This window comes from Hydra vulgaris, chromosome 07 (genome assembly GCF_038396675.1).
Source record: "Hydra vulgaris chromosome 07, alternate assembly HydraT2T_AEP".
In the NCBI taxonomy this organism is placed as follows: domain Eukaryota; kingdom Metazoa; phylum Cnidaria; class Hydrozoa; order Anthoathecata; family Hydridae; genus Hydra; species Hydra vulgaris.
The window spans coordinates 34896707-34968795 of NC_088926.1; the positions used below are offsets into that span (position 1 = coordinate 34896707).

Below are 72089 nucleotides of genomic sequence, written 5' to 3' on the forward strand. Positions count from 1 at the left end.
TAAAAACTTTACACACAATATTTTAAACCTCAAAACTGTAACTTTTGTAAAAATCCTGCAAGATTTACGTCATTTTTATAAAGTCTCATGCAAAAAAACCAATAAAGTTTTATAAGTGAAAACAATAAAACTTCATTGACGTTGACTATCAATTAAAATTACCTATTCAAATTTATTGTTTGAAAGAGTGTTCAGAAACATTAATTGTGTAATAGCTTGGCTTGATTTATTATTTTAACAAATAATAATAAAAAAATAAGATTATTTAAAAATAAATACTTTTGCTTCAATAATACAAGTTTGACATGAAATAGGTCTGACGTGTAACAAACGTTTGACATAAAATAGGTCTGACGTGTAACAAACGTTTGACGATGTTTTAACTTACTTTTTAAGTATTATATGTAATCAATTAAAAAAGAGCAATTTCTAATGAAGCAAAGAGTTATTTAAAATGAAAACCGCTAACCTCTTTTTCCTAATCTGGCGCGTCCAGTAAATTGTCTGAAAATAATTCTGAAAATGAGATAGTAAGAAATAAAACCCTGAAAAAATCCCCCCGAAAAAATCTCCCAACCCCCACTCCATTAAAGAATTACACAAAATTTTATTTTTTGTTTTTTTAAGTTATTAAGTTGCACTAAGAAGACCTAACGGTCGTTTTACAGGGCACCGCGGAAGAGCATGTAACAAGGAGGTTTACGTCTTCTTCTTTACCATGTCGCTTATCTGGCTAGAGCATTTAACCTCTACCACTTTAATTCGGAGTTAGAATTTTAACCGCTGTGCTATGGCTGCTTAAAGTGGTTCCCCTTGAAAACTACTTTCTTTTACTTTTACTTAATAAAGAATAGTTTAATATAATTTTTTTTAAACTAGGAAAAAATTCGAATTTAAAAAAATAAAATTTCACACAAAAAAGAGAATTTTTTAGAGCTGAGGCAGCATTTTTTTACTTTTTTATGAGAAAAACTAGAAGAAGCTTGTGACACAATAACTTAATAATGACTAATTAATATAATATGAAATTGGGTAGACTGATAAATTAGATATTTATAAAGGAAATGAGCGGGAAAAAAATTACATATACTGTCTAAAAAACTCATAATGGCGGTCAACGTAAAAAAATATACTTTTGAAACCCTTTTATAATACGACAACTTTGTTTTACTTTTATTTCTGACTCTTTTTATTAAATTCTATTTACAACTTTTATACAGAAACAAAAATTCTCGAGGGCGTAATTATATACAAAAATAGCTTATAACTTGACTAATAAATTACATCAATTAACTTTAATAATGTTATGACAAGAACTTTATAAACGTAACAATAAAGTTTCATAACGATCAGCTATTATAACACTTAAATCAAAGCTGTAGACAACTTTTTTTGATGTTTGAGCTAAGCAACTTTGGAACATGAAGAAAACTCCATATTTAAGTATGTTCATATATATGAGGAATGAGTGAATGAATGCTATGCAAAAAATTGCAGCCCCCTCAAATTGAGGGAGGTATAAACATTATAAGGTCATAAAAGCCAAAGAACAAGAGATTATTGAATCAAATTTGAAGTTTGTCGATGAATATAAATTAAGTTTCAGATTGAAAAAAAAATAACAAATTTGACTCATTGCCCTCCTATTTGGGGCTGGGGGGCTAACGTTGTGAGGTTTTTATTGCTCCCAGTCTCCAATCACCGCAATTTTTTGCATAGCATCCACATTCCTCATATATATGAACATACTTAAATATGGAGTTTTCTTCATGTTCCAAAGTTGCTTAACTCAAACATTAAAAAAGAGTTGTCTACAGCCTTGACTTAAATATAAAATTAAAATAAATAAAATCAAACAAAAACTTTTCCGCTCAGTTTCTAGGTATATATATGAAGAATGTTTCCTGAAACTTTCAAATCATAAAGTTTAAATATTTATGAAAATATGATGTTTGAAGTACTCAAAGTTCCATGAAAATCTCATTTCGCAAAAAATGCAATTTAACACGTAAAAAGACAAAAAAAGAATGCAATTCTCAAACTCTAAAACCCTAATTGTTGATTTTTATATTTCATTATACCTATCAAATAATATATCATTAGAAAGAGTATAAATGGCATTTTCAGAAATAAGTTATACACATTTTTGATTTTTCTTTGGAAAACATGCTTTTTTCTAAGCGAACCACCTTAACTTAATTAAGTTTAACCCGTGAAAATGTGAATTTCGGTATATAATATATGTAAAAGAACTATTAAAAGAAATGTAATCAAGTCAAATTAAATCTAATTGTTTCTAAGGAAACATAGTAATACAAATATCCTTGCGTACATATCCTTTTTAAGTTTTTACAAGTTGAAATGTACCAGTCATGAAAAATTGATAAAAGTATAGACTCAAGTAGAATTTTAGTTTTATTTACATTCTGCTGATGAGCAGCCTATCAAAGTTACAGCCTGTCGAAGAAAAAATAAGATAAGGGTTTTTATTAATTTATTATTGCTCTGTTCTTTCTACATAATATATATATATATATATATATATATATATATATATATATATATATAATATATATATATATATATATATATATATATATATATATATATATATATATATATATATATATTATGTAGAAATTTATTTATTTTTGATTTCCTTATTATTATTGTAAACTTGGCGTTTTTAAGTCAATTTAACCCAGTGGGCACAGTACGTTTTTAAAACGTTCTTTGAACGTTTTTATTAGGTTTAAACCTTATAAAAACGTCTAAAAAAGTTTTAAAAACGTACCGTGCCCACTGGGAAACGTCTTTAATTGGACAAGCCTCAGGAGCTAGTAAGCCGGGGCCCCGTCCCCGGCTGAAAATGAGACTTTTTGCAAACCCGGCTCCGGCCCCGGGAAAATTATAAGTTTTAGCAGGGCTTGATAGCCGGGGCTAGAAGAAAATTTTTGATATACTTTATATTATACAATTTTATGCTTACATTTACTATTTATTAAATACTGGCATCTATTTATAGATTTTTAAACTCCAATTTACTTCCAACAAGATTGCAAGCAACCACTATTAAGTTATGAGTTACTTTAAATAGAGAATAAGTTTAAATAGAGAATAAGTTAAATAGATATTAAATAAGTTTAAATAGAGAATAAGTTAAATAGAGAAAAAGTTAAAAAACTAAAGATTTAAAAAGTTATAGGTTGTATAAAAAAGGAAAACATGAAGATAGGTAAGAGTTATAAAGTTTTTTTAATGTGCAAGGAAAAAAACTGGTTTAATAAAAGTTTTTATAGCACGAAGGGACAGATACAGTAAAAGAATGCAACTTGTTGAATAAGAAGCCCAATAGGAATGAGTTTTGGTTTATCGCAATATAGATAGCTCATTTGAGCATTCACCACGATAGTGTTTGTAGGAAAAAGAAAAAAATGCAACCTTACAATATTGGAAGAGTGGCTCAAGCTTGACAGATAAAGCAGGTCTAGTTACATTTACAATGTGCTTTTAGATATTGTCTTGCTATTCATCAATATAGGAATGCCAACATTATTTCAATATTTTTTTCAGTAAATAAATGAGTTTTGTTGTCTAATAAAAATTGTGAATTTTAAATCCAGAATTTAGCCCATAAGCCACTGTAAGCCTTAGACTGTTACAGAAGAAATATCAGATTAAAAATTGGCTGCTTTTTCTAAGCAATTAAAAATAGAGCCACTTTAGATAAAAATTTTCATGAAGATCGATATTGTAGGTAAGAAACAATACAGGAGCAAAGATAGAACCTTGTAGTACCCTTAAAGTTACTTTAAATAAAAAAGAGTGTAGGCCTTCAAGAATAACTTTAATACTGCAGTTAAAAATAAATAAATTATTCTCAAAACCTTTATATAAAAAAAATTAATAACACAATAACGACTATTCGTAGTATAGTTGGAGAGGTCCAAGTATTTTCTAGAGTTTTTAAAAATTGGAACCTCTTATATAGCACTTTTTAAAAAATTTAGAAAAAATTGAAGAGAGTTCTGGAGAACACTTTTATAAGACTACGATGGAAATCTTTTCTTTTAAGAATTAACTTTAGCATTGAAAACTAGAGTGATTTTGATGTTTAACAATGGGTTAATCTGTTTAACTGGCATCAAGAGTATAGCCATTAGATTTAAGAATCAAATTAGAGTAAGATTTTTTTGCAAATAGCTTTGCTTTATTCTGGGGAGAAGTAAAAAGATCAGACCCGTGAATTAGAGATTAAATGTTAGACTTACTTTAGTTAATGACACTGATAAAGACTAACCAAAAGTCTCAAGAACCTAACATCTGAGATAAGATACAAGATTTAGTAAAGTGAGAATAACAGAGCTTAACATCAGACAGGATCTTTTTACATTGACTTCTTGGAATAATAAAAGGACATTTGTTCTTAAGGGAGATGTTCTTGTAAAAAAGATGTAAAAAATGATTAAAGTTTAAAATTTTATTCCAGAAGGAGTAAAAGCATCCTAGATGCGCTTTATGCATACATGTTATGGATATAGACATATACGTTTGCTATTTATTTAAACTTTAGTATTTATATGTTGTCGTATTTGCCGAAAGAGAAGATGATCAGATGATGATCATGATTATAATGATGATAGTAATGATGATTATGATGTTGATGTTGATCATAGTAATGTTTATATATGCATATATATAAAAAATATAGCATGAATTTTAAATAAACAAATATACTTAGGATGTATAATTGTTTATGCAGCCCCGGTCAAACCCGGCCCCTGCCCCAGCCCCGTCTATATTTTATCAAACTCAGCCCCGGCCCCGGTCAAATATCAACCCCGATCGTTTTCTATCAGAAACATAAGCTTTGCTCTCAATTCTTCTTATATACTCAGTTTCTTTACTGTCAAGAGATGCTGTGGCAGTTTTATTTATGCCAAGGTAATAACTAGTCAGGATAAAACACACTAATCAATTTTTATGACTGCTTGATAGGAATTAAACATCGTTCATTTCTTCCGAGTAAAGATATCGATTTAATACCACTTTATGATAGCTTTTAAAAAAGTTTGACTTTAACTCTGAACTTAAATTTTTACATTTTCAGCACAAGCTTCAATACCATCAGTGAGAAATCGATTGTTACAAGTAAGTGAACGTTTACATAAAGTGTAAAAAGCTTTATCATCCAAAATGAAAGTAAGAACTAAATAATTTTCATTACGTTTCTAGCACTTGGGTAAAACTTGTTTTAACTGTAAAGTGGTTTACAAAGGATTTCTATTTTTTATTGAATTAATGTATTAATGAATTAACTTTAGCTACAGCTTCATCTGCAACAAGTGGTAAGTTTAACAGTTATTACCTTTTACTATGAATGCATTTCTCGACAATTGCAAATTTAATTTTTTGTCAAAACTTTTTAACCCTAGTTTAACTGCATTGAGTGGTAAATTTAAAAATATTTTTATTGTAAAATACTTGTTGTATTTTATAATCTTTTACGACTTTATGGCTTGTATTCAGACAAACTTGAAGAAATGACTTCTGCTTGTCTTAATGCAGTAAAAGAAGTCTTGACTCGTTAAAATAAGAGATATTTCTCCTTTTCCATTAGAGCGGCACTCAAGACGGAGACAGCTAGTGCAAGATAGAGTTTACACAATTTCTTTCTGGAAACAAGATGAAACTGATATTGAAGCTGTTGAATATAAGATAAAAAAACTCGACTTGCTGCTGATGTTATAACAAGAGAATTATTATTTTCTTAATTTGAATATGAAAATAATATATATGCATTACAAATTGATTACCGCATTTGTTTTAGCTTGCAAATATGATGCGGCAAGTTTCGTAGCTTGCAAATAAAGTACCGCAAGTTTTGTAGTTTGCAAATATGTTACACGAAGTTTTTTGCTCGCAAAAGGAATACCGCAAGCTTTGTAACTTGCAAATATGGTACAGCAAGTTTTGTGGCTTGCAAATAAAGTACAACAAGTCTTGTTGCTTGCAAATAGGGTTGCCAACATTAAAACAGTGCTGACCTGGAGAAAAATTTTTTTTGCTAGTATTATCTGTTCTGAAAGCAAAATAGCGTACTATATGCAACTCTATGGTTAAACCACAGTCAAATAGTAATATAATAGTCATATAGCAAGTCGTCATATAACCAAAGAGTTGTATTGGAGTTGCACACTGCCCACCATTTTGCTTTAAGAACTGATGATAACATAAAAAATTGATGTGAAAAATTAACTTTATTAAATCAAAATTTTGTACGCTTGAACAATCGTAACAAAAAAAAGTCACATAAATTTAAACAAAAATTAACATAAAATAATTCTGGCTTAAATAATAAGTAAATATCTAACTAAATTATGAACAACGATTAACATGTTTTATATTATTTTCTAAAATTGTACTTTTTATCACTTTGTGCACTTTGCACCATAGACTTCTGCTCTGGAGCTTGTAAATATAAGAAAAATTCTTCGCAGGTCATGTAGAAATTAATTCTAATGACAAGTTCGGCTTTTACAAGATTCAACCCCATTCTTTTCCTATCACCTCTACAAACAGATTCCATAATAGAAAAATTTTGTTCCACAAATGCATTACTAATTGGAATTGACATTGTCTTGGAGAATATTTTTCTTATTTCGTTTAGATTATTGACCGCATTAAAAATAGCACCCCAGATTTTTTCGGTACTTGAGCAGTTAAAATCATACCATAATTCAGTAGCATATTTATTAATCTTAAAAATATGCCAAATTATATACTAACGGAAAATAGATTTGATATTTTAAAACACTCGGAGAATTTTATTGAAAACCTGGAGTCCGGAGAAACGTTGCCAAACTCGGATTCTCCTGGTCAAAATACCTATATTGACAACCCTACTAGCAAATGTTTTTGATAGACGGCTCTAGATTACCTTCACGTGGTGTCTATTGTTGAAAATGATTTAATTTTATTCATTAATGGAATTTAAAAACAAAATTATTTACTAAAAGCCAAAACAAGAGTTTTTTTTTGCATTGCTTTTCGCGGACCATTTGGAACAAAATACAGTTTTAAAAAATTTTTCCAAAGTTTTATTGAACAATGTACAACTCATTTAAACGAAAACTTAAAGAATTAATTTTTACAATTGATGATTATACTTTTAATATATATATATATATATATATATATATATATATATATATATATATATATATATATATATATATATATATATATATTTATATATATATATATATATATATATATATATATATATCTGTATATCTTCTTTTTACCTTCTATTAATCAAAAAACTTTTAAAAATTTATATATATACTAAGACTTTTCTACAATTTTTTTTTTTGCATATATAGTATATTCATCAGGTTTAAATAATTTCAACGGACTTTTCTGTAAAGGAAAAAATTCGTAATTATCTTGTTTATCTTTTACCAATATTACGAGAAATTATTACGTCTATGTTAGCGGTTCTCGATGACAAGGCCTAACGGTCTTCTACGAGTCCCCACGTTATTTTATTTTTTATCAATCTAAATTTGCAAATTTTTAGTTGTCATTTACTTTTTCATTCTTATCTTGTAATCTTGTAAACTTTATATTTTATAACGACAAGTTGTTTAAATAATAATGTAATAAAGAACAAAAAAAAAAGAAAAGATTCATAAAAAAAAAAAAAGAAATAGGTTTAAATCAATTATGTAGTTAAGTAGGTTTTATTTTATTGAAACTTTTTTCATATTAAAAGTATTTTTTTGCTGTTGAAAATTTTTCTCATAATATTAGCATTTCTTAATTCAAACTTTTCCTCACAATATCAGCATTTGAAAAAGTATGGATGCTATGTATGGATGCTCGGTTACCTAAATTAAAATTTTTAATTTAGGTAACGGAGCATCCATAAAATACGTAGGCAGAAAAAATTTAAAAAAATAATTTTTTGTACTATTTAAACATTTTTTGTTAAATTCTCATTAAAATGTTTTTTTTAGGTTAAGGGGGGTTGGGAAAGGGGGGGGGGGCGGCATACGCTCCCCTCCTGAAAGCAGTTATTACACCACTAATTTTAAAGTATCGAAATACATTTTTTATTTTTTATATAATAGATTTAATCATTTTAGTGAAGATTGAAATATTTAAAAAAATAAAATTTTGATATGGTGTATTAAACCTTACGGACTACCCAACACCTAACTTTAAGATAGACCTGTAATAGATGCTAGTGATGTGGACTTAACAACTTGATGTATATAAATACTACCAATTTCATAAAAAAACACTCTGTTATAAAAAAATAAATATTTTTGTGAGGTGTAGGAGGTGGATTAGCACCCCCTCAGGATCCCTTGATGCACCCTTTACTTAGAAACTAGTTTGAAATTATGGCCCATGTTTACATCTATCTTTTGATAACAAGTTATAGATATTTGAATAAGAATTGGCAAAGTTATAATAACTTATGTGAAAGAAAATTGATGGGAGAGCAATGGGGACAATCTCTCCCGTTGCTCCCTCTTTGGATCTACCCTTGAAATATATATATATATATATATATATATATATATATATATATATATATATATATATATATATATATATATATATATATATATATATATATATATATATATATATATATATACATATATATCAGGGACGTGGTGGCCCAGTACGAGGGTACGAGGACTTGTACTGGGCCCTTATTCTGTCTCAGGAAACTGGGCCCCCAATCCTCAAATACAAAAAAATTTATTTTAGTTCTATTAGTTTCTATCAGGGCATATTTTAAAACATTTTATTTAACATGCTTTCACGACGGTTTGTTTGTTTGTTTGGTCTCCGCGCAAAACAAATACAAGGTCAGCGGTAATAATAAAAGAATTACTTTATAATAAAAAAAAATTTAGTTCAGCGCAAATAAAAGAAATTGTTAAGAAAAGCACTTTAAACAAAAAAAAAAAAAAACTTTGTTTAGCGTAAATAAATATAATCGGTGTTGAATAATAATAACAAAAAACGTTGTTGACCTGAAATTGATAGATTTTATACTGTAAAAAAGTAAGTAATATTTTAATACTTTACTTATAAAAAGTAATTAAAATTAATAATTAAAGTTTTTAAAGTAAATAAAAAAGAAAAAAAAACAACTTATAAACATAGAAATATAAAGAAGAAAGCTAAATATAAAAAGGAAAGCTGGAAACTAAAAATGATCGATTAGCTTGTCTTGCTCGGGAAAGAGAACGGAAATTTCAAGCTAGGGCAAATGAATCAGCTAAACAACGAGCATCCAGGCTAAAAAAACGAAAAGAACGATTTCTTAAAGCAATGGCGACTGAAACAGAAGATAGTAAAGGCAAACGTATTGCTAAACGAAAAGAATACCGAAAACAAGCATTGTAGTGACGAACGCTTAAACAATGTCTACTCTTTATCTCAAATTAACCATCCCATCAACAGAAAAAATTGAAAATTGTTGTATTGAAAAGTTCAAAACAGCAAATATATAAAATGCATGAATTCATTTGCTTTGCATTGATATTGTGTGTTTAATGAATTTTTGTTATTACTTTCATTCACTGCTATTCAATATGCTCCTGTCCACTTCCTATCTGTCCATGGAATTTATGAATAGTACAACTATGTATACCATAACCCAATAGTAGTTATAACTCAAACGAAAAAAACTAATCCCCTGGTTTCTATCATAGGACTAGTTTTAATTTTATGTTTATTTATGTTTCCGGTAAAATAAAGGAACAGAAAAAGACTGAATCAACATGGAAATACAAATCTGGTGCTGAAAAAAATACTCAAAAATGACAACATAAATTGAAAGCAGCTGATAATGATCTAAAACCATTAAAGTTAACGGCAGGTCTTGCGTCAGTGCAAGTGCCATAAATACAGAGAAAAGCTGGGACATCTCTTACAGCAACAGAGAATGTAGAGTAAATTTCAACATCCATTGTGAATATTACAAGTAAACCTAATATTGAAACAGAGCCAATAACAGAGATTAGTGACCAATCATCTGTACAAGAAACAGACAATAATCAAGGTGTCATCATTGCAGCTGATGAAGGAGCAGAACTACAATATTCAGACACATTTAGAAATCAAAACATTACTGAAATTGAGAGAGTGCCTGTAGAAATGGGTAACTATGAAGTGCCTGTAACTGCAGCGGCGGACATAACATAGCAGAAAAGATTATTCAGAAACAACCAGACGTTATAAGTGTCAATGAAAATGATCTAGCTAAATTTCTATTGCTAAAAAATACAAAGACGATTGATAAAAAGCAATTTAATGTATTAGGGCCAAAACAGCCAACAAAGTTGAAGTTAACGACATTGAAGTTGCGCAGAAAAGGTCATGGCTAACTTACTCTCTACTATTGCTTGCTTATGCTTTGGATCAAGAGAGGACAAAAGTTCTATACGTAATGGGCTTGATTATTGGTCAAACTTAGGCCACATCATAACAAGGCATTGCACCCAGAAAGCCATCGAATTGCTGCTCAAGCTATGGTACATGCATTATCAGACTCCACAATTGATTAAATATTGTAACCATGAGACATCTGAACAAAAAACGTCAAGAAACGGAGTAACTACTTCAATACCTAATACAAGTTGATGCTATTCGGTATTTGATCGCAGAGAGTATTTCTTTACGTGGAAATGAGGAGGCTAAATTTTACAATGACCGCGCCAAATGAAAGTGAAGTCTTTCAATTTGGCGCGGGTAAATTTCTAAATTTGTTAAATTTACTTAGTCAGTATGATGAGGTGCTGAATAAAAAACTTTCAAATGTTCGCAGTACTCAAAAACAATCTGCTGGAATGGGTGCTAGAATTACGCTGCTTTCTAATTATACACAAAACAAGCCAATTCATACTATAACACAGATAGTCAAGAAGGATATTACAGAAGAGGTAAATAAGGGCTTCGCTTGAATCTTTGCTAGTGAGTCTTAAACTTTGAATGCATTGCTTCAGTTGCTTGTTCACTAAACAATCCAAGCGCAGACCCATGTCAATCAATGAACTCGGAAATGTGATAAAAAACTGCATGAGCCTTTGGAGTCACTGTAACTGGCACAGAGAGAAAAGAATCTATGAACTTTTCAATTTTTTCTTTGAAGTCACTCTCAAGTGACTTTCCAAAGCAGAAAAAAACAATATTTCTGAAATTGCGAAATGTTTCAATGAAACCTTGAGCTTCAATAGCACAAGCCTTTTTAGCCAGTCTTTGAAGAATGTCAACATTTTGCAAAAATTTGTAACATTCATTTCCCGCAAATTGTCCCCGTGTTATGGCTGAAATTAAATGTGCAACAGAGCAGGCCATTATTTTGCTCCTGGCCAAAGTTCTAAAAGATTTTTGAAAAGATGATTGACAATTCCTAGTAGCAAATTTAGTTCCATTGGTGGAATGATGTCCAAAATAAGTCTCGAATTCTCCATGTTGATCAAAGGAGGATGAATTGTGTTGTCAAAATCTTTAGCCATTTTGAATTTGGAGCCAGCAGACACAAATGCTCTGTAGCTCTCTTGTATTGAATCAAAACTTTTGGAAACTCCACATTCTGAGAGGTTGTCTGAGTCGATGTTACACCAACAGCAGGGGTGTTTAGATTTTAGCAACTTTGAGATCACAAAAGATGGCAAAAGAGACATCTTCAACATGAATTTGGTGCATCATTACCTTGACAGTCGCATATGTTTCAGGCACGTCTTCCACAATTGCAACAATGAGTTGACGCTTCGCACCTGTATCACAAGCAATTGAGTTTGTGAGTAGGTGTGAACTTTTTTGTTGAGGACTTTTTGACTCACCAACTTCTTCTGTGCTTATAATGCCAAAAATATTTTCAGAAATGAACCACCACCATCTATTCCTAGCGTGACTAAATGCTGTGGGGAGTAATCTCTTGAATGCAAAACATGATTTGTTAGGTTTTGCAAGTTTTTGCAGTGAACCATTGATCGTTTTTCTTCTTTTTTTACCTTTTCCATGGTAAAATTTGACTCTGACAAGGTGAAGAAATCTGCAAGAGTTTGTCCAGCAGCAGCAAATTTTTGCTCAAAATATGGCTCAACTAGTCGAATCCCAGTGGATTTGGTTAGCGTTGATGCTAGAAGTCTCATTTCTGTATTGGAAAGTCCAATCTTTAGTTAAAAAATCAATAAACTTTGTGTTGTAAGAGATGTACTGTTTACTTTGTGAGCAATGGAAGGGCTTGAATAAAAAAAGAACAACAAGTTCATCTCTTTCAAAATATTTTCATAACAAAATCTATTTTTTATAGCTTATTGATATAAAATTCAGACCATTGCATAGGATGGTTCTCTATCGGTTAAACAAAATTCAAAGAAGTTACAATAATAAAGTTATTGTACACCTATTTTGGCCAAAACTTTTATTGGTTTAAATCAAAACTATGTTATTTTATAGTATTTCATTGTATTGCAAAGTTAATTTGAACGGTATTATTTTTTAATATGTTTACTATGCATAGCGGACAAAAAATACTGAGGAAACATATAATACAAGTCACTGCATATTTTTGATATGTAAAGAAAAAAATGCCTCAAATCTAAATGTATACATGACATTTTCCAGTAGACCAATTTAAATGTATACTATTAACATTGCCATTTTGCATATTGCCATTTCAAGAAGTTTTAGTGCATATGTATAATATATTATAGTATACAGCAGCAAATTTAATATGCAAGGAGTCTAAATGATGTGTCTAAGAGATGAACTTCTTTATTCAAATGTTACCTGGTGTAACTGGAAACAATTTTCCACCATTTCCTTGACTGAGTCTAACTGTTCCATGAGGAGAAGCTTCTTTGTTGGTAATGGCAGATACTGCAATTTGCTCTGCTCCTTTAATGTCATCTTGCACCAATGACTGTAAATTTCTGTGTCTTGTTCCAGGTGTGCAAAATTTTCTGTAACCTCGAGCTATTACTGACAAATGTTGTGTGCACCTTTTTTCTGCAGATGGAGTTTGTTGATTTGCACTTGATTTCCCTGGTGTTGCAGTAGTTTGTTCCTTTGTTTGTTGCTTAGATGAGGATTGAACGAAGATTCGATGCTGTTGATTTAAATTGAGCCTACTGATTTGGCAAATGAGGCATTCACACTTATTTGCTGTTCTTGTAAGAGGCTTTGTAACAATGGAGTCAAAATTGTAAAGTGGTGGTAGTGGACTGTTCAAATCACCATTGTCTATTTTTTGCAGAAGAATACGGCAAGTGTTGCAAATTCCTCTTGGAACTCTTTCATCCTTAAATTACTTTTTTCAAGTCTCAGCATTCGAGCAATCATAAAGTCAGTTAATTCTCTGTCACATTTTCTCATGCACAAAAAGCAAACAGTTTTTCTGCAATCTTCATTCGTTCTGGCTTTGTTTGGCATTTGTAACAAAAACGTTTTTCACCACTGTAAATGAAAAACTTGATATTTATATTTTCCTTAGAGTTGTTTACTTTCTACTTTTTATATTCTTTGGAACCTAAAAAGAATTTTTTGGGTACTAACTTACTAAATATTTTTTAAAATTCAGCTAGACATTTCTTTAATTTTATTCAATTGACAAATGCATTTACTTTTAGCACTTTTAGCCAATAATTTCCACATTAATATATATTTTATAGAAAATGGTGAAATTTAATTTCAGAGGTTGAATTCCTTGCTTTTACACTCAAATACTGATTAAGAGCAATTAAAATAACAAAATTACAAAAAGAAACTAAACAGGAACTAAATTTTTCCAGACACTAAGAGAAGTACAAAAAAATTAGCAGTAACTAAATTTAGTTCCACCATAAATAAGTTACCAACTCTAATTTTCAGGTATTTTTGTATAAGGGTAGTAGAGGGGATTATTTTTAAATGTTAGGTTATCCCCATTTTAGAGATAACCTCACATTTAAAAATGATTTCAAAATATTTTAAACTAAATTTTTACAAAGCAGGAATTAAAAATATATCACATTATTTGTGCTAGTCATTTTATTCATAATAATATGGGTAAAAAAATATTTCGATGAAAGTACTGTAAGATAAAAGTAAAACTATTCTAATTAATTGTGTTTTGTAATATTTTGGTATCATTGTTCAAGAACATTTCATTTTTGAAGAAAGTTAATGCCAATAAACAAAAATGATTTTTGATAATTTTTGGTTCTTTTTTGGGTATTTTTACTAAAAACTTCAAATTGCTTTTTCTCACTTGGACGTCGGTAAAAGATTTTGAAAATTTGCCAGGTAAGTCACCTATGTGTATATAACAAGACCCCCAAAGAGTTTTTTTGGTGCTCTCCAAAAGTATTAACGCTCAATATTGACAGGGTGTGTTGCAGTTCTAAACAAGATATTTAGTGCAATTCCAACAAATTCAGCAGTGTGAGAGAGTTTTCAGCAAACTGAAACTTGTCAAAACTCGTCTAGCAAATAGAGTATGTTGGGGATCGTGTTCTCTTGTCAAAGAGACATGAGAAAATGTGGAATTTGACCCATTCAGACATAATAAAAAACTATGCTGATACAAATGAGTTACATAATATTTTGTATTCATGAAGAACTTTTTTTAGTATAAATATAATTTTCCTTGATTGCTTATTTGTGTCTTGTTTAAAGTACTTCCCCGGGCCCCTCTTCTGGAAATTTGTACCTGCTTTTCAGGTGCCACCACGTCTCTGATATATATATATGTATATACATATTTATATACATATATGTATATATATACATATATATATATATATACATTTATACATATATATATATATATATATATATATATATATATATATATATATCTGTGTGTGTGTGTGTATGTATATATGTATAAATATATATATATATATATATATATATATATATATATATATATATATATATATATATATATATATATATATATATATATATATATATATATATATATATATGTATATCAACATATATATATTTCTAGTTATAATAAACAATAAGTTGTGAGGTTTGGAGCTTTGAAAATGTGACAACAAAAGTCTAAAATACCTCAGATAAAAGTTTACAAACTAAGTTTAAAAACTTAAAATAAAATTTTAAAATACATTTTAATTACTAAAATTACTAATTTAATTTTCAAAAACTAAACAATTTAATTTTAATTACTAACCACGCGTCTCGACGTATTGCATATACTTAAGAACTTGAAATGCGTCAATTCGAGTGGTTAGTATTTTCTTCTTACCGTTAGGCCTGGGGCCGTATTCTCATATCTCCGTTAAGCTTAACGAAGCTTTTTTCTGAAATTTCATTACAATGTTTCTAAGTAAAGAAATGACGAAAATTTATATAAGTTCGTTAAAATAAAACTTATTCCAAAATAAAACATTTATGTTAAAAAAATTATAATTTTGAATAAATTTTTTATTAATGTAATTTAAAAGAAATTTTTGACTAACGCTCCATTAAGCTTAACGGAGAGATGAGAATACGGCCCCTACGCATTGTAAACATTTAAAGATTTAGTCATTTTATGGTGTGTTTGCAGACATCAAGCCGATGTCGTTTGTTAATAAAATATTTTTTGATTTATTTTGTTTATCAGGTTGACATCGGTCGGCTGAAGTAAAAAGACGCCGATCTAGTTCTGATAAAAAAGATGTCGTCATAACATCAAGCCAACGTCCATGTTTTATCTGGGTATATACTTTATATATACATACTATTGTATATAATATAAATTTGTGTGAGCGTACGTGCGTGCGTGTGTGTGTATATTATACGTTATTATATAGCACAAGTGAATTCCTGCCAGACAGCGAATAAAAAAGTGAATAATAAGTAGCTTAAACGTTATCAAATTGCACTTATGCTTCAAATACATGGACGCTGTTTTAACGAGATATTATTTCTAGTTCCATCAAGCAAAACTCATTCTTGCTTAACTTTAATAAAGCGACAAATAATGTAAAAGAATGTGACATGACTCATTCAGCAAAGTCATATTCTTTTACATTATCTGTCGCTTTATGTTTTAAAAACTTTTATTCACCTTCTTTACTAGCATACTTTAGAACTCTCTCCACATATTTTTCCGACTCATACAGGTTACAATTTTTTAAAACTTAAGTCAACCATTCTTTTTAACAACATGATGTCTTTGTTTTTGGTTAACTCCCTACTTCAATAGTGGTTGCAAGGCTTGCAGCCTTGCTGGGATTGAATTAGTTTTAAAAAATTCATATATATATGTAAATATATATATATATATATATGTAAATATATATATATATATATATGTAAATATATATATATATATGTAAATATATATATATATATATATGTAAATATATATATATATATATATATATATATATATATATATATATATATATGTATATATATATATATATATATTTATAAATACATATATATATATATATATTTATATATATTTATAAATACAAGCATATATATTTATAAATACATATATATATATACATATAGTTATATATATATATATATATATATATATATATATATATATATATATATATTTATATATATATATATGTATTATATTCATACATATATATGCATATATATGAAGGGTGCAAGGGAAAAACAGGGAATTTCAATTTTTTAAAATATTGAGATTTTTTTATTAACATGTTGTGCAAATCATAAACTACCTTCAGTGTTAAATTTGAAGCAAACAAATAAAAATTAATGGTCTAATTTAGTGATAAGGAAAGGAAAAATCATAACGTACGGGAAGACCTTGAAAGCTAAATTTGATTTATCTCAGTTTGCGAAAAACTGACATCACCCTGTTCTTACCTTGCACCCTTCATATATACATTTTTGCAATGGTATTTACCTATTTGTTCCAACTAGAAAGATTCATTGTACAAAAAAAGAAATCGCTAAACAAGGTTTATCAGGAAAATGTTAAATTGTTAAGCATTCTTATGGAAGAGATGGTCAAATACTAAAGTCATTACACACAAAAAGGCAAATAGCTAATACACTAGTAAATGTAAAGAAACAATACACACTTACCAAATAAGAGTCGAGCTTAAATTAGTAAAAGAAAGCAATATCAGCAAATCTTTTGATTATGCTAATCAAATCTCAATAACTCTAAAAACAGTTATCCTCTTAAAGACAAAAACAATAATGACAAAATAACTAGTAGTAACTAGTGTCTTTACGAATGATGACAATTATTCTCTATTTACTAATAGTTTTGTTAATGATTCAATAGGTATTGAAACAGTAAATTTTCCACCAGAAGCAGTGTATAAATCTTTAACGGAAATTAAAGCCAGCACATCGTACGGTCCTGATGTTACCTAATATACTTCTGAAAAAGTTAGCTCATTTATTGTGTATTCCGCTTTCCTTTATATTTGATGCCAGTTTTAAGTCTAGTTCTTTACCTAAGCAATGGCGCCATGCTTTTGTCTCTCCAATTTTTTAAAAAGGAGCTACTGCGGATCCAAATAATTATAGACTTATCTCATTGACATGTATTTGTTGTTGCGTCATGGAAAGAATGATCAATGTGCATGTTATAGAGTACCTAACTCAACGTAGCCTAATAACTCATAATTAACATGGTTTCCTGAACAATCACTCCACCTGTACAAATCTCTTAGAATCTGCAAACGATTCGAACACTGCACTTGATAACCACCAAATAACGGATGTTGCATATATTGATTTCCAAAAAGCGTTCGACTCTGTCTCGCATTCCAAATTATTAGTTAAACTTGCATCGTATAACATAAGAGGTAATCTTCTAAATTGGATTTCCGCCTTTCTTACCAATAGATGTCAACAAGTTAAGGTCGGTAGTTCTCTATCAAACTTAATACATATTATTAGTGGAGTTCCACAGGGTAGTGTGTTAGATCCCACACTGTTTCTATTATATGTTAATGATTTAACTGCTATAGCTAATAATCTGGATTGTCGTATAAAAGTTTATGCAGATGATATAAAGTTATATAGTTCATACCATGACATGGATCTAAGCCAGGATTTAGTTGTTGCTCTAAATAATATGAGCGTAATATGAGCGTAATATGAGCAGATTTGTGGCAACTAAAAATTGCTAGTAGTAAGTGTTTTTTACTTAGAATAGCATCTCCCTCATTATGCAAAGGTATAAAGGTTAACTATAAATTAGGTTAGTGTACTTTAGCTTGGTCTTTCTACCCAAATGATCTAGGAGTTACAATGGACTGTAACCTTAATTATAAAAAACATATTTCTAATGTTATTCATCAAGGTAACTCTAGAGCATACTTAATTCTGAAATGTTTTAAAACTCGCAACCCTTGTATCCTAGTTAGAGCTTTCGCTACCTATATATGACCCATTTTAGAATATTGTTCTCCAGTTTGGTCGCCACACCAAATTGGATTGATTAAATCAGTTGAAAGTGTCCAACGAAAATTTACTGAGAAAATTAGGAACCTTAGAAAATTTTCCTATCATAATAGACTGCAGTAGCTTGGTTTGGAATCGCTTGAGTTCGGACCCTTAAAAATGACTTAGTAACATGTTTTAAAATTTTCCGTGAACTTATTTGCACAGAACAATCTTTGTTCTTTGAGATTGACAACAATTGCCACACCCGGGGTCATATTTATAAAATACGCAAACAATTTTGTCGCTTGGATTCAAGAAAATATGGTTTTTTTTCCGAGTTGCTGACACGTGGAACAATATGGCCTCGGATGCTGTGAATGCAAAAAATATTTTATTATTTAAAAATAAGATTCAAAATTATAAAGAAACAAATAGTTGTTCTAAAAGGAACAACTATTTGTTAATTTATAATTTTGTTTCTTTATAATATTTGTAGTTTTATAATTATGTTATTGGTTTTGTAGTGGTGCATTTTTTTTTTTTTTTTTTTGAATTTATATACGCACACGCAGTTAGTGTCCTTCTTTGTATGGGCCTTCGTGTCCTTTAGAACATGTATTTAATGTTTCTAATAAATATCTATCTATCTAATATATTTTGTTTGTGATGGCTTGCTAAATCTTCTTGTTTGTTTTTGTATTTTCTTCTTTTTTTTTTTTTTCTATAAATATCTTTTTGTTATTAGGTGTTATTAATTATTATTGTTGTTATTACTTATTATTATTACTTATTGTTACTTATTATTATTAATTATTATTATTATTATTATTATGTTATTATTATTATTAATTATTATTACTTATTGTTATTACTTATTATTATTGTTGTTGTTACTAGGTGTTATTAATTATTATTACTATTAATTTTTTTTTTTTACTATGTTATTATTGTTTCACTTTAAGATTATTGTTTAACTTCCCAAAAAGCTTTTAAATACCCAAGCTTGTGAACAAAAAAAATAAAATTTATTACACGCACGGTTTAAATAGTCTGATTAATCGCCTCGCTATTCCAGATTGTACAGTAACCTTAACTTGACGGGATAAAAATTGACAAGAGACATTAGTTGTTTTATAATTTAACGGCGCCGAATACGATAAACATTAAAAACATTCAAAATGGCCCATAACACGTCTGATCCCAGTTCGCAGCAAAGGTTTAAGATTCACTTATCATTTATCTTTATCATAAAATACTTTATTATTATAATTTAATTATTTAGTAATGATAGAATATATATATCACTAATTATTACTATGTAATGATATGTCTTATTAAAATGCATATTGTTATAAATGATAAGGAAAAATAATATAACTATTAAACATTATATTTTTTATTTTTTTATTTATTTGATTCAGACAACAAGTACTGTACAAGGTCCATAGTTAAGATAAAAAAATAATAATAATTAATTAAAAGTTCTGTTTAATCTATACCCAGCTGCATTGCTGCTGGCACAGTTAACTAACTGATTTATAAGGCAAAGTCTGTAGTTATGCAATAAAGTATCTAGGTTAGGCAAGCCTTGTACCATAAACATACTTGTAGCGCTTGAGTACTTGTCATATCCAAAAAACATTTTAGCACATTTCTTGTAACAAGAGTCTAGCTTTAACATAGTATTTGCACTAAAATTAGACCATAGAGCCACATCATAAAAATAGAGGCAGCGGGTCTTAAATAGCTGCACTTTTACCTTAATCAAGCATTTCTTGAATTGTCTGATTAATATGTTTGTACGTGTATAAAGACATTTATTCTCTCGATTTATATCAGCATTATCAAACAAACCATTTTCTATTATGTGACCCAGATACTTGAATTTGTCAATGAAAACTAATTCACATCCAGCCAAGGTAAACAGTGGAAAATTGCTTGACACTATCTTGCATCTCTGTTTTGGGTTAAATACCATACACACCATTTTTTTGTATTAAATGACATGTTAATGGTAGTGGCTTTAGTATTTAATGCAGTTGATAATTTTTGTAATGCAAACCAAGACGGAGCAATTAGTACAATATCGTCAGTATATGCCAAAAAATTCAAAAAAAATCCACTTATGTTACATCCAATATGCATATTCGTAATATTGAAAAACAGTGTTCTTATATAAAATATGAACAAGAACGGTGAAAGATTTCCACCTTGCTTTACACCATTGCATTTGTTAAAGCTATCAGAGTTTACTTTCTGCCATCTGACAAACATAGTTTGGTTCTTGTACCAAGATGCAAGTAGACAGACAACATTCTCGGCAATACCCTGATCAGTTAATTAAGAAAACAGTTTCCAATAATTAACTCCATCAAAAGCTTTGTTGAAATCTATAAAGCATGTGAATACATGGCTTCCTCTAGAAATATAGTAATCAACTGTCTTTTTTAAATAATATGTACAAGACATTGTGGAATGATTTTTCTTGAAACCAAACTGAAAATCATCAGCATTCTCATGAGATTCAATTCTTTCTAATAAAATACCTTCAAGTATTTTGAAACAAGCGGGATACATTGCGATTGCTCTGTAATTATTTACATCTGTTAAGTCTCCAATTTTAGATTTTACTAGAGGTATTATCGTGGCTTCACAAAATGTTGATGGCAAATGTCCATACAACAAGTATAAATTAAAAAAAATACTTAGAGAGACCGTCTATGTCCTCCACATATAAATGATTCCATTATCAAGTTCAGCAGATTTTCTCTTATTTTGCTTATGCAAAGCATTAGTAGCATCTATAATAATAACTTTAGCAGGTATGTCTAGCAATGAAGAATGCACTTTTGTTCAAACTGTATTCTATTCCGGTTATCATTAAGTGAATTATATAGTGCTTGAAAATGTTTCTTCCACATAGTGGCGAAGACCTTGTCACCAGTAACTCCACCAGTACTAGAACAGAATTGGTTGCCTTTACATTACTAACTTCATAAACACTGTTCCAAAACTTTAAAGGATTGCCATAATTGATATTCTGTGCACATCTGTCAGCTTTAATTTGCTCAGTATGATTTTTACAGTGCCTAAAAGTAAATTTAAATACTGCCTGAGTTTTTTTCATACTTTTGAAGATAATTCCATGTTTTCCATCAATTACCCATTGTTTGAATGCATCCATGGCTAACTCATGTTTATCTGCAACATAGTCATTCCATCCAGGAACATTAAATTCCAAATTTACTTTTAAACCCCTATGAGGTATCACGTCAGCCACAGCAGATAGCATACATTTTATAATGTTATTGTAAAAAAGATCAATTTCATAAGCAACACATTCATGAAATACAGAACAATTAAATATACTAAGAGATACTTTTACTCTTTGAAGTAAATAATCCACCCTTTGTTCATATTGAGTTAAAATGGAATAGTCACAAGCTTGCCAATCCGGATTTCAAGGGAACATTTTGAAAGTAGAATTATCTATTGTAGCAGCTTTGCTATTTACTGAGCATAAAATTGAAAAAACTAATCATCTATGGTCTGATGCAATGACTTCTGTTAATACTGAAACATTTGCTATTAATTTATCCACAGCATGGCTAAATAAGACATGATCTAGCCAAGAAGTATTCTTACTATCAACACTGATATAAGTAAAAGCATTATTTAACCTGTTTATATCAGATTGTATATATATATATATATATATATATATATATATATATATATATATATATATATATATATATATATATATATATATATATATATATATATATATATATATATATATATATATATATATATATAATAAAAGATAAAATAAATTTTTTTTATATACTTTCAGACATCAACTCCAGAAACAAAAAGCTAAAAAAAAAATGTTCTGTAATAGTAAAATGCGTATGTTGACATTGTTGATGATCCAGTTTAATGATGGCAAATATGTCCGTTTGTGAAAAGTCTTAATTTATTTTTATTTCCAGTGTATGTAGCTTATTACATTTTTCAATAATAATTGACTTTTTATGTTTCACATGTTAACTATTGAAGTTTTTTTTTTTTTTTTTTTTTTTTTTTTTTTTTTTTTTTTTTTTTAAACATCTTCGCTTCCAACAAGGCTGCAAGCAGCCACTAATTAAAGTTGGAAGTTACTGTAAGAGAAAAGATGAAGATTGTAGAGCAAGATAACGATTGACGGACGATTTAAAAGATTGCAAATTATATGAATCAGGAAAGCAAGATGAAGGAAGCGAATTTCAAAGAGCTGATGTTCGAGGAAAAAAACTAGACGAATAAGCGTTTTTGGAGCACTTAGGAACAGTCACAGAAAAAGGATGACACTTAATTGAATGACGAGTAACACGAGAATGAATTTTAGTAGATGGCACAAGAGACGCTAGCTCTTTCGAGCAGTGCCCATTATAGTATTTGTAGAAAAGAGAAAGAGAAGCAACATTACGACGATGTGATAATGGTTGAAGGTTGGCTGCAAGAGCAGGTCCAACTATGTTTACAATGCGTTTTTGCACCTTGTCTAAAAGAGAAAGGGCATCATTAGAAGATCCGCCCCAAATATGGCAACAGTATTCCATACAAGGCCGGATTTGAGATTTATAGAGGTAGAGAATAGAATCCAGAGTAAGAAAGTGGCGAGCTCGATAAAGAGATGCAACCTTAGCAGATGCTAATTTTGCAACCGATTTGATATATGGTTTCCAAGAAAGATTGGAAGTAAGAGTTAATCCTAGAAGATGAAGAGTAGGTGACTCATCGAGTACATCACCGTTCATAAATATAGGAAGATCTAAATTATTGCGATAACGATTGGCTGAAAAAAATTGAGTTTTATCTGAATTAAAGTTCACCAGCCACTGTGAGCCCCATGCTGTAGCAGTAGTGAGATCCTTTTCAAGCTCAAATGCCCCCTCCAGGCAATCAGAGGGTGTTGGTTTCTTATCACGACAAGAATAAATGGTAGTATCATCAGCAAACAATGCCACCTTAGATGTGAGAATATCTGGAAGATCGTTAATGTAAATTAAAAAGAGTATAGGGCCAAGGATAGAACCTTGAGGAACCCCTGAAGTTACAGAATAAGAAGAAGAGTGTTGTCCATCGAGGACAACTTTTATGCTACGATTGGAAAGGAAGGATTCAATGATCTTAAAGATGTTGCCGGATACACCATAAGAAGAAAGCTTATGGAGAAGACCAGCATGCCAAACTTTATCAAACGCTTTTGAAATGTCAAGAGCGATGGCCTTAACCTCTCCACCTTCATCTAATGCACGATAAAACCTGTCAGTTATTACTGTTAGCAAATCAGCTGTAGAACGAGAAGATCGAAATCCATATTGATGGTCAGAAAGTAAGTTATTAGATTCAAGATGAGAAATTAAGTGTTTGTTAATTAAAGATTCAAAAACCTTGCTTATGATAGGAAGAAGACTTATGGGACGGTAGTTAGACGAATCAGATCGCTCCCCAGAATTTTTGAAGATAGGGATAACAGATGCGGCTTTCCAGCAGGCTGGAAAACAAGACTCTGATAAGCACTTGTTGAATAGTTTTGAGAGTATAGACGACAGCTCTGGAGAACACTTCTGCAAGACAATAACAGGTATGTTGTCTGGGCCACAAGCTGTAGAAGAGTCTAGACAGGAAATCACTTTAGATACAGATGCTGAAGTGATATGAATGTCAAGCAATGAATCAACCTGTTTGTTGGCAATATCAGGTAGAACGCAATTAGTGGAATCAAGAGATGATATTGATGAAAAGTTTTTAGCAAACAGTTCGGCTTTGTCTTTAGGTGAGGTGACAAAGTCTGAACCATACAAGAGAGGTGGAATTATAGATTTGCCCTTATTATTGATATTATTAAAGATTCTCCAGAAGTCACGAGAGCCTAATTTTTGAGATGAGATACGAGATTTCATGACCTGAGAATAGCGGGTTTTGGCGTTAGACAAAACCTTTTTACAGTTGGTTCTAGCAGTAATGAAAAGATGTCTGTTTTCTGGAGAATTGTTTTGCTGATAAATATGGAAGTAACGGTTTCGATTGGCAATCGCAGCAGCACAGTGTGAGGAAAACCATGGAGGAGAGTGAGGGTTGACCTGGAATCGTCGAGAGGGAATAAAAGATTCCATGCCAGCCTGAATCCACGAAGTTATATAAGAAGCACATTTGTCGACAGGAAGTTGAAAGATTTCTACCCAAGGGCCATCACGAAGAAAATCCCGGAAAGAATCCCAGTCAGCTTTACTGTAGTTGTAAGAGGTTCGATAGTAGGGGTATTCAGGTGATGAAGAAGAATGAGATATTAGTTTTAAAGAGATCAAACTGTGATCAGAAGCACCTAAGGGTGAATGTGGAGAAACTGAGCACTGACTAGGATCAGAAACAAGACATAAGTCGAGTAGAGAAGGTAAATGATTAGGGTTGTCAGGAAAGCGAGTTGGAAAGTTGACTATTTGAGTTAGGGATTGAGAAAGGCAAAAGTTGTGGGCTTTAATGCCTGCAGAGTCACTGACACTAGAGCCAAGCCATTCAGAGTGGTGAGCATTAAAGTCACCGACAACAACTATATTAGCTGATGGATAAAGAGAGAGGGCTTGGTCAATATGATCAGAAATAACATCAAAAAGTGTACAGTCTTGAGATGAAGGAGATCGATATAGAACAAAGAGAAAGGCAATAGCGTGAAGTGGTGCTAAACGAAAGCACATGAAAGAATAGTCTGTGGATTCAAACCTAGTTTCACGACAAACAGGTGAATTCTTACGAATGTAAATGCCCAGGCCAAGCATGTGGCTATTGGAGTCTTTACGAATCAGAGGAAGATAACCATCAACACTAAGATCACAAGATGAGACAGCCGAACTCAAATTAGTCTCACAAAGAGCAAGTAGGTCTGGTGAACTTTGCAAGAGATAAGACTCAACAGAAGAAAAGTTACTTCGAAGACCACGAATATTAGTGAATGATAGGTTTAGAGAACTTGGTGATGATGATGGTTTTTTGTGTTTTATAGTTTTTGGTACTTTATTCATTTTTAAATTAGATTGAAGAACTTGACTCAAAGCATAGATAGTACTCAGAACACCGTTTAATAGCCCAAGCAATTGCCTCATTACTACTAATAAACCCTAAGCCGTAACAAAGGGCTCCAAATGTGGCCTCCGCAATGTACACCAAAAGTACAAACAGGGACACCATCCATGCGCAACATGGCACTGTTAATACTTTGATATTTTTCAGCTGTTGATGGAATCAGCCTCTCTGAGAGCTAGTGACACAAGCAAACCCATGCATTGAGTCAAGAACAGTGACACAAGCAAACCCATGCATTGAGTCAAGAAGATCCAGCATTCAACAACCTAAACTGGAAACAATGTATTAAAAATACATCTGCGCCAGCCTAATAGATGAAGAAGGGGTGCGAGGCTGGTCAACAGATAGAATCTGTTTACCCCTTAAGTCTTTGCCTAGGAGGCCTTCTACAAGACAGTAGCTGGGTGCATTTAACATCTGCCCAAGATGAGTATTTTTATCGAGACACCATCTCTAGCCTTTACTCAACCAAGAGCCCCAAGGCAGGGGGTGTTTTAAATCGGAGTTGGCATCTCCTAGCCTTTGCCTAAAAAGGCGTATCCTACAAGGCAGCAGGACATGAAGCAGATTATATACATCACTTTTTTTACAGACATATACATTTATATTTTTATACTTTTATATACAGACATATTTTTTTATACAGACATATTTTTATATAAAGACACTTTTATATACAGACTTTTATATACATACTTAAGAGTTACTTCAACACTACAAGTACTAGTTGTGGTTGTCTTGACTAATAACAGTAACATTCAATATAATCTGATTCAAATCAAAAAGTTTCATACAGGAAATACATTTAAAAAATGCTCACATGTGGTAAATGTTTTGAGTTTTTGAAGATAGAATTTGTGATTTTTTGCATTGATTATCTTTATAAATGATCCTTAACACTAATTTTTATACATAAATTGTTCCAGTGAGTGGAGCCATCATTTTTGGCACATAAAAAGCAAATTTCTTTTTTTAATGAGTTTTTTTAATATCATTTGTGCTCTTCAAAGATTAAGTTGAATTGCACTGCATGATCTCATGAATCACAATTTACTCATAACTTTGATTTTGTTTTTGTATCATTAGCCTTGCATACTTAACAAATCCAATTTTTATTTTCTATGGATCCATTGTCTTAATTTAAAAGTTTTTCTCTATGTTCTTGTGTAAATAAAACATATTAGACATTTATCTTTCTTGTGTTCACAGGTCTATTTGATATAGGAACTTTTAGTGGTTCTTAATTTCAGTATCAACATTGTTACTTTAATTTGATCTAAAGAATACACTTCCAAATAATAAAGAACTTCATTTATATCTGATCTAAAACCTATGACGTATTATATATATATTTAAGGTTTATAAAAAAATTGTTTCTTTAAATTTATTATTTAGTTAGTTTATCTAATAAGTTATCTAAACTAACATAACTGATTGTACAAGGATCAGATTTTAAGTTTAATGGATTTTCTAAATTGACAGAAAACATTTTATTTACGTATCCTTTGATTACCTTATAATAAAATTTATAATTGTGTTACTTTGTGCTCCTGTTTCATTGATTCGTTATATTTTTTGAATTGCTCAAGTTCTGCTTCTGTCAAGTTTTTCTTAAAGCCTTCTAATAAGTAAGTTTCTTAGCACCACCAAATATGAAACAAGCTGTGGAGCTTGTTGATAAGTTTATGAGTAGTAGCGTTTTAAAAAATAATTCTATCTGGATTAAATGTCTTAATACTCAAATGCTTTTTTCATGGCTGGAGCAGTTATTTGACACAGCAGTTCCCATGTAGCTCACTCTGTTTATGCATTAATGATTTTTTACCTTTAAAATAGTTAGAAAATTTGTAATTGATATTGAAGTGCTAATAATTGACTCATTCCATGCCAACTGCAACATTACTAGAATTCTTTATTGATAAATTGAATTTTTGCAGAAGTTAGTGTTCTTAGTAAATTGTTTGGTTGTTTAAATGCAATTACTTGTTAGATATTCAAATAAACTTACTTTACCCTTTTATTTGAGGATAGATTAAACAAAAGGTTTGCGTCATTTATAAAAAGTTGACAGTCCAGATTGTTATTAAAAGTTGTAGGTAAAGTAAATAATTTTTTAGATTATGGGGAGCTGGTTTTGGAAGTTTTGTGTTGTGAAGTGTTTTTTTTTATAGCATTGTCAAAATATTTACTTTCTCTTAGCCATGTGTTTAGTTCTGCTAAATGTTGTTGTTTTCTTTTTTATCAGATGGAAAAACAACTACTCTTTCAGTGAGATTTTAAGGAATGTTCTTTTTTTTATATGAATGTTATATGTATAAATGGTAGGTGAAATTTAAATGATTATGAGTAAGGGTTACTTAATACCATATGTCCGTTTTTATTTTATTGTTGTTTATAACAATAATTTGTTTAAGATGTTAATGGCAGTTTTGTTTAATAGTTGTGCTATCATATATAATATTTTTATGTATATATTTATATATGTATATATATATATATATATATATATATATATATATATATATATATATATATATATATATATATATATATATATATATATATATATATATATATATATATAGATCTATAGTTTGTTGGCTTTGGGAAGAGCGGAAGGAAAAAAGTGATTCTTACGCCAACATATACGTCACTTTTAATTACTTTTAACTTTCGTCCAACATTTCCGTGTTGGACGAAAGTAAAAACCATTAATTTAATTACAAATTAATCGTTTTTTAAAAAAACCACAAAAACGCAAATTTAATTGACCGGAATGTTTTTAAAACGTTTTGAATGTTTTTAACAATATAAACAAAGTTTTTATTTTTATTTTTTTTAATAAAATGTTTTTATTTTTATTTTTTTTAATAAAATGTTTTTATTTTTATTTTTTTTCAGTAAATCATGCGCGGAGTGTTGCTACATCGACTATCTTATAGCCTGACTCGCAAGGGAGTGCTGCTACATCGACTGACAAATAGCCTGACTCGCAAGGGAGTGCTGCTACATCGACTGACAAATAGCCTGACTCGCAAGGGAGTGCTGCTACATCGACTGACAAATAGCCTGACCCGCAAGGGAGTGCTGCTACATCGACTGAGGGTTTGGTTGGGGCAGGCAGTCTATCATTATTAAAAAAAAAAAATTCCGGTCTTGCATTTTAATTTTTACTTTTTGTCAACAAAATATCGAAAAAACTTTCGGACAACATCTAAGGGTTGTATATATATATATGAAGGGCTTATTGTTAAATAATGACAAGCCACACTTTTTTCAAAAATGAGTTATTATCATTTTTATAATCATAAATAGTATATACAATAGCCAAAAAGATAATAAGGCATAATTCTTAAAATTGGAGCTACAATTATAAAATCATCTTACATTTTATATTTATAAAATCATCTTACATTTTATAATTATAAAATCATGATTTTATAGATTTAAATAAAACTTAAAAGTCATTTATGTTTCATCAATAAAGACTCATCAGAGAAGAGTTTTTCTCTGATGAGTCTTTATTAGATGAAAACTGCGTTGAATGAAAAAAAAAATTTTTAAGTGATTTTCTAATAATTTATATATATATATATATATATATATATATATATATATAAATCTATATATATAAATCTATATATTATATATATATATATATATATATATATATATATATATATATATATATATATATATATATATATATATATAGATAGATAGATAGATAGATAGATAATAAATTAAAACTCAATTTCAATTTCAATTTTTAAAAAATATAAACTTCAATAGTAACTTTTGTATTTGTAAATTTCAAAAATAATTTTTTTTGTATTTGTATTTAAACTTTTGTATTCATAAATTAAAAAAATTTAAACAACTTTGTTTAAAGTGGTGGAAAAATGCACCAGTCCCTATTCATCTGTCAATATATCTTGATGTTTTATCTCCCCTTAGGCACTTGAGTTTAAGTTTTTAAAGCAATAATCATGATGCGGTAAAAATGGTAATCTCTTAGTAATTAGTTGCCTAAGTTTTGATTTATCTTTTTTCAATTTTTTTTATTTACTTTGTAACTTTACCTGGTAACTTTTTTTTATTTATTTTAAAACATTTTTTTTATTTACTCAGTACTTAGGTAAGATCTTAGAAGTCTAGTTTTTTTTTAAATTCAAATTTTTAGACATGCATAATCTGGAGCAAAATTTGGTCCTATTGTTGTTCCAATAGCTTGGTGAAACATTAGGTCAATGAATAGAAAATTATTATTTATATTAAAGATGTTGGTTCTATAACAATTTCATCAGCAAATACTTTATATGTTAAATCTTTATGTTTTACTACCCATGTGTGTGTGTGTGTGTGTGTGTGTGTGTGTGTATATAATGTATATAAATATTGGTAATGTATAATTCCATTTCAAATAACCCAGAAATTTTTAAAAATGTCACCCTATATCTCAGATTTTACTGATTTTTTATACACTTGAGAGTAGTTATTAAAATAAGAATTCATTGAAAATTTTAGCCTCTGGCTCCAAGAAGATCCTGAAATATGACCATTTTACTTTTAGCAGATACTGGCCAGGCCCCTGTTGTCCCCTTAGAATTGCCAAATTTATTTAAAGGTTTCAAGTCACATAACTTTAAAAATATTTAATATTTTTACTTAAAAATTTGTACCAGACCATTTACAGGGGTGGCGAATCCAATGAAATGATCAGAAATGTAAAAAATTATTTTTAAGCACCTGTATTTATTAATTTAAATTAATTAAGGCAATTTTTTATATACTTTTTTGGTATATAAAAAATTGAATATCATCGAGGCCTCGAATATCATCAAGCTAAATGGGTTTCTTGAGCATCAAAATCACAGATATTGATGCTCAAGAAACCCATGTGGCTTCGATGATATCAAAAATATATTTATGCATCATTCTATATTTATATTTATGCATCATTCTATATTCATTGATCTTTCAAAAAATATAAAGATTTTGATGTGCAAGTATATGGATTTCCATATATGGATAACGGGGAACGGTTCCCACTTTTTTGTAGCCAAATATTGCAATTGTTTTTTCACTAACTTCCAGACTAGCTGGAGCTCTGAAAATTTTGGAATTTCTTTAGTACCAATGAACATGTTAAAGTTGTTTTCAGGGCCCAAGACACCGGAGGAGAGGGGCTGGGTCATGGGTCCACTTTTTTGAAGCAGATTCTTGTGGTAGATTTTTCAGTACTTTTCAGACAAACCACAGTGGGTCAAAGTGTGCTAAAATTTAAGAAAAAAATTGTGTTTAATGTAGATTTAATGGTAATAGTTGTTTTCTATACTTAAAAAGCTTTAATAAAATGATATTTGTTAGTTATTAGCTTTTAAATTAAAATTTATACGATAAAAATTTTTTTTCAATTTGTAAATTTCAAAACATAAATTAATTAAAAATATAAGTTGCTACACAGAAATTGTAAATTGTTTTATGAATTAAAACTATATGTGCTATTATTTTTTTATATATTGATAGATTTATCTTTTTTTAAACAACAGAACTTTGCTGCAAGTTTTTTGCTTGTAAGTAAGAAATTTTATTTAACTTTAAAGTTGATGTGTTTTTGTATGTTTTTTGAGTGCATCTTTTTACTTTCTTTAGTTAATTAACAAAACCTCAGAAATCCTCCAGTCTGGAAATACTTTAAAATTTTTAATAAGTATATATATGATATTTTAAAATTGGTTTGAGCCTCAACAATATACTACCTTGTCTAAAAAATAACTTTTAGATAAAAGCAGGGGTGGCTTCAGCATTTTTTTGGTCTTCAAAATATCTAACTTCCCAACATGGAGCAAACTCCAAACATTTATATGTTTATACTTAAGTTAAATAAGAAAGCTTTGCAAAAAATTGTGTTGACTGGAGCCTGGGAGCAAAAAAGCGCCAAAATTTGAGCATCCTATTTATGAAAATGAAATTGACTTAAAGAAAAATTGTTTTGCTTCATGTCAGAAGATAATGAGCATGACATTGGTGTCCATAAAGATGTCTCCATAAAGATGATTTTAATATTGATGCAGAGTGGACATTTTTGCTACAAGTCATCATAAGTCACCATGTGATGGTATTGGTGACACTGTAAAACGATTAACTGCAAATGCAAGTTTACAAAGCCCCTTAAATGACCAGATATTGAATGTAATAAAATGCTTGACTGCTGTGCAAAAAATATTTAACGGTTTACTTTTTTCAAAATTAAAAAAGAAAGACTGTCAGAATTTCGAAACACTTTGAAAAAGCGTTTTTAGAAGAACACTGCTAGAACTTAGTAGAAAAATTCCTAAAATTAGGAGCTATCATCATTTTAACTCAGAATCTGTAGATACTATTAGTTTTAAATGAACAAGTGAAGATTTTAATATAACAGGCATTTTTCTTTTTCTGATATTCAAAGTATTTAACCTAATCAGCAAAATAAAATCAATGCATTAAAAATTAATATTAATGCATTGAAATTTTGTGAATTTTTTCTGTGTAAATATGATACGTTTGATTGGGTTGGTATGAGCAAGATGTTGTGGTAATATTTATTCACCCCCACGGTATTTTATAAATAACTTAATAAAACAGAACAAGTACAAATCAAAAAAAATTTTAAAAATAATATCATCTTTACTTTATTAAAAATGCAAAAAATTTTTTTTTGAGAAAATAAGTGAGGCATGGACCCAGTGCCCCGTGCTATGGACCCTCTGGTTGTCTGCCCTGGAAACAATTTTAACATGCCTTCATTAGGACTACAAAAATGCTGAAAGTTTCAGAGCTCCAGTTTGTCTGGAAGGTAGTAAAAAATATATCACAAGATCCCACTACAAAAAAGTGGAGCACTTGCCCCAGTTCCCCCTAATGTCTTGCGGCCCTGAAAACAATTTTAACATGCACACTCATTGGCACTACAGAAATTCCAAAATTTTCAGAGCTCCAGCTAGTCTGGATGTTAGTGAAAAGCCAATTGCAATATTCCGCTACAAAAAAGTGGGAACTGTGCCCTTTTATCCATATATAGAAATCCATATACTTGCATATCAAAATCTTTATATTTTTTGAAAGATCAATGAATATAGAATGTGTAATAATTTAAACCCACATGGGTTTTTTGAGCATTAAAAACAAGTATATAAAAAATTCCCTAAACTTATTTAAATTGATAATTACAGGTACTTAATAATAATTTTTTACACCTCTGATCATTCCATTGGATTTTTCACCTCCTAAAATAGTGAGTTACAAGTTTTTAAGTAAAAAGACCAAATATTTTTAAAGTTATGTGACTCGAAACCTCTAAATAAATGTTGGAATTATAAGGGGACAAGAGGGGCTTGGCCATTATCTGCTTGATCCTGAAATATGACCATTTTACATTAAAAGTAAAATGGTCATATTTCAGGATCTTTTTGGGGCCAGAGGGTAAAAATTTCAAAGAATTCTTATGTTACTAAGCACTCTCAACTGTATAAAAATCAGCAAAATTAGAGATGTATGGTGACATTACTTGGGTCATTTGACATGGAATTACCCTAATATAACATCTACCACCTGCCTGATATTGAATTACTGCCTAATATTAGACCGCTGATCTTTATATTTTTCATTTAAAAATGTTTACTGTGAAAACTATGTTTTGCAGAGGTCGCAAAATTTATTTTATAAAACTTATTAATGTAAATTATACTTTGTAGGATATGAGAAAGTTGGATAATTTATAATAAGATATAATAGGTTGGCTATTAAAAGTAGCAATCTGATGCGATCTTAAATCTTCGCTATTAAAAGTAGCAATCTGATTTGATTAAAAATCAACTCTGCAGTGTAAACTATACTTCAAAAAATAACTATCAGTGAAGACTACTATTTTTTGTTAAATATTTGTAAAGATATGTCAAGTTGTGCTGCAGTAGGCTGCCATAACAGACCCAAGAAAGAATTTTTTATGAAATGCTTTCCCAATAATCAAAAACAGGAGGCTATTTGGACTTTAAAAGTTAAATGATTTAGTTGGATACCTACACTTACCTACAAACACAAGCTTTTTATGTGAAGCATAAAAAAATACTAATCGTAGAATCCTAAAGTTAACATAATTATTCATTAATTCTATTATTTAGGCACACTTAGATGCTGATCATTAAGGAAAAAAATAAAGAAGATGGCAACTTAAACTTAATATAATTCCTACAATTTTTAACCATGTTACACCAAAACAGAAGTTTATGAGTTTTTGCAATGTGGAGACCTTTTAACATTTACTTTACTAAAAATGGTTATATTTCCAGTTTAATTAAACACCCATGTGTGCCACATTTATTAAAGTATATAAGAACATCTCTCTTATGTGAGAAGTATGGAAAAGCAAGAAAAATAAAAACTTTTTTCATTAATTTTAGATTCGAAACACTTGAGCAAGCTTGTAAACTTTTAAGAAGGTATGGATTTGAGGTTTGCTTGTAAACTTACATCTGAGTATCTTGATGAAAAACATTTCAACAAAATGAAGCATCAAGTGCTAAATGTGTAAATGTGGATTGAAATTTATTTAAAATGAAAAAAAAGATGATACTATACTCACAACTGCTTGGTTTGTAGGAATTATTGATAAATGGTATAATATAATGACATCACGAAATCCTGCTATGGCTCTTAGCTTAAAAAATCACAAAGTTTACAACAATAAATTTTTAAAATGAAATCATTGAGGTATTGCTTTGATTATGCGTATTAAGCTAAAGTGGAAAAACAAGGTGGCAGTGTCATAAGAAAATTAAAAGTTTGATTTTCTTATGGCATTGCAATTGACCCAGGATTGCTTAGAAAATCTTTTTTCATTGGTTCATGCAAAACAAGTAATTCCTACAGTTCTTTAATTCAAAAATGACTTAAAATTTATTTGCACTGCCCAATTCTTGAAAATCAAATCAAAGGGCTGTTATGATTTCGATAAATGTCAATTCTTATCAAGTTTTCTTGACACAGTTAATAGAAAAAATAGATTGCTGATTATACTAAGTTTGTTACAGACAAAGAGCACAAAGTTGGAAGTTCATTTTTTGCTAATGGAAAAACTTTTTCATTCTTTTTACAAATGAAATTAATACTTAGATCATTTAAGACCTTTTTTCCCAAAAGAATTGTAATACTATGCTTGTAGAGAAAATCACTTCTGATGAAAAAAAAAATTAAAAGTTTAGCCTTGTATCCTAATTGTCATCAAATTAAATTGAAGCTTGAAAACAGGTTTATAACATTCAGACTTTAAATATTTAGCCTTGAAAAGAAATAAAAAAAGTTCTTGTGAAGAATATTAAATTCTTGTAAATTCTTTGCAGCAAGAGTATGGCAGTTTTTTTTTACACAATTCCATACAATTCAAGCTAAACAAAAAGTTTCTGCTGACTACCTGTGTTCTCCTTCGTTATCTAATAGGCTAGTATAGGTTGAAATCTGATTAAAATGACAATTACTTAATTTTCTTGACTCATATAATAGTTTTTTTTTTGTTCATGTTTGGTAGTTGCTATGCAACTCTACTGCTATTTTCTAACAAAAATACAGCTCTTTAACTCAGTTAAGTTGTTCTGAGGCTGGCTATTAGTAAGATTAGTGAACTCTTTAACAGCTCTCATAGAGGCTGATTCCAACAGCTGTAAAACATCAGAATATCAAGTGTGGTGTGTTGTGCATGGAGACCCACTTATTACATTGTTTAGATTACATAAGGAGCTCTTTGAAACAATTTTGAGTTGATTAGCAGGATTGAAGCAGCTGTATAGCTTATTGCTAAAAGTGCCAGACTTTATACTTAGATTGAGTAGAGTTCTCTAATTTGAAACATAACTAAAGCATCTTGAAATACTAAACATAAAAACCCATTTACCAAATTGCATCACTATATTATTACTAAATTATATCTTTTGCAAATGGTCTTCAAAGTAACCTTTCATCCATTGAGTCTTGTAAAGTTCACTAGACCTACTTGCTTTTTATAAAACCAATCAAGTTAAGCTCTTTTATTTTTAGATATTAGAATGGATTTATCTTGACTAGTGCTTCAGATAGAAACTTTGTATTATCCATAGATTCACAAAGGTTCTAGTGTTTAGACTAGGCAATTACTTACATATCATTTCACCTATTCATTGTGAAATCATGTTTAAATCCACTTTTTTTTTTTGTCATTTTCTTGTTCTTTAATCATTTTTCTTGTTTTCTTTTTTTTTTTCAAGACTTATTTGATATTATTTGCAATTTAACTGCATTCTTTATGTCATCTCAAAGAAAAAGGTTTATTCATTGTTAAACAACCTAATCGCTCCCGATTCAATTGCTAATGTCATTTATCACTTAAACTCTCCTTTAGCTTGTGTTTGAATAACATTTTCATCACTGTGTTCTCTAGAACTTTCTTCAATATGGGGTTTGACAGTTTTTTAAAACCGGTTTTTATTATATATTTGACATATTCCAAAATTGTTTTAATTTGCTTGGGTAGATAGTTATAATTAAAAAACATTACTTTCATGATTGTAATGATTGCTACACAACAATTCCACTTTTTTTTAATATTTTGTAAAGTTCTATTTGCACAATCATTACTTCACTATAATTTGCTTGGAGATTAATTCCGTACAAAGGATTTTTAGATTGTATACAGAAACCATGACAACTAAACTAAAAAGTTGTAGATAAATAATGAACAGTTCTAAACTATATAAACAATATCACAGTTTTTAAATTTTGAAAGATATTTTTGAGGGCTTCGAAAATTGATTCGGCATAGGGTCCCTGGGAGTGTAAATTTGGCTATGGCTACGGCTACCATTTAGGTTTTAAAGATCCTATTTCTTTAGGAAAGTAAGTGAAATAAATAAAAATATTGTTCCTAATTTGAAATTTTTGCTTTTGAAAGCTTTTGCTGTGCAAATTGTTTTGATATTAAATTTGACTTTTATGATTTCAATTAAATAAAATATTTCTGCCTATTTAGTTTTTTTTTTTTACAAAAATTTGAAAATCAGTTAGAATGGGTTTATTTGAGAATTTGAAATTTGAAAACTGGTTTTTCAAAAAGTCAGTTTTTGTATAAATCCTTCTTCAATACTCTCCAATTTATTTAACAAGTGCTTAAATGAATCTTGCTTTCCTGCTGGAAAATCTTTTACTTTAATTTTTAAAGAAAAAAGAGATTTTTCTGAATCCTATTACTCAATCAGTCTTTTATTATTAGCAAGGTCTTTGAGTTTAAACTATTTCGATATAATGTCAGAGTGCATATATATATATATATATATATATATATATATATATAATATATATATATATATATATATATATATATATATATATACATATATATATATATATATATATATATATATATACATATATATATATATATATATATATATATATATATATATACACACATATTTTTTGTGTGTATATATATATATATATATATATATATACACACATATTTTTTGTGTGTATATATATATATATATATATATATATACACATATTTTTCATCTATGTGTATATATATACATATATATATATATATATACATATATATATATATATATACATATATATATATATATATATATATATATATATATATATATATATATATATATATATATATATATACACACATATTTTTTGTGTGTATATATATATATATATATATATATATATATATATATATATATATATATATATATATATATATACACACATATTTTTTGTGTGTATATATATATATATATATATATATATATATATACACATATTTTTCATCTATGTGTATATATATACATATATATATATATATATATATATATATATATATATATATATATATATATATATATATATATTGATATTTATATATAATGACTATTTATATTTATATATAATATGATTTCTGTGATTTTTTTTTTGTGTAAATGAAGAAAAAAAGAATGATATATGAATATTTATTTTTTAAGATGGGTGGTTATATATCCTTCATATATAAACAGTTGTCGAACAAAAGAGGAAGGAAGAAAAATCGCAAAATCAAAAGTAAATTTTTTAAAAGTTTAATTATCATTTCATAAAAATTTATAAAAATATATAAAATATGAATTTTTCTGATCCTAATTTACATTTGGAACCTGAATAAATAAAGCATCAGGGTTCATAAATAAGTAATTAAGGCTTAAATATGTTGTGGCATGCTCAAAGTTTTCAATTACTTTTTGGAGCTCTTCACTTCATTCTACACACACTCTTGCATGCCAAAGAAAAGGTTAGGTGGGAATAAAATAGGTGTGTGTGTGTGTGGGTGTAGTCTAGATCTAATGTAGGGGGGTTTGTAATAAAAATAGGGGTGGGGGGATTTTTACAGAACATGCATAAACTAATTTAATTTTATTGTGGGTCATTCCAGCTCAATTCAATTTATGCTCGGCACCATACCATCTCAAATTTTGATGATTTTTGGAATACAAGCTTAAATTAAAGAAAGAAGACTTCACTCCAAATTTTAGTGTCTGACACCTTACGGTTTCAGAGATATTGATATTCAGTCCCAATCTCTTTTTTGACTGTTTTTATCAGCGCCATTTATTTTTAAAGCCAATTGCACAACACAATTAGCTTTAACTTATGAAATACTTGTTCAATAGTTGTGAAAATTTGTGCCTAACTATTTTTTAGGGTGAGGAACTCAAAATGATAGTTAAAACCCCCAAAAATTCAAGCTTCTATATGAAAATCTAGTTTTAAAATGGTGTAACACTTTTTTTAAGTTTTTTGATGCCCCATACAAAAAAGCATATATCTGGAGATGCCTAAAAGATATGATTCTAAAATTTTTTCCTAATGTTCTATATTTAACAAACTCTTTAATACAAAAAAACTGCAAGGGTTTTCTTTTTTAAATCAGATTTATTTGCATTTAAAGTTTTATAATAAAAAAATAAGATAAAATTGTTAATTTAATAATGAAAAAATATTATTGGTAGAAACTCAGTATCTCAGGTAGAGTTCTAACATATAAACTTGTTTACATTTCACAAAAAAGATCTTTATTTTATACAATCTTTATGTTTTATAGCTGAAGGATTTTCTATTTAAGAATCTTAAAATAATAATTATTTTTTTTTAAATTATTTCTTACAGAACTAAAAAATAGTATAACAACATGAATGATAAAAAGAGATGTTCAATTGGTTAATAAAGAAAGAAGTATGTCACAAATAAACATGTAAAATCCAATGATATCAAAAAAGTTTCAATTCTTAGTGATTTGATAAAGACTTAATAATTAGTTGTTCTGGTATTGAAATTAATGAAAATACAACAGTTTGCCTACACCATGAATTTGTTTACTTAAAACGTTACTCAACAATCCACATAACTTGCTGTTATCCATTTCATTTATACAATGGAAAAAGAAGAAAAGGTATTACTACTTAGCCATTAAACTTTTTTAAAGCTTTATTGTAATTATATATAAAATTTTATTTTGCAAAACTCTCACTGAAGCAGTAATTATAATGTTTTTAGGAGGATGTAAAGAAATTAATATCCAACTTGTAAAGTTCAAAAACATTGGTATTAATGTTATTCCTGGAGAAAAGATATGTCTCTCATGTAAGATTAAATTGATGTCATTTAAGGATAATGGACCAGGAGAACCGACTTGCAACCAGATTTATGAAGATAAACATAATGAACTAACTATAAACGAATTGTTAAAAGAAAATCTTAATTCTTCTTTGATGGTTATGAACATAAGTCCTCTTAAAATGCATGCTGTGAATAGACACTCAAGAGTTGCTCTTGGTAAAAAGAAATCATTACATGTTCAAAAAGCAGTAATGTTAGGTATTGCAAGGACTTTAAATATAGATCTTGATTAGTTAAGCCAAGAAGATTCCTTCAATAAATTATCTAAGGAAGTTAAAAATAAAGCAAATGACATGGATACACTTATAGGAAAAATCAAAAAAAAAATGTTAATTTCAAATCGGAATCAAAAAATTCAACTACTAACACTGGTTCCTATTTCTTGGTCTAACAAAGATATAGAAAGAGAATTTAGTGTTATATGGTGCAGATATCACGCAAATTGCTGCAGAAAAATGGTATTTTATTGTTCCCTGAAAAAAAAGGAAAAAAAATATCTCATGAGACTATACATGAAATTATTGAATTTTATTGTAACAATGAAATTAGCAGACAAATGGCTGGTAAAAAAGATTTGTGAGTATAGCTCGAGAATCTCACATGCAAAAGCGTTTGATTCTCTCAAATCTAAGTCATCCAGATAAAAAGACTTGTTTTTCTATTTTTTGCTCACATTGTCCAAAATGGTGCATTATAGTAGGAGCATCTGGTACGCATACAGTATGTGTGTGCACCTACCATCAAAATGTTAAGTTATAATTAGTGCAGTTGAATTATTAAGGATGAACTTATTGATATGCTTGTTTGTAATAGGGCTAACAAGAATTGCATGGTACACCGCTGCCCTTTGTGTCTAGAAGGTTCTAAATTAAGAAATTATCTTGAAAATGAGTTGAGTTCTCAAAAAGATATTGATGGAGACAATGATTGTTGTATAGATTACAAACAATGGAAGACAACAGACCGATCTGAGCTAGTAAGTCTAACAGAAACCACAAGTAGCTTCATTCATACTCTGACAAATAAGTTACAAAAGCTTACTGTTCATTCTTATATTGTGAAAAGTCAAGCTGCTTCTTTAAGAAAATTAAAAGATGAGTTAAGTAATACTGAGGTCATTGTCTTTTGTGATTTCTCAGAGTTTCTAGTCCAAGACAAAGTACAAAGTTTTCACTGGAACAAAATTCAAGCAACATTGCATCCAACAGTAGTTTACTATAAAGTAAATAATGTTCTTAAATATGATTCAATATGTTTTATCTCTAATGATTTACTGCATGATGTAGATATGGTTTATCATGTGATGAAGTTAACAGGTGAACATATTAAAAGCAATATTTCTCATCAAGTAGAAACTGTTCATTACTTTTCAGATGGGTGTGCTGGCCAGTACAAAAACTGCAAACACTTCATAAACATATGCCACCATGAACAAGATTTCTATGAAATGTACATGGTCTTTCTTTGCTACAAGTCGCAGTAAATCACCCTGTGATGGCATTGGTGGTTAAACAATTAACTTTAACTGTTAAAACTTTAACTGTTAAACGACTAACTTTAATTGCTAGCCTTCATCGAACAACAACAAATTTTGTTTATGAACAATTGGAGTATTCATTTATTTTTAATTTTCAAATTTATTAAAAATTATTAAAGAATGCTTGTTTGATATAAGCATTGGAGTGTGTGTATATTTGATATGCGATAAGAATCCATAGATCGGACTAGTTGAGGAAATTGATGTTGAAAATAAAGATTTTCAAGTTAGATTCATGCATCCATGTTACCCTTCAAAGGAAATAATATGTAACCCAGCACACATCATCAGAAATTCAATAATATTTTATATTATTGACTTTCTGATGATGTGTGCTGGGTTCCATCAACAAACCTATTGTTAATGATTAATATCCCAACAACTGTTACAGGAAGACAATACAAAATCAGTGAAATTGATCATCAATTTTAATTTTTCTTATTATAGCTTACTTATTTCAATTTGTTTATTTATTTGTTATTGTTCAATTTATTTCTATATTTTTTGGTTTATTATTATAAGGGTTTAAATGCAAATAAATCTATTTAAAAAAAAAAACCCTTACAGTTTTTTTATATTATGGAGTTTGTTACATATAGAACCTTAAGAAAAAATTTCAGAATCATATCATTTAGGCATCTCAAGATAAACATTTTTTTGTACGGGGCATCAAAAAACATACAATAAGTGTTACACCATTTTGAAATTAGATTTTCATATAGATGCTTGATTTTTAGGGGGTTTTAGCCATCAGTTTTGAGTTCCTCGCCCTAACAAATAGTTAGATAAACATTTTTACCACTTTTGAACAAGTATTTTAGAAGTTAAAGCTAATTGTGTTTTGCAATTAGCTAAAAAAATAAATGGCACTGAAAAAAACAGTCAAAAAAGAGATTGGGACAGAGTATTGATATCTCTGAAACCGTATGGATTCAGATACTAAAATTTTGAGTGAAGTTTTCTTTCATTAACTTAAGCTTGTATTCCAAAAATCATCAAAATCCAAGATTGCATAGTGGCAAAAATTGTTTTTTTTGGCTGATTTGACACAGAATGACCCTTGTGTCTTTGTTTCTTGCAATCAAATGCACATTTTCCAACTGTTTTTTTCACAGTTTCAATAGGATTTGATATGCTTATGTTTTATACTATGGTGAGTAATAAACAAAAATTCATTTTTGAAAATCAAGATTTATGAGATTTTTCTATAGTCTATATATTTCTATATATTTTTTATAGTATTTTTTTATAGTTTTAAAGTATGATTACATTAAAAGTTTTTATTTTAATCAGTTACTAATTATTTTTTTTTTAGATTTAAGATCTAATTTTTTTGTTAAAAAGTAAAAATTAATAAAAGTAATATGTGTTTGGGGGTATGGGGTCTTAAAAAGCATGTGGTGGGTGTGAAAATTTTTCTGAAAATCAGTAAACGTCATATGAGGTTTTCCGAAAGTTTTCGCTTGTAATATTTAAATTCTTTTTTAATATTTCTTGTAATATTTAAATTTTTCGTTATTTTTTGTTTTAAGAGCTCCAAAAGAGAATTTCCAAAATTTTTTTCACTTCAAATAATTAGTAAAACTCTTAGCCTTGTGACTCCATCGTGCATAAAGATGTACTCATCATAATTGAGGAACAACTGTAAAAGTTGTAGTAATAGTTTATCTTGAAGAATTTGACAGTATTGATCTTGAAGCATAGTGTTTTTGACAATTTGAAGTTGGCTAGTGCCCTGGAACTATTATTGACTACACCATGGCAGATGTGGGGTGTTGGTACAATGTTGTATAGGCAAAAATTTTCACTTACTCTTCTATCAAAGCTTGATTTCCATCATAATTGATATCCGTCATAATTAGGAAAATTGACTCATCCGAAAAGCAAACCTGAAAATCCCCTATTGAATAATAAATAATAGAATCAACTTCAAATATGTCAGTAAATACATTAGACATTGATTTTATGATGTAGCATTTATAAATACTTTTTTCTCATATAGTTTTTTTATTTTTGCAACTTTTTAAAAAGCATCATTATTGGATCTGTAGTGTGATGCATACTCATGAAGGAAACTTCCAAGTTAAATGCTTTTCTGCGGTGCGATTAGTTTGATCCAAGGCTCTATATTTTTCATATAAATATGACCTCTATGCCACTCATTAGCCACTCCACATAAAAATTACTTGTCGAAAAAAGTTATGAGATATGTATATATATATATATATATATATATATATATATCATATATATTATATATATATATATTTAATAATTCACCTCCCCAAGGCCAATAAGGCCACTACAGATGAGGAGGCTACTTGTGATTATAACCCTCTCTCAACTCTCTAACTCCGAAACACGAACCTTGACAAACAAGGCCGCTGCGCGGAGAAACAAGTTGAGCGCGGTACTACCAGGGACGTGGTGGGAATCGAACTCGGAACCTCTTGCTTGTAAAGCGAGCGCTCTACCACTACACCACTACCGCATAATATATATATATATAATCAGGCCTTGTTAAGAAGCGTTACGCAGCTCGCATTTTGCTTGCGAAAAGGCGATTTGCCTACGCGCTCAGCAGTTTTGCGCTACGCAAAAACTTTTATCTTTTAGAATATTTAAATTATCTTTTGATTATCGTTAACGTGACGTTTATTCAGAAGAAATAAAGTCGTAAGTAAAAGCATTTAACCGCAATTGTAAACTAATAGATTTTTTTGTTAAAGAAACAGTTTGTTTCATTTTTTTTTTATTATTATTAAAAATTAGTTAAAAAAAATAAAGTGTTTAAGTTTTATCTTAAGGAATTAAATATATAAATTCCTTTTAAATATAAAAATTATTTTTAGTCATAATAGTTTAAAAAATACACGATTTATTTTGATGTAAAAATTTTATTAATAACATTTTGTTTATTGTTAATTCAATAACGTAAAGTTTTAATGACGTTCATTTAATTTATGAAAATAAATTATGATCACGAATATGTTACCGGTAACTGATAAATAACAAAAAAAAAACTCTATTGTTTAAAAACATTATTAAAAATAGTTCACAAATTAAATAAGAAAAAATTTATTAACAATTGATAAAATAACCAAAAACCAAATGTAAAATCATAAGAAAATAAACAAATATTTTACGTTTCATGAAAAAATATTTTTTTCAAAATAAAATTTAGTTTATATTTGAAAAAAATAATAAAAATGATTTTTTTAATAAGAACTTTGATTTTATTTGTAACTTTTGTTATAGTGAGAAAAAAAAACTGTTTGTATGATTTTTAACGCATTAATAAAATAACTTTAATTACAATGCGGTACTTGAAAAGACGCTAGTGACGCAATATAACTTCTAACGATATATTTGTTGAGTTACTTAAAAATGCGCTACGCGTTTTCGCTACGCAGCGAAATCTCGTAACAATATATATATATATATATATATATATATATATATATATATATATATATATATATATATATATATATATATATATATATATATATATATATATATATGTATATATATATATATATACATGCAATTGTTGTTTTTTACTAGACCGAAAGACTAAAAGTTTGAAGTTTGAATCTTTTTTTTTTTTTTTGCTGTGGTCATAAAATTTAAATTTGTGTGTGCCCTAATATAGTTGTTTTTCTGCTGTCTTAAGATGTAAGCAGTTAAAATATAACACTTGGTTTCTTTTTTTGATGTTAAATATGTTTGTATTTTTCAACATTATAAACTTTCTTGTCTATATTATTTTCTGAATTTATTTTTTGCAGCACATCTGCTGCTCCGTAGTCAGTGTGTGAAACTTGAAAAGTAGGGTATTTTAAAGTTATCACATTTATAAAATTGTGCATGTTATTCAATTGAATATAAAATTGTGCATATGTTATTTAATTTAATTTAATTAATAATATATTGATTTAATTGAAAGTTTAGACAATTAGCTTGTAGAAAAAATCTTTTTTATATATGGTATTAGATATTGTTGGGTGAACTTTGGATCAGCATCTGTTAATAGTTTTTCAAATGTGATTAGCATTGTATTAATATTTAGGCTGTTGAAAACCCGAAAGCTGCAGAAATTAGAGATGTTTTACAATATCATAATTTTAACACTCTTCTTGAAGAGGTAAAATAGTTTTTCTTATTCTTTTTATTTTTAACTGATTGTTGGGTGTAACACTATATTGTATTTATGTTGACAATGTTTAACATTTTAATATATGTGTAATGTCTTTATGCTAGCTGTTATGTTAACTTCTCTTTTAGTTGACAGTTATACTATATTGTATTTATTTTGGCTGTTATGTCCATTGTACTTAACAAATTAAAATTTGTTAATTGTTATTTTTTAAGAATAAGCAATATCCACGAGACAGTTTCAAAGATGCACTTTGTAAGGGACGAGTAAAAGTTCAAATTAAACAAGCTGATGGTACTCCTGTTAGTTTACAATATCCGACTCGTAAGAAATTAAGTTTTATTGGAATTGTGTTCATGCATAGAACAATAGAACAAATAATTTTTTGCTTTTTCTATGCAAATCTTTTTTCTAATTTTTTTTCATACTTTTTAACAGGTAAAGCGCTAATGCTATTACTTGCGGAAATGATCCCTAAACTGAAAGGTAGACAGCTGAAAGGTGCATCAGCAGAGACAGTTGGGTCTGCAACTAACAGTAAAAAGAAAACCAAGAAAAAATAATTTTTAAAATAGATTTGAACTAGATAGATTATAAAATAGATTAAAATTAATAGTTTTTACTTAAATATTGATTATCCTATTGGTTATCCTATTGATTATCCTATTGGTCAAATTAAAAATTTTAATTGAACTAGTTTTTAAAGATTTTTTTAAGTTTAAAAAATTTATTCCAAAAAACTTTTAAAAATATTATAGTAAAAAATTTTAAAATTCTCTTTTAATATTGTTACTTTAACTCTCAGATTATTTGTCAACTTTTTTTTTTTGTAAACTAACAGTAAATATTTATTTTTTCGTTTCGGTCACACTGTAACATAGAGGTCATCAAGTTATAAAATTATGTTTTATTATGAATATATGTCCCGTTTTCAATAATAAAATTATCTACAGAGATTTGGGCTTTAAAAATAAATTCAGTTTTTTTTTATATAGGGCAGGTTAACTTGGCTCACAGGTTAAAAAAATAACTTCTTCGTTTTAATTTTAAATGTTTCCAAACAACTTTAAATGAAAAGAATAATTTATTTAATAAGTATTTTACTACAAATACGCTAAAATAAATTATAAGAAATATTTCTCTTTTTTTATTTTGAATTATTTAATACCTTATTAACTTTTGTTTATTAACGTTTTATATTATTAACGTATTACTCCCAAATTAATGAAAAAAGCTTCAGAATATCTTTATCTTGACGACTCAAAGAGACTATCAAAAATAGCTACCAAAAATGACGCTTAAAATAGTTAAAGCAAAAAAAAATCCATTTTTTATTTAAGATATAAAAGTTGAAATATTATCATGAGTTTTAAGTAATTCTGTTACAGTCTCTCAAGTTGATGAGCACACCCTAAAATTTAATTGCTTTTATAGTTTTTAAAAAAAATGAACTATGCTTTAAAAAAAATCGTTGATTTTATAATGATTTTAGATAAAACAAAATAAATATAATGCCGGAATCCCGGGATATAGTAAACTGCACATCAGAAATCCTGAGTTGCGAAACTTACGAAAATGAGAAACCCTTGTACAAACTTATTTTTTTTTTTAATACATGTTTATTATACAACCGCAATTTGGCGGTAAAGATATACAAATATAAATATTATAAACATAAATTCAAAATGTACAAAGTAAATAAAAGTTTAGTTGCATACAACTTCGAGGCATGACTTTCTTTTCTCAACTACGATGTGTTAATTACAATTACTTTTAACCGACTCCTAACCTAAAATTGTTATATCGGGCTTGAAACCAGGTATAAAATTATTTAATGTGTTTAAAAAATATGACGGTACTTTGTATGCTTTGATAGCTATGTGATTGCTGAAAGAAAGGTAGTGCTGCTTTTATAGACACTTCTGCCTAAAAAATCTACAATCCATTACCCGCTGAAGAGAAACAAGATGTAATAAAGTTCATGTGAAATTAGCACTAATTTCACATGAACTTTATTATTCTCTGTGGATACTGCATATTCTCTTTTTACATAACGAAAATTAAATGATTGATTAAAAAGTTGATGCAATTTTTTGCTGAATTGAAATATTGGTCTATATTTCAAGTTATTTATAATATTTTTTAAACATTGGCCCTAACAAAATAACGAAAAAATTTGATTTAAAAGCGACCTAAACCCGTAAATAACGCTATTATGTAAAGTTATGACTGATTCAAAAAGAATTAATGTATTTTTTTGATCTTTAAAAAAAAAAAAAATTTTTTGACAGTTGTTTCAAACAAAAACAGCCATAGAAGATGACGTTTAATCAGTACATTTAAGTTCTTAATAAATTCTGAGGTTTTTCCTGCTTTTATTTTTATTTATTTATTTTTTTACATTTTCACAACTACATACTAGTTAAATTTTTTTCATATTGTAATATAAGCAAAATATACTTCCGTGACAAAAGATTATATCTAAATAATGCTAAAATGCATGTAATAGAAAAAATAACACTCAGTTAAAAGAGAAGAAACGATTGAAAAAAATAAATTTAGGAAGTTGAATATGTTATAAAAGACTAAGATAAATTATATTGTTATAGGGAACTCGGAGGGTAAAATTTCTGATTTTAATTTACTTTTACCAAAAATTTCGTTCATAATATCCCATGTGTTTTTAATACTACCACTATGTTTTTGTAATTGTTTGGAAAAAAACAACTTTTAAGATTTTTTAAAAATTTTTTCAAAAAAGATTTTTGTATTGTTTATAGATCGTGAGATTTTTTTGATTTCTATTTTTTAAATACTTGTTGTATAATTTTTGTTTTTTCTTAAACGACTTTTTATTCCTTTTATAATCCATGGACATTTCAAATATTTTATTTTTATTTATTTTTTCTATAAGTGGAAAGTACTTATTGTATTGTTGAAGGAAAATGTTTATAAATGTGTTATAGGCAGTATTTGTAAGCCCTTGGTTGCATTGAACATAAACAGTAGATCAATTTGTTTTCGATAAAGATTCTTTAAATTTGCTAAGAGAAGACTCGTTAATTCTTCCTTTATATATTATAATTTTTGTATTGTTTAATGAGGTTGAGTATTGCGCAAATAAATAAAAAATCGGGAATTGATCTTATGTGTCTGTTTTAAAAATTCCTGTCTATAGCAAGTAGTTACCAGAATCGTTTGCTTTTTGTGAATAGTTATTTCAGTTGTAAGAGCCTCAAAGTCAGCATCAGAAAATGAAACGTCATTTCTAATCTTTTTTTCTCAATCATTTCGAATTCACACAATAATTCCTTATTCTCTCTCAAGTATTTTTCTTTCAAAAGAAATTATTTTATAGTCAGAAATATAAAAATTCTAATTTGTTTGTGAAAAAAATTTGTTTTGTCACTTCACCATGTTTCCGTAAGACAAATCATGATGAATAATTACATTCTAAAAGGAAATTTTTTAATTTGTCAATATTTGTGTTAATACTTCTTATGTTTATGTGTATGACCGAAAAATCTTCATTACATGATTTAAGTTGGGTTTTTAAAAATATCAATATCAAAACATTCTGTTTTGCAACATTTTTCGTTAAATATTTTTTTATCCGCATGATAAAAGTTAAGAGAAAATATATTATTTGTGGTTTTAAAACTATCGGACTAATGGGTTTCAAAGTCAATTGGTTCAAATTGGGTGTCAATCAAAGTCAATTGGTTCGAATTCGAAATGGATTTCAAATTCAATTGGTTCGGCTTTACACCTTGCCGATTTCCAAATTTACGAAATTATTTAACGAATATTTTATCATATTTGATAATAGCGTATTTACCTTCTTTGTGAAATCTTTTAACATCTTCCTATAGCTTTTTCCTTAATTTTTTTTTATTTTTATTTTTAGGTCCCCCAAGAAGTCCTAACGGTCTTGTCACAGCGGAAGTGCATTTAACTAGGAAATTTACACCTCCTTCCTAACCGTGACGCGAATCTATGTCCAGAGTTCGTTTCGAACCTGGATCTTATGCTTCTTAAGCAATAACATTAAGTTTTCCTGTAATTGTGCTGCTGCAATTTCCAATCGTAACTATTACTTTCATATCTATCAACAAATCAATTCTCCAGAAAATAGACGTCTTTTAACTGCTGCTAGAAACAATTGTAAAGTAGTTTCGACTAACGCCAAAGCTCGCGAAACTCAAGTCATAAAATCTCGTAATTTATCTCAAAAACTAGGCCTCGTGACTTCTGGAGAATCCTTAACAGTATCTATAACAAGAGCAAATCTGTTATTCCATCTCTCTTGTATGGTTTAAATTTTGTTGTATCACCTAAAGACAAAGTTAAGAACTTCTTTTAGTCAATATCATCACTTGATTGCACTAGTCGCGCTCTACCTAATGTAGCTCTTTTACAGTTTGTGGTCCGGACAACATACCTGTTATAGTCTTGCAGAAGTGTTCACTGGATCTGTCTTCTATACTTTCAAAACTATTTAGCAAGTGCTCGTCTGAGTCTTGTTTTCTATCCAGCTGGATAGCGTCATCTGATATCCTTATTTTCAAAAATTCTAGAGAGCAATATGGCTTGTCTAACTACCGTCCCATTAGTCCTCTACCTATCACAAGCAAGGTTTTTGAGTCCTTAATCAAAAAATAGTTAATCTCTTATCTTGAATCTAATAACTTACTTTCTGATTATCAATATGGATTTCAATCTTCTCATTCTACCGCTGATTTGTAAACGGTAATAACTGATAAGTTTTTTTTTATATGCATTAGATAGATGTGGGCTATTGCTCTCAACATTTCTAAAGCTTTTCATAAAGTTTGCCATGCTGGTCCTCTCAGTAAGTTTTCTTCTTACGGTGTATCAGGTAGTATTTTTCAGTTGATTGAATCCTTCGTTACCAATCTAAGTATAAAAGTTGTCCTTGATGGACACAACTCTTCTTCATATCCTGTAACATCAATTGCTCCTAAAGGCTCTATCCTTGACACTGTACTTTTTAAATTTACAATAAGGATCTTCTAGAAATTCTCACATCTAAGATGGCATTGTTCGCTAATGATACAACCATTTATTTTTGTCTTGATAGGGAAAAATAAATGGTAGTATCCTCCAATCAATTAATTTACTATTTTCTTGATAAGAAGCCAACATTCTCTAACTGCTTGGAGGAGACATTTAAGCTTGAAAAGGATCTCACTTCTGCGACAGGGTGAGACTCGCAGTGGATGGTGAACTTTAACTCAGATAAAACTACATTTTTTTCAGTTAATTGTTATCGCAAAAATCTAGATCTTTCTATATTTATAAACGGTAATGTACTCAATGAGTCATCTACCCTTCATCTTCTAGGATTAACTCTTACTTCTGATCTTTCTCAAATCATATATGTATATATATATATATATATATATATATATATATATATATATATATATATATATATATATATATATATGTATGTATGTATATATATATATATATATGATTTGAGTGAAGACATCGTGTATAAGAGTGTTATATTAATAAGAAAACATCAGACAATACGAATTCTCTTAATACAAATAAAATATATTTTGAGATTTTTTTTTTTAATTTTCACTGGGTTATGGACACCAGCATCATCAGCTCGTAAAATATTAAAATAATATTTTACGAGCTGATGATGCTGGTGTCCATAACCCAGTGAAAATTAAAAAAATAACTCAAAATATATTATTATTTGTATTAAGAGAATTCGTATTGTTTGATATTTTCTTATTAATATATATATATATATATATATATATATATATATATATATATATATATATATATATATATATATATATATATATATATATATCGTTTGATTTAGTGTTGTATTAAAATAACACAAAACTCTTGTTCGTTGAAAAGTGCTCAATATTTAGAAAATTTATTTTGGTTATATATAAATTTCAAAACAGAGCGATTTATAATTATAATTAAAAACGATAAAGAAAAAACTTTTATTTTGGAACTTTAATTTTCATGCCTAACGGCAATCATCAGCCATATATTACAATTTAAAGTTCGGTATGCAAACCACCTAAAGTCTTTTAATGCAGTTAGGTACAAGAATGATACAGAGCTATCAAAAGAAGTCTGGAAACTAAAAGAAAAAAACTTTACACCTTTTGTCAGATGGAAGATTGTTAAAAAATGCAAGCCATACAACCCAACATCAAGAGTTTGTAACCTTTGTTTGAATTTCCAAATTTTGATGTATAAAAAAAGATAACATACTTAATACAAGGATTTGTAATTCTAATTGTAATTTTAACATTTAATTTTTAATTTTGTAATATAAGGCTGATGATTGCCGTTATGCATGAAACTTAAAGTTCCAAAATAAAAGCTTTTTCTTTATCGTTTTTAATTATAATTATATATATATATATATATATATATATATATATATATATATATATATATATATATATATATATATAAATATATATATATATATATATATATATACAAATTTAAATATATATATATATATATATATATATATATATATATATATATATATATATATTATGTATATATATATATATATATATTAAACTACTACGGAATACGCGGTATTGCTAATCATCGGTTTTTTTCATATATAGCACACAGTTTGTTTCAATTAATGGATTTGAATCCACGATAAAGTTACTTATGTGTGGATTTAAATCCATTAATTGAACACAAGGTTCCGTTCTTGGGCCTTTTTTGTTTTTGTTATGTATAAATGTTGCTTTTGAAAATATTCTATGGTACATGATTATGCTGATGATACCAATCTTTTATACATCAACAAATCACTTACAACTCTTTGTAAAAATGTTAATCAAGATCTTTATTGCTTACATAACTGGTTAAAGAGTAATCGTATTTCATTGAATGCTAATAAAACTGAATAAGTTATTTTTTATTCTCTCAAAAAACTGTTGATAACATTAAAATTAAAATTAATGAAAAAAAACTTCTTGGTGTATATGGTGTATCTTGGTGTATATCTTGATGAAATTCTTGGTATAAACTACTGTACCACTTACACGAACTAACAGTTCGTGTAAGTGATACAGTTAAAAAAACTTACACGAGCTAACAGTATGCTCTCTCTAATTCGTTACTATGTTCCTGTCCAAACTCTATTATTCTTTATTCTCTTCTCACCTTGCTATTGTTGTATTGTTGGAGGTCAAAAAAGTAAATTTTTACTTAATAGCATTGCTAGTTTACAACGCAGAATTCAATTTAAAAATATATTGTTGGAGTTTCATTAGAATAGCTCTCTGTGCTGAAGTTTTGTATTAAACTTCTTCAACGATTGTTTTGATTTTTGCTTTACTTATTTAATTATTATTTTGTTAATATAACTACATTTTATTTTTATATTGACTTATTATTTATGATATGTACATACAATTTATATTGTATTATAATCATTCTCAACATTATTGATACTTCTATTATTTTTGTTATAGTTTTGCATTATAACTATAATTATTACTAATATCATTATTATTTGCTTACAGTCTAATTTATTTATTTTTTTCTCTCTTAATTAGATTTCTTTTACTTCTTTTTTTTTGTTGTTGTTGTTGAGAATTTTATATTTTTTAGGTGTCACTCCATTGACTAGTTTGTCACTATGAGTGACACCTAACCAAATTCTGTTAATATACGATGAGCATTTGTAAATTTTTATTGATATGAATAAATAAGAATAATTTTTATCAATATGAACTAAAAAATATGTATCTAAAAATCCGACATTTTTCACGTTGCTTCTTGTTCAAATTTAAATTTATCACGTGAACTGGAACATTTCTTTGTATTTATCTATATTAAGAACAAGATTTAAAAGTTTTGATTTAAAAGAAATTATATTGTCTGGAAGAATAATTAAAGGTTTATTATTACCATAATTTTATTATTTAAATTAATATCAAATTAAAAGGGCGAAAGTCTGTAAACTTTTAGGAAACTAAAAAAACTGCGTTTTCCCCGTAGTATATTTTTTAAATGGTTCAACAATTTTTTTTTTTTGAAGTTAAAAACATTATCCTCTTCAAAAAAAGAATTAAACTATTAACAAAATATTTATTACGGGGGAAAACGCCCTTTTAACATTCACCGATTCAAATAGTCTAAAGATATTTTTAAAAATAGTTTTAAAATGGCGCGAAAAATCTTGCTTTAGTAAAATTTGTCAAAAATTATTTTATTTTTGCTTTTACGTTCAAAATAAATTAAATGTGGTATTTATTTTATTAATATCCAGCATTGTAATATATATTTATATGTGTACATGCAATTATAATTTGATTTGAATATTTTCTTTTAACTCACAATATGAATGTTTGTGCAAATTGTCTGATACAGTTTAATGAGCTGATTTTAACTAGTTCATATTTTTTATATGTACGCGCGTACAACTAATTTTGACGATACCACTTGAAATTCTTGTTTAATTTAACCAAATATTTTTATACATTTTAAATTAATTTGTAAACCCAATTTAAATAAACATTAAAACACTTTTATTTTATTTTAAAGACTGTGCCTGTCCAAATCTAAATCCTCAGTAGATGTGCGTACATGCTACTGAGCCTATGCCTAATTAAGTCTGTCGATGTAAGTACACTATACAGTGCCTATCTCTATTTAAGTCAGTATACTCCACTACTACTATATCTATTGATGCACTTATTCTATGAAACTTTGAAAGATAAAAATAAATGATAAACATAACTGTAAATAAACAACAATAGTAGTTAAAGAACGTAAAACTACTTAGAAATAAAACTTCAGAATTTACAATAGAAAATCCCCCAATAAAGATTTGAACCAGCAACCCTGATAGTCGCGCCTTAAAAGAAGATTTAAACACCCATAGCGCTACATTGATATATTGATGCAGCAAAAAATTAAAGTATATAAACATTTTTTGCGTACAAATAAGATTTCTCTTATGTGAACCATTTTGTTCGCGCGTGCAAATTATGACTTCGCACTTTCTTAGCTAAATTCACGACAGAAGGCCTGGGTCTGATTTAACAATTTGTAAGGGGAAAAAATAAATAATGGTAACATTGTTCAAAAACTTTCACAGTAAGCAAAGGCGAATCTTTGAGCTTTTGTTCATAAAGAGTTCGAATTAGTAGCTTTAGCTACATCCTAGATTTTGAAATGGCGAGATAGACACCTGCTTCTGCTTTGTGTATATAATAACTAAAGTTCTAAAGACACAAATGGGAAACGAATTTGATTTTATAGCAGAAGTTATTCAAAATAAATACAAAAAACGTTTCAAAACAGATGAAATGAATCATAGTCATTTTGTACAGTTAATTGAGGTATACTAATTGGAGTCATAAAAAAGAATATATTAACTTATAAATCATAACGTAATTAAATCATAACATAAATATGATAAAATAACTAGTATACGAAAGCACAAACGAACCTATTGGACAATCTTTGTTTAGGAGTTTTTACTTTTAAACAGTACAGGCCTAATATACATAAACAGCAGACCTAATATACATTAGTACTTAACAATTTTTTTACTATTGTTAGAATTTATACTACATCGATATCCTTTAGTGCTTTCACTGAAACAATTTTAACCATTAACCAATTTTTCTGCTCTGTAGCAATTACTACAAAAGATGTAAAATTGACGAAAATTGCCAAAATAGTGTAAGTGATACCAATAAATAAAAAAAAGAATCACAATAATGAAAATCTAATTACTATAAGCTTAACTTCCGATGATATTTTTCTAATTTAGTTTTTTTTTTAATTTGATTTTCTTCCTGAAGAGTCTTCAACAAATGAATGCCGACCAAATCAACCAATATAAAATTTTATTACAACTTAAAATAAAAATTTGGCTCTAAACTTTAAACTTTAACTGCAAACAAGCAATTTTAACTTCAGAGCAATACTTTAATGTAAACTCATTGTTTATCTAAAACGTACCTTACGTACCAAACTGAAAATTGTGAAAAACTATAGCTAGATTTGTAATGTGAAAAATTAGTGATTATTGACACAAACAAACAAACAACATTGCTTTTTTTTTTAATGCAAAAATTTAATTTTACGCTAAGAAAATTACAAATGTTAAAGATGAAACTTGCGCCGACTAGTATCCATATCTTTCCTCTGTAATAAATAAAAAAAAAAATTAGCATTGAACATTAACTTTTAAAGTATAAATTAACTTCTATAAAAATGTTTACTTTATGAATCCATTCATATTCGCCGTATTTTGAATCAAAAGAACCTTTCTGCAACGACCGCAGCTTTAGTGTAAAGCGCGGTCCCAGCTCTTGTAGTCCAGTTTTTTTTCCGTTCTTAAAAACATATCTAAAAGAAAAGAAAATTAATTATTTATTTTTCATCATTCAATTATTTAAATATTCCCTTAAATTTGACTCTATACTGTTTTGCTGTATTGTAATTTACTGGGCCCTTTAAAACAATTTTTCGGACATTTATAGACAAAATTTTAAGGATCTAATATTGCCATACCAGCATAAGATTTCCCATTATTTTTAAAAAGGTTTTCTGCAGAACTTACAGTTTTGTCCATACTTATATGTTGAGAGTATTATTTATTCATATATACTTTTTTTTTTTGTGAATTGTGCTTTTGAAATAAATAAACTTTGGTATCTCTGTCTATATAGGGATACTTGATTCACACCAGGGGTGTGGAGTCGTAAAAAAAAAAAGTACCGATTCCAATCGTTGAAATTTTCAGAGTACGACTCCGACTACAAAGCAAAGTTTTTGAAAAATTCTTTGAATTCTTTAAAAAATATTACGCGATAATTAAAATTTTTTTTGTGTGCCAAATATATGAAAAGTTTTTTGATGGTTAAATATTTTGTACATGCACGTGCAATACCGAGAAGTTTTACTATAGCCGGAGTCGCGATTTTGTTTAGCGACTCCGACTCCGCTAAAAACGTTGCGACTCCACAGCCCTGATTCCCACAAGTGGGATACTTGATCTCCCATTAAATCAAGTATCCCATTCATGAAAATAACATAAATAAATCAAACAATGATACAAATCAAAGTTTTTACTACTGAAACGTATTAAAAGTAGGTAGTTTGATTAAAATATATTTACTAATGAAATGTAGAAACAAATTAATCCAAAAATAAAAACAACCAGTCAGTCAGCGAAAACGACCAACAGTCCTGACCTTTCCGCTGACGGATGGCTGTTGCAGCTTTCGTATGTCAGTCCGGTCCACTTTGCTGACTTTCTCCAATGTCGGAAAAGCGAAACAGCTTCTCACTAGTTTCATCCTCTTCAAAAAAAAAATTAACTTTCAAGGTATTTTGTTTAAGACACAAAACTTACCCAACATAAAACTTGACATTTTAGTCACTTAAACTTAAATACTAAAGATGAACTCAAGACTTTAAACGATGGTTGGCGTGAAAACGTAAGTTTTCGTTTCATAATGAAAAGCTTAGTTTTTCAGATCTTTTTTTGAAATATTAAAATTTTCAAACTTTTTAATTGCCATGGTAAAGATTTAAAAATATTTCGTGTCACGTATCATATATTGGAGTGCCACAGTCTGCCTTTCTGACAAGGCCTGAATGTATAAACTTGATATCAACATTATAAATAATTTGATTATAAACATTATAGTGCTATAACTTTGATAATCAAATTATCAACGTTATGACACAATAAATTTAGGCAAAAGTTTACTTTTGCATTAATATATTGTGTTTTACCAATTTGGGCATAAAAACCATAAAATAAACGAGCTGATGTTGTTATTACTTACTTCGAATGCGTAAAATTAAGTTTTAAATTCACAAAATATAATTATCTTAATTAAAATGTCGGATGTTTTCTGAAGTAAAACCTTCCTTGTTCATCAAAACTTGTGTTTCGGAAATAAAAATTTCGGGAGTTTTATGTGTTTGAATTTTTTGCGTAATACTAGCGCAGTTACAGTTAGTGAATACAACTACAGTGGTCGGCCATCACATTAGGACCACAATTTTTTTTACAATTTATTTCAAATAGATTGCTTAAACCCAAATATGATAAAATAAATATGATATTATTTTATGTTACATGTCAAGATATTTCTATTCTTATCAATATTAAATAAAAATTTTATCAATTGGCAATTCTGGCTGTCAGCAATCACCTGTCAAATTGGTGCATATTGGACAATTTAAGGTTATTTTTAGTTTTTAGTGTGGTTGAAGTTTAAATGTGATTTATTTTAATTTAAAGCATCTGTGCTTTATTTAATTCCTTTTTTTTAACTTAATAATAATCATTAAATCTTTAAATAAAGGATTTTATGTTTTTTTTCTGTTTATATAAAGATACCAAAGTCTAGTCTTTAAAGTTTTTATATAAACTTTTTAAAGTTTTTTAATTAAATTTTTTTAATTTTTTTAAAGTTTTTTATTTAAATTTTCAGCTATGAGAAAAAAATATGATATGACACCAACAAAAATTAGTCAAATCAGATGTCTTTTACAAAATACAAAATATTCTCAGAGAAAAATTGCACATATTGTAAAGGTTTTTCACCAAACTGTAATGCGAGTGAGAAAAAAAAATGGATGCAGGGGAAGAGTTTGGTCCAAGTGGACCACCTTCTAAACGCATTACTGGCAGGACCAGTATGAAGAAGTTCTGGAGAACTGTTTGCTTCCCCAAATGGCATACTGGTCTAAAAATGTCAAAAAAGTCAAAAATCTTATATTCATGTAAGATGGTGCAACTTGCCACACAGCAAAAAGTATTATGGCTTATTTAAAACAGAAAAAACCTGGATCTTAACCGCATAGAAAACATTTGGGAAATAGTAAAGCGAGAGATTAAAAAAAAATTCTTACTAACAGGCAATATCTTATGGAAGAGAATACTAGGATCTGGCACAATAACTCATAAGTTGACAGAAACTATAAAAAAATTAATTGCAAGCATACCACAACGCATCAAGGCAGCTATTGCAAATAAAGGCAGTTTTACAAAATGTTAATACTTTATACATATTTTATATAATTTATTGTAATAATAAATACTTAAAATGTTTAACTTTATTTGTTTATTTTTTATCAAGTATGACTTTATAAATAAAAGAACAAGCATTTAATTGCACCATTATTTTTCTTTTTGCCTAAAAATTCGTTTTTACACAATATTTACAAAAAATTACAGCTGATCCTAATGTGATGGCGAACCACTGTATATAACATATATTTACTTTAACTTCCTGTATTCCTTTAAATGTAATGTTTTTCCTTGTGCATTTCTCAAACAATACATTTAATGTTTTAAAGTACTGTTTACAAAAGAAGTATCTTTTAACTACTACCGGTACAATTTACAATAACTACGATCACCCTGCTACTGATAAAATGTAACACAGCACTACATGCCCTATGCCTTGCTGCCTTCTTGTAAAAAGCCTACTAGGCAAATACTTTAGGGGTAAGTAGAATACTTCTACAGCCCAGCCTCATACCCTTTCTAATTCTATTTGGCAGGTGTAAGATGTAAACCAGTGTTACATTGTTTCCTGCCTAAGACAAATGCTGGATCTTCTTGATTCTACTAATCAAATTTTTGTGCCTCTTTGATAGTGGCTATGCAACTCTTTCTGTTATCTTACAGATGAGGATACAGCTCTAAAACTCAGTTTAATAGTTCTGAGGCTGGCTGGTATTAGGATATTCTGTGGATATCGCTTTGTGTTAGCTGGATAGCCTTAAGAGACGCTGATTCCATAAACAGCTGCAAAACGTCAGAGTATTAATAGAGCTATGTTGGGCATGATACCACTTTTGGAGTGTATTGTCGAGGCAACATAAGAAGCCCTTAGTTACAACTTTGGCTTAATTAGCTGGACTGGGTAGCTTATTGCTTGGGATTCAATAAACTATGCACTTAAATGCTTTGGAACTCAACTTGTTTCTCCGCGCAGCGGCCTTGTTCGTCAAGGTTCGTGTTTCGAAGTTATAGAGTTGAGAGAGGGTTATAACCACTATTAAGTAGCCTCCTCATCTGTAGTGGCTTTATCGGCCTTGAGGAGGTGAATAACAAAAAAAAAAAAAAAACTCTCATCTTTATGTTTTCAAACTTTCTGACAACCATTTCCTTGCTCTTTAACTTTTTTGTTTGTTTTCTATTAACTCCCAACTCAATAGTGGTTGTTTGCAGCCTTGTTTACTACTCTTCTACACTATCAAACACTTAAATTAAAAACAATTCTCAGGTTTCAAGCATAGACACAGAACAAGTGAAATAAGACTTCATTAAAAAAGCCTAAGTCTAAAAGCCCATTAAAGCCCTTACTTTTGGTCTATTTAGGTAACTAATCTTGTTCTAGAATAAGAAAATCCCCAATACAGTAATTGTTGAATTGAGGTTTAGTTCATCTAAGAACTTTTTTGATAAAACTATTCTTAGTTAAGATGCACACCCCCTCTTCCTCGTATTAAGGACTCAAGAGTAAAATGCAATCTTATGATTTCATTTGTAACATTTTTGCCATTTTAAGCACTAAGAACTTTTTAAACCGATATTTCTTATCCAAAAAGTTACAAAGTTAAGTTTTGTTATATTTTACTTGCAAGGCATACCCTAACTATTTTATATAAAACTTTTTTCTTTGAGTGGTGAATGAATTTACTAAAAAAATTCAATCAAAAATAATAAAATTAAAAACTATAAAAAAAAAGTAACCTGTGATGTCGAAAAAATATAAAATCTCGCTGATTATGAAAGGTAACTGCACGTCTACCTTGAAATTGTGGATCATATGGAAACAACGCAGCTAACAATCTAGCCACTGAATGACCAAGGCGTGTGTTAAAATTATTAAGTATTAGCTCTGGTCGATGTTGCGATGTTTTACCATGATTCTAAAAAATGATTTAAATGTCTGAAAGTTTTTTACCATTTAGTTAAAATTAATTTCCTTTCACTTATATGAACAAAAAAGGATATAAAATTTGACAGAAAAAAAAAAGATAAAAGACAGAACATGAGTTATTAACCAAAATAGTTTTAAAACTTTTACTTAATAAGTTTTAATTTGAGTTTCAAACTATTTTAGTTGAGTACCTTTATTTAATACAAATGAAAAATATAAAACTTTGAACCAACATAGCTGTCAAATGATTTAACAGCTATTTTGGTTCAAGAAAGTATCATTAAGACATAACAATGATGACTGAAGAATAAACAAAAACTAGCAAAATACACAACTTCAGTGGTAGCTATACATGTAAAAACTAAAATTAACTTTTTTGTTTATTTTATTATTTAAATAACAAATTATAAACTTTTTGTAGTTATCAAATTTACTTTAAACAAGGAAGCAGAACATAAGCAGAAATTTTTTTAGGTTTATAAGCTTAAAACTTATAAAGTTTTATAAGCTTTATAAATTGGGCAAGTTATTAGAAAAGTGAAGATAGTTATGGAGCATTAGAAAAAGACTTGAAAGCTATACAGATAAAACAGCATGATGGAAAAAAACATTTGCAGAAAACTTTATAAATCAATAATGAAGTAAAATTTTTTTTTATAAAAATGAAAAGGATAAAAGGTTTTAAAGCATGAAGATGCAATGACAGTTTAAATTATAGAAGAACATATTATGTTAATCTGAACAAAGATTAACACAATATGTTCTTGCATGATTGAGCAGCAAACATGATAGAACAGTAAATGGAACACAAGCTTTTTTTCTATATTTAATTAGGGAGAAAGGACATTAAAATAACTAGCTCAAATATAAAAACATATATACAAACATAACATATGTACAACTTGATAAAAGCATATAAACAACTAATTTCTTAAGGTATTATCAATTATGTCTTTTGTATATGTACACTTATTCAAGATATACAAGAAATCATATTGTTACCCTAATTAATCATTTGGTATTCAAATTTACTCTTAACTTCCTACAGCAAATGGCTTCTTATTCAAATTTTAACTTTTTTCATTACACTCTCCCTTGGTTATTAGGACCACCTAGATATCTACAGACTTTAACATTCAAATGCCTTTCTTTCTCAAGTGCATCTTCACAGCATTAGCATCATGTTTGTGTCATTTCTCGGCAGCATAACATACAGTTTGTCATCATCTTCTGAACTCTCATCTATATCGCCATCAACCCTTATGGATCTTATGTCACGTATATGCTGACATGCTATGTCTATTTCTACCATTTGCTATGAGATAATCCCTGTAATTGATCTAATCTTGTATTGAGAGTTAGTTCTGGCATCTAGGGGCTTCACACAAATCTTCTCTCCAATTTTGAATTTGTTAGTTAACTTCTTATAATATTCATGAGCACCCATATCACCGTCAATTCTTATAACTCTCATTTCGTATTGATATAATTTGTTTGCAGGTGCAATGTAAGAACTACAACTATTTTTTGGACTCATGTTGTACTAATAAACTGCCTAGAGAGTATCTGCACATTCTATTTGCTGTTCTTTCGACAGTTCGATGACATCGCTTTGCAATATCTTTTCAAGATGGTACATAGACACACCTGAAGCAAAGTTAAATGTTTCATTTATTCAAAAATCGAAAAAACAATGAGCTTTAAAATGCAGTATCATTGTCCATCAAAAATTTTTCAGAACTTCCTTGTTCGAGAAATATAGCCTTTATAGAGAAATATAAATATATATACCATATTTAATTCTAGAATAACACATGCACTGGTTTGGTGTTCAAGATGGCACCATATTGCATACCGCTTAGGTCTACAGTAAAATAAGGTAAGATAGTGCCTCCTCTCATTATGAGTTATATTCTATATCAGTAGTTGCCACGTTCTTTTTACTTCTATTTCCCTTTTCATCAATTTTATTTACTTGGATAAATTGATTGATAGACTTCACCAAGAGCCACTATTCCATTCATACCCATCAAAAAGCAATGATCAAGTTGTTTGAAGTCAACTACAAGTGCTTCCACAAAAACTTCATTCCCATTTGGGGTAACAATTCGAGTTTGGCTAACACCTTTGCACTGCTGCCATTGTCCATTAACAGTGAAGACCCTAACTTCTTGTTTTGTTATCATTGTTGCACATTTTTTATAAATGATGCAACAATGATTACAAAACAATGACGGTCCTCTAGATGTGCTGATTGTTTTTTAGAGTGTACTTGCACTGTTTTAATAGTTTTAAAATTATTTAACCCAGATTGCAGAAAAGCTTGCTTCAGATAAATGGTACTCTGCTGTAGCTTATAGTATAAGCTGAATTTAAAAATGTAAAATCAAGTATAATTATTTCAAGAAGAAGTCATTACAGCATTTATCAATGATATTATAATGCTTAAGCATGTATCCCACTACATTACTAAACAAAACATTCTATTATGACTAAATAGGAATGTTTTTGGTACCTCTAATTTTAAAATTACTTTTAGTTCTAATATGTCTAAGTTGTATCATGAGCAGTGTTTATTGAATTTGCTTGCTTCTAAATATGCATGATCGTCTAACACTTTATATACAAGTTTGTAGATTTTACATTGCAAAAGATAAGCTGAATGCTTTCAAAACTTAAAAGAGTCAAACTAATTGATATATAAAGAGCATCAATTTAAAAAAATCCTCTATTTTAGAACAAGAACATTAAAGAGAAAATGAGATAACTCGAACTTATTAAAATTTTTCATAGCCACATATTTAAAAAAAAATATTAATTGGCATATAATTAGCTCCTAGAGTTGTAAAATAAATACTTGATGTATATTTAATAGTTTTATGGTGTAGTAACTTTATAATAAAATAACAATACAAGATTGAATAATAAAAATAATATCATTTTCTTTTTAATTTTAAAATATTAATGACAACACTAATATTTTACAAATATTTTATGAAAATTTTTTTTGGCATGACTTAATACTGTATACTACCACTTTATATTACCTGTGTAGCTAAATACATTACGTTTCCAGCTACTAAAAATATTTTGTTATTATTGAAGTCAAAGTCATTAAAAAACGGATTATCCTTGCAAGCACTAAGTGATTGTTAGTGTCAAAAATCATTTTCAAATAAGCTATTTAATAATGTAATTAAATTTTGAATACAGCAAAAACTTATTACTTAGGCAGCAAGTTTAACACTTCTTAATAAATATTTTGTCAACTTCATATGCTCAAAAGTAAGTTTAGGTAAAATACAAAAGTCACATTCTCTGTCTTCATAGAATATATAACAATATAGTTCCACAGTATAAGCATACCCTTACATAAATATTTTTTTCCGGTATATTTTAATTTTAATAAATCATTTAAATAAGACAGTAACAAGTTGTCTTATTTTATTGTGGTGGATTAGGTATAAATGAATCATTAAAGAGTTTTTTCAAAAACTTATGATTTGCAGAAACATCGAAAGTTACAAGCAACAATATAAGAAGTTTAGTTTACAAATTTTGATTTTTTTCTAAAGTAAAAGAAACCTTTATCATGCAGTGACACCAGTTGTGAAAGTCAGCTAGATTAGTTAAGTATATCATCATATCATCACTTTGAAACTAGAGATATAACATGGGATACCTTATTTTAGTTAAAGATAACCTTAGATTTTGAGATATTATTTTTCTGCATTCATCAAAATAGATAATAAAACATAGCTTAAACATAAAGTCAAAATTTGAAATAGAATTCTGTAACTTAATTTAATACACTAATGTGATTTTCAAATAGAATTCTGTAATCTTCTTTTAACACACTGTACTCTTTTTTAATTAAATATTGTTTGGTTTATATATGTTAGTAATGCAATATTTGGTAGCAGACTTTTGAATCATCTTTATTGCATCAAGTATACTTTTTTTATTTGCTATTATATAAATTGCAATACAGCATAATAAAAACAAAATATTACATACAAGTTTTGAAGTTTAAGTAATTCTGTAACTTAATTTAATACACTAATGTGTATTAAGTTTTTATTTGCTATTATATAAATTGCAATACAGCATAATAAAAGCAAAATATTGATAAAAAATATTTGTATTGAATTTTAATAAGCTTTGATATACTAGCTATTTATTTATACTTTTGCTATTTTTAAAGTATTTAATAAAATCTTAATTTTTTTTACTGAATAAGTTTTTTACTTAATAAAAATAGAAAAACATTTTTGCACAACATTTATTGTTAGTATTGCATTTGCAAAAAAGGTAGATGTGATATACCCTTAGTAAGATAAAATTTTCTACCTTAAAAGGTATAATTTTTTTTCTTTTAAGGTAGAAAATTATTCATTTAAGGTAGAAAATTGTCATTTTTAATATAATTTAGGTAATAATTAAGGTATAATTTTCTATTTAAGGTAGAAAATTATGCCATATTAAGGGTCATTATACCACATATCCTACCCTAAGGTAAAAATTTCTAACTTTTTATAGTATTTTCCAGGAATAAGTGCTTTTAAACCATCTAAAATAATAAAATTGTACCTGAATACTTCTTGTTTTCAGAAAAGATACCAACGTAATGTAAAGAGTGATATATAAATTATCAACTAATCCAGCTAAGTAAATTTTATATAAAATATCGAGTTTATTAAGATCTATTAGCTAATATTTTAAATAAATATACTCTGAATATATGATACCCATATACATCCATCGAGTTATAGTTGATGAAATGTTTGCATCTATAACATATTTTGATAAAGCATACAACTTATATGCTTATATGATATAAGCTATATAGTTTGAATATGTATATTCATACCACTACAAACTCTGTCACATAGCTACATTTTTTAACAGTCGATGTCTCTATTTTGTGCTATATTCATCATTTTTATTAGGAATATAAAATATTTATGCAAAATAATAACTTGAAACTGAATAACTAAAACAGACACAATTTTCCACTGCCATTTCAATATTTATTCCAGAAAATATGCAACTTAACTTTAGTGAAATAAAATGTTCACAATTTGATGCACTCTAAAGTAGGCTGAGCACTTGTATTGAGAGGAACTTAAGCGTTATAAAAAAACGGCCCGTGTTTCCAGTGTTTTCGTTTCCAGACTAATTAAATACTATGACTATGTTAAAGTTCAAAATTCAACTAAATTCTCAAGATACTAACAATTATGTATTTTACATAGTTTACACAACTATTTTTTACATTTATTCACAAGAGATCATATCATTACGCCAATTAGTCATTTGCTATTCACAACTTCACTTGTAATTTCCTATCGCAAATGACTTCCTATACAAACTTCAACTTTAGTTTATTATAGAAGCTTCTAATGTTGATATGGTCAGTGATAGCATGTGGATACTAAATGATAGCGAAGAGGACTCAACACATAAAAAAAATATATGTATGTTTAGCCAAACTGCTTTGATATTAGCAATGCTGCTACTGCCTTTGTCAGATTTTGTGTAACATCAACTGTTACTGCAGCTATCATTAATGATCTACTAAAAGATATTATAAAGACAGGGAAACTTGTTGAAGATAAAAAGAAAAACTTATTTGTGATAGCATGAAAGTTTTTTATACCAAATAGTATGTCTTAAAGTGGAGAAAAATTAGGACTGTGAAATAACCTCGGGATTTTTTTTTTGATAGTAAAAAACTTTAATTCTTATGAATGATGAGGCTACAGGCACCTAAAAAAAAATTATTCTATCTTATTTAGTAAGCAACCGGGATTGATATTCGACCGGGACTGGATTTGATAAAATATAACTGGGGCCAGGGCCGGGTTTGTGCCCGGGACTGCATAACCATTAATACATCCTAAAGTATATATTTTTTCATTGATCATCATTATTGTCATCATCATCATTGTCATCATTATTGTCATAATCATCATCTTCAGGCTTTAGACTTCCTCTTTTATGCTGTTTCTTTAATCATGGTCAATACTCAAACGCGTTATCACCTCTATTACAATAAAACAAAACTCATTCTTGCTTGGCTTCTTATTCAACATCATTTTACTTTCATGGTATAAAAACTTATATTAGTCTTTATAACTCTTACCTATCTTTATGTTGTTTTTTTTTATACAACCTATAACTTTTTAAGTTTTCAGTAAATCGTTTCCTAGCTTTTAACATATCCTCTATATTAAAGTAACTCATAACTTAATAGTGGTTGCTTGCAACCTTGTTGGAAGTAAATTAGAGTTTAAAAATATATGCAAGTATTATGCCAATATTAAAATTTTTTTCTCGCCCCGGCTATCAACCCCTGCCAAATTTGAAACCTTGATCCTCAATTAGCAGCTCCTTAATGCGGTAGATTATGTCACAGTCAATAGCTTACTTGTGGCATGAGATGGTTGCTTCTTTATATAAATGAAATGATGAAAGCCTGAGAATGCAGAGAATTTAAGGTTTGCCAGCTTGCAACTTGAGTGACACAGGTTTACCTTCCAATGTTTTTTGAGATTACAGTATATCATGAAATTAAACATGGTTCTGCTCATCTTTTAAAGGTATTACTCTGGTTAAAGCAAGATTATATTATTAAGATTATAGGATATATTATTAAGATTATTAAGAGGATTATAGGATATATAGAAGACTATTAAACTTATCTAAAAATAAAAGTGAATCCTGGTGGGCTAATTCTAAGTATATACTTGTCACATTTTTCTGTTCTGATAACTCAGAACAAAGGGTATTTGCCACTGACATAACATTAGAGACCTTTAAAAGCTCCGCAAGCATAAACCTTGATGCTCAAGTTAGCTACTGAGGCAGCTGAGTCAGTTTGTTGTATAAATAAGATGGTTTTATACCAAGACAATTACAAAATCGGGAAATAATACCTGTGATCAAAAAACAACTTTTTTTTTTTTTAAGCAGTATTGCTTTATAAAGTGTGTGTGTATATATATATATATATATATATATATATATATATATATATATATATATATATATATATATATATAGAATCAATTATTTCATTAAAGATACAGTGTATCAATATTTATAATAGTTAAAAGAGAGGAAAAATGAAATGAAAGTCAATCATAGTCTCTTAGTTAAACTTAATAAAACTTTGGTATGGATAATATGTTTAAAAAGCTGTAATCGTAATCGTAACACTAATCATAATATATATGTTGATCCTATAATTATAACAAAATCATCAAAAATTGACAAGAAGCAGTGATGAGTCCTAACTGTTTTTATACATTCCTCGTCCATGAATCCTGGGAGTCAATAATAATTTTGTCTTTTATATTTATAAAATACAATTTTGTTAATTGTATTTTATAGTTTCTTTTTAATTCATAAAATTTAAATTTGTATAATAATCTGAAACTTTTTAAAGTTAACCTCAATTTAAGATTAATTTTTTAATAAAAATGTAATTATTAAGCCCATTTCCCTATATCTAAACATAAACATTTTACAAAAACATTTTACAAAAATATTATCAAAATTGAATTTCCATTTTTTTTCACCCAAATCCACCTAAATAATAGGAACTTGCTTGTCAAAATTTTAAAATTTTGATTCAAATTCTAACTCAAATATGATAATAAAATAAAATAATAATACCCTATTTAATGTATAGTTTCCAAGAGAAGTCAGAATTTCTCTGTTGGAAACCATATGTTCTCTTGGGTGTCATTCTGACACCCAAGTGGTAGAATGAGTCAGTCATTTATAGATAAAAAAAAAACATAATGTAGGAGAATGAGTCAGTTATCATTTAAGAATATAATGTAGGAGAATAAGTCAGTTATTATATATACTATTTGAGTCAAATATGTATCATATCATATTGATACCTTAATATGAAAAATGGGTAACTCCATTTTTTTGACAAAATGACTTAATGATGGTATTTTGTCAAAAAATGGTTACCCAATTTGCATATTAGGTATTGATAAGATATCATTTGACTCAAACATATTGTTGCATCATTAGTAAATAAAGATAATTTAGAAGTAAAAATGTCAAAAAAATTGTTAATGTTGTATGCCAGACTTAGTCAAAAGTTATTTGTCATAAATTTGTCATAAAACAGCAACTTTGGCTATACTGTTTTTATCTCACATACTATATAATTATTTTTATCTCACATACTATATAATTATTTTTATCTCACATACTATATAATTATTTTTATCTCACATACTATATAATTATTTTTATCTCACATACTATATAATTATTTTTATCTCACATACTATATAATTATTTTTATCTCACATACTATATAATTATTTTTATCTCACATACTATATAATTATTTTTATCTCACATACTATATAATTATTTTTATCTCACATACTATATAATTATTTTTATCTCACATACTATATAATTATTTTTTTCTCACATACTATATAATTATTTTTATCTCACATACTATATAATTATTTTTATCTCACATACTATATAATTATTTTTATCTCACATACTATATAATTATTTTTATCTCACATACTATATAATTATTTTTATCTCACATACTATATAATTATTTTTATCTCACATACCATATAATTATTTGATTATAGCACATAAAAAGCAGTAGAACAAGAAGATTATGATTGTCAGAGAATGGAAATATCTTCAGATACACTTTTTAAATAAAATTAATAATATAAAATAGATTTCCAAAACTTTGTCAAAATCTTTGACAGAAATGAGTTCTAGACAGCAGGTTGTAGAAAAAGTCTAACAAATAAATAATTTTTATATTAAAAATATTAAACCTGTCTCGCTTACTATACTAATAAATTTTTTCAAAACTCAGTACCATCTATCATTATAATACCATATAATATGTACAATACTTAATTACTACAAAATACTATTAAACTACCATTATCAATTTTAAAGTTTAAATCAATTGCAATGATAAAAAAACGCAAAAATTGAAATTGAGCAAGTCAAAACCAAAGCAAAATGAACAATATGGAGAATTTATTTAACATTGATTTCATAAAATAGTTAAATAAAATTTTTTTTTCTGTTTGGTAACAGACAGATGATATTGTTCTTAAGGGGTCATCCATAGAGTACGTACATCAAAAATTTTGAAAATTAACCCCTCCTCCCCCACTGCATGTTGCCACGCGTACTTTAAAGTCCCACCCCTCTTAAAAAGTATGTATGGTTTTCAAACACCCCCCCCCCAACCTTTATTTTTTAATAAAAAAGTTTATTTAAAAAAATAAAAAGGTGGAGAAGGTACCTTAGATACTTTATACAAATCTGAAGCCCTTTGTTTGTGGCACAGGATCCCAATTTATAAAACATCTTCAAATGTATATACAAAAGTTAATTTTAATAAAGTTAAATTACATAATGTTAATGTGTTTGCTTGGACGAGAGGTTAATGTTATGGACTTCAAACAGCAGACACCGGAGTTCGATTCCTGTTTAAGGCATATAGTATTTTTTTTGTTTTAATGACGAATCAAATAAAAATAAACTATACTTAAGGCGGAAGTTTTTTCAGGCAGTATATAAGGGGTGGCATGTGTGCATGGGCACAAATGCCACCACTTTACAATTACAAAAGTTATGACCATGCAAAATTTACACCAATATACAATTATATATTTATATATATTTTTTTTTTGATGGGGGAAGGGGTGGAGAGGAGGGGGGTTGGAAAATTTGCATGTCATAACATTTGCTATTTACAAAATTTTTCTACGAAATTTTAGATAGTAGAGTTGAAAATTTTACTACATCAGTGCCCTCATGTTTGGGCAGAGGGGCAAGCGTTTTAGGGCTTTTTTGTTCCCAGGCTTCCGCCATCTCAATTTTTTGCAAGGTCTCCTCATTTGGCATAGGTATAAACATACTTAAATTTGGAGTTTGCACACTGTGTGAAAGTGTCCTACCTGGAACATCAAAAAATCTTGCGGGTGCCCATGCATGTGTGTGCATAGAGGGAAACTCTACTCCCTTTACCTTTTTTCTTTTTATGTTGGCAAACTAGGATCTTTAGTCAGAACTTTACCTTTTCTATTGACTAGCTGGTGAACTGTGATAAATTAGAAAATCGAAGTACGTACATTTAAATCGAACCTCCTCCCCCCCCCAATATGCTTTTGTACGCTTTTTGAAGACCTCCCCCTCCCCCTATGAGCGTACATACTTTATGGACAACCCCTAATAACAACCTCAACAATACAAATTACATTCTTTCATTAGGTTGCTAAGAAACTTAAACTTAACAAGCACATTTCTATTAATTTTGTTGAAAAATTTAATTTAAATCGAAATTGTAAAACTTGAAAAAAAAATTGTTTGATGTATAATAATAGAAAATCATCAAGTAGTTATAGACAATTGCATATCCTAAAATAAAATTATTTCAAGGCTTGTTATTACCAATAATTAATGATGGGTTTATATGGAATTTTTTGTTAAGCAGTAGTTTTATAAATTATACATACATAGAATAAATTCTTTTGCTAAAGATACTGTCTATCAATATTTTTAACAGTTAAAAGAAAGAGAAAATGAAAGTAGAAGAAATTCAAACTTTAAAAATAAATAAAGAAAATATTAAGATATCTAAAAATTAATGTATAAGTGAATATTTAAACCTTTATATCTCGAATCTTTCGCACAGAAGATAATTTGAAATGAGCAGTCGGACCATTAGGTAAATGAGAGATGATTAAGCCATCTTTAAAATTGTCAAGAAATATAAAAAAAATGTAAAACAAATCAATTAAATTTACAGAAATTCTATTTATAAACATCACATAGTGCCTCCTCTCCCAAAACCAATTAACTCCAATTGTCCACCTCAATGCATGAGCTTAGCCCTTGGATGTCAAGCAACTATCTTTTATCTCCAAGAACTACCCAGGAGCCAATTAACCACTACATAGTGAGTTAATGGGGAAAAAAACTATAAATATAAAACTATGGTAAATGAGGATCAACACAAAAAAGTATGAAAACTTTTTTTTTGTCTTTTTTTTTAATAGAGATATAATTCAGAACATAAAAAACTTTTTTTTCTTAAAAAATGTTGAAGTAAATGTTACAATAAAAAAGATTGTCTGACTAGATAAATTATTTTAAAGGTTTTAAACTTTTATAAAATAATTTATCAAGTCAGTAATTTTTGCCATTTGCAGTAATTTTTTTTTTAAATTAATTATTTTATCTTGTAAAACAACAAAACAACTTCCTCTGGGGAAATTAAAACAAAGTTGTTGTTAATAAATTTTTTTGGTGAACTCTGAATTTGATGTTTAATTTTGAATATTTTGTCAAAATATTGTAAACACTTGCCTTTATGCCTCAAAACAATGAAAAAAAACCTTATAAAGTCAATATGAAAATGAAATAGATTTTATAATAACAAATTTAATATATCAGTTATGAAAAATGTTTTTCATTTTATTAAAATACAAAAAAAAAAACATAAATACATTATATTAATAATAGCAATATAAATGTTTATGTAACAATATAACAAGAAATAATTTAATATAATAATAGCTGCAATAAAAATTAAAACTTATGGTAAAACAATAGTAAAAAAAATTATAATATAACTATATAACATTGACACTTATAACTTTGACACTAAGTATAAAGATATACATAACAATGCCAAAATTCTTATGAGATATTAATAGTTTATTGAAATAGGTATTTAATTAAATAGGATTAAGTTAAGCAACAACACTTCAGCATTGATACTTACATTCATTGATTTGTCATGATCATTTGAATCAGGATATAAGATTAGTCTTTTATTTTATTTATATATTCAATCAATTAACAATCTCTTTACTCTTCTTTGTCCTAAGACTGCAATTTTTTTCCCATACTATTTCTGATTAATGATGTACTAAGCATTTTTATTTAACTAAATACTATTAAATAAAAAGAGGGTATTTTTATCAAATACTATTGTTATAGGAGACTTTAATGCTTATCGCATTGAATGGCTTGGCTTTAGTAATACTACACACATGGCACTTAAAGTTTTTTTTTCTTAATCTTTTTATCAGTGATAAAATAG

General features: G+C 28.2%; 2 protein-coding genes across 2 annotated transcripts in view; one reads left to right on the forward strand and one right to left on the reverse strand.

Annotated features, from left to right (window-relative positions):
- Positions 1-19532: 19532 nt before the first annotated feature.
- On the forward strand, positions 19533-45590 carry LOC100201860 (signal recognition particle 19 kDa protein). The gene is made up of 5 exons (XM_065801710.1): positions 19533-19642; positions 37599-37674; positions 44895-44969; positions 45197-45305; positions 45420-45590. Exons 1-5 carry the CDS (start codon positions 19605-19607, stop codon positions 45542-45544), a joined length of 423 nt encoding a protein of 140 aa, XP_065657782.1. The 5' UTR covers positions 19533-19604; the 3' UTR covers positions 45545-45590.
- Positions 45591-55092: 9502 nt separating this feature from the next.
- The window catches only part of LOC100209059 (ribosome production factor 1), a 38125-nt gene continuing 21128 nt past the window's right edge, over positions 55093-72089 (reverse strand). The window contains exons 4-7 of the mRNA XM_065801711.1: positions 70651-70733; positions 59764-59942; positions 55262-55388; positions 55093-55184 (exon numbers count right to left, since the gene is read on the reverse strand). Of these exons, the coding sequence (XP_065657783.1) occupies positions 55143-55184; positions 55262-55388; positions 59764-59942; positions 70651-70733 (431 nt within the window). The 3' untranslated portion in view covers positions 55093-55142. The remainder of the gene's footprint in view (positions 55185-55261; positions 55389-59763; positions 59943-70650; positions 70734-72089) is intronic.

Excerpts from the sequence above, each read along its gene's own strand:
- LOC100201860 (XM_065801710.1), top strand. The coding sequence starts at position 19,605 with ATGGCCCATAACACGTCTGATCCCAGTTCGCAGCAAAG. Across the intron at positions 19,643-37,598 it reads GATCCCAGTTCGCAGCAAAG|ATGGGTGGTTATATATCCTT; the intron begins GTTTAAGATTCA and ends TTATTTTTTAAG. Across the intron at positions 44,970-45,196 it reads TTAACACTCTTCTTGAAGAG|AATAAGCAATATCCACGAGA; the intron begins GTAAAATAGTTT and ends TTATTTTTTAAG.